General features: G+C 47.5%; 1 long non-coding RNA gene across 4 annotated transcripts; it reads left to right on the top strand.

Annotated features, from left to right (window-relative positions):
* Window positions 1-45,367: 45,367 nt before the first annotated feature.
* Window positions 45,368-71,691, top strand: LOC128328986 (uncharacterized). 4 transcript variants are annotated; one of them, XR_008309494.1, is made up of 6 exons: window positions 45,368-46,108; window positions 52,152-52,284; window positions 52,573-52,724; window positions 52,901-52,976; window positions 53,081-53,248; window positions 71,256-71,691. It is a non-coding gene; the product is annotated as an uncharacterized LOC128328986 (long non-coding RNA). The 4 variants fall into 4 exon arrangements; XR_008309492.1 differs by having other exon boundaries at window positions 45,368-46,608; window positions 53,081-53,147; XR_008309491.1 differs by having other exon boundaries at window positions 45,368-46,608.
* The last annotated feature ends 398 nt before the right edge of the window (window positions 71,692-72,089 follow it).

The raw sequence follows: 72,089 nt of genomic DNA, 5'->3' as shown, positions 1-72,089 counted from the left end.
TTTGGGGGCAGGGGACCATCTTATTTATATATTTATGTTTCTATGTAAACTGCTTTGAGAACTTTGCTTGAAGATATTTGTAGCAGCAGCAACAGGAGCAGCGTGCAATGTGGGGATCCTAGACAGTAAGGGATCCTCCACAAGCAAGGAACCAAACACCTGTTGGATTACAGTGCAATGTGAGGATCCCAGATCGCAATAGATCCTCAAAACTCTCCAGGGCTCAGTCCCAGAAAGTAACTTTAAAACCCGGGAGAAGAAACAGAGAAGGCTGCATCCAAAAATATGCTTAGTACCTTTCTCTCCGCACTGATTAAGCACTACACTGCTTACCCCACGCATAGGGGGCAGGCCATATAGGTCAGAGGGCCCAGATTCCTTGAACGAGTAAGCATCAGCAGTTTATCTTTTAGAAAATAATCAATGGGTGGTCTTGAACTGCAGGTAGGCACTCAGGCAAGATTCCAGGAGCAAGTCAGCCCTTTGAGGACAGAGAGCCATTACACACACACACACACACACACACACACACACACACACACAACCTTTGGGAACTTCTGTTGGAAAGCAGTATATAAACATTTGTCGTATTTGTATCTTTGAGTGACGCTGCTACTACTGCTGCTGTCCTTGCTGTTAGCATGGGTTGGGGGTGGTGAATATGGGGCTGTAGCTTAGTGGCAGAGCACCTGATTTGCATACAGAAGGTACCAGTTTCGATCTCTAGCATCTCCATGTAGGGCTGGGAAAACAGCAGGTTTATTCTCTGATGCTCCTGAGGGCAGCACTAGAGCCAATGGGTTGAAATTACAAGGAAGCAGATTTAGGCTAGACATTGAGGAGAATGTCCTAACTGCAAGAGCTGTTTGGCAGTGGAACAGTTTGCCTTGTGCCGTAGTGGGCTCTCTTCCTCTAGAGCAGGGATTCTCAACGTTGGGTCCCCAGAAGTTATTGGACTTCAACTCCCATAATCCCCAACCAAAGGCTGGGAATTATGGGAGTTGAAGTCCAATTACATCTGGGGACCCAACATTGAGAATCCCTGCTCTAGAGCAGTGCTTCTTAACATGGGGTCTGCCAGATGTTGCTGAACTACAATTCCCAGCATCCCCAGCCACAATAAATTCTGGCTGGGGATGCTGGGAGTTGTAGTTCAGCAACATCTCATGGACCCCACGTTAAGAGCCACTGCTCTAGAGGTTCTCAAACAGAGGCTGAACGGGCACCTGTCAGGGATGCTGTAGCAGTTTCCTGTGCTGAGCAGGGGTTAGACTAGAAAACCTCTAAAATTCTATTATTCAAAGAATGGTTCCTCCCCTCCACTGATATTTGACTTTCCCCTCTTCCATTTCCCCATGGTTGGTTGACCAATTCTGAACTTCTCTCTTCCCTCTTTTGTCTATGGTAGGTTGTACATCATTTGGGCAGCGACTGTGAACATGCACTCCAGTGACCCCTAGTTACCAAGCACAGTCCATATTTTCTGGTACCTGTTAAATCACGGTCCCTATTGTTGCCTTGTGGGAATGCTTTTTAAAATGTTGTTAGGGTGAGATGCTAGTTGTCATTCTTCAGGATTAATCAACTCCCTCTCCAGGGCTTCAAGAACCAAATCCAATACTTGATTACAGTCATAGACCTGTACAATAGTAACACATACGCACAGAAGCCCAACAGAGTAAACCATAAGAGTTGTAATTGTGGGGATGCCATGATGTTACCTGGTCGCTTGGCTGGCCCTGTGGAGACTGGAGAAGGGCGTGGCATCTGAGGCTTTTGTTCCCTTTAGGGGGCAGTGGGGACTAGGCGTGTGTCCGAACCGGTCCGGCGGCCATTCTATAGAATGGCCAAACTGCCGGACTGGTTCTGCCCTGGTTGGTCCGGTCCGGGTGGGGGGGTATTGCTTTAAGGGCGGGGAGGGATTGTTTACCCCTCCCGCGCCTCTTTGCCCCGCCAGTGGCCGTAATTTACTGTAAAATTGGGGCGCTGGAAACCAGCCGCCCCAGCCGCCGCCGCTTCCGCCGCCCCCCCGCGAGCAAATTAGAGGGGAAAAAGGCTACTGCCTACAAGGAAGGGCTACTGCCACCCTGCCGCCGCCACCCGCCACCCCCCCACGAGTGCTCACCAAGTTAGAAGACTTTAGAGAGGAGCTCGCGAACAGAGCTCCTCTCTTATCGAAGCCTCCGGCCCAACTGGGGCCTTGGGCGCGTGCGCACGCGCGCTAGAGCTCTTCTTCCACTAGAGCTTTTGCCGGAGGCCCGGTCTACCCGCCAGGAGGAAGCCGGGTAGACCGGGCCTCCGGCAAAAGCTCTAGTGGAAGAAGAGCTCTAGCGCGCGTGCGCACGCGCCCAAGGCCCCAGTTGGGCCGGAGGCTTCGATAAGAGAGGAGCTCTGTTCGCGAGCTCCTCTCTAAAGTCTTCTAACTTGGTGAGCACTCGTGGGGGGGTGGCGGGTGGCGGCGGCAGGGCGGCAGTAGCCCTTCCTTGTAGGCAGTAGCCTTTTTCCCCTCTAATTTGCTCGCGGGGGGGGGCGGCGGAAGCGGCGGCGGCTGGGGCGGCTGGTTTCCAGCGCCCCAATTTTACAGTAAATTACGGCCACTGGCGGGGGCAAAGAGGCGCGGGAGGGGTAAACAAGCCCTCCCCGCCCTAAAAGATAGGCTCCCCTTTGGTGCTGGTCCGGACTGCTCCGGACCATGCACATCACTAGTGGGGACGAGAAGGGTCCAGGCAAGTCAGATCCCAATGGGGTTGAGAGGGCAAGGCAGAGAGAGCTGCAGGAAACAGCTCTAGTCTAGGGGTACAGCTAGGTTGGGTGTGGCAGGAAACAGGAAGCAAGGTCAGGAAGGGGGCGGGGCTGGAATTAGGCTTTAAGCCAGGGATTCTCAAACTTGGGTCCTCAGGTTTTATTAGACTTCAGCTCCCATAATCCCCAGCCTCAGTGGCCTTTGGTTAGGGATTATGGGAGTTGAAGTCCAATAAACACCTGAGGACCCAAGTTTGAGAATCACTGCTTTAAGCCCTGTTAGGTCTGCACTGGGGTATTTAAAGACAAGGCAGCTGATGAAGAGGTGCTGCTTCTGAGTATGGGATCCAGGAGTTCTCCAGGAGAGGGAACTGGCTGAATACAGCAAGCCAGGAGGAGGATGACACAGGTGACAAGCTAATCTCCTCCCCTGCCTGTTCCAGAGGCTGACCTTTTGGGGGTTGCTCCAGTTATTCTGGAGTTTAAGAAGGGCTAGGAGCCCACCTCGTCCCCTGGAAGTCTGTCAGTAATATACAGGAGAACCTCATTAATTGTGGGTCCAGCAACCACAGTTTTGCATCTCTGTGGTTGGGTAATGGACACCTGACCTTGATATTTGTGGGGGGAAATTGGCAGGAAAAGGGTTAGGCATGCTCGCCCTGTAAACCTCCTGCAGTCTCTCCACACTGCTCATGTGGAAGGCCTCAACCTCTTGCTACAGAGCACATTGTGAATGACTGATAACTTAATTGGGCTATTCACACATGCAGGTGAAACCAGGCTAAGGAAGCCCAGCCCAGTTTTGCTGGCATGTGTGAACTGCTAGGAGTGAACCACTAGTTGCTCCTGGTGGTGGTGAGGTGGCCAACCCGCTTAGAGAGCCCACTGCTTAGCCCAGGTTTTGGGCACAAGGGCATCCAGAAACCGGGCTAATTGATCGTGTGTTGGTGCTGCGTGGCTCTGCACCTACATGCGAGTAGCCTCCTGGCCCCTCATAATGCACCATGCATTTGCATGGTGGATTATGGAAGTTCCAGGAGCCTTCCAGCCCCAGGAACTCCCTGCTGCCAGCAGGAGCCAGCCATCATCTGGGCAAGCAATATGCTCGCCCTCCAAGGGAGAGAGGATCATCTGCGAGGGCAAGTAAGTGTTTTGAGGCTTCCTCCCCTCTCCCCCTTTGAGCCCCTTCTCTGATTGCGAGAAAGGGCTCATTGTTGGACAATTCCATATTCCTGACATATCCTTATTGTAAAGAACAATCACCCTCTTGGCTTTTGAATCAGCAGAGGACAGCAAACCATTCTGAGATACAGCAGAAGTAAAGCCTTCCACACATTTTAGTTTAGTTTAATATTCTCACCACATTTTTCCCCTCGCAAAGAAGCCCCCAAACAGTCAACAATAAATAATAAAACAGGAAAAGTCAAAATAACTCTCCCAGTGTTGAATGGGGAGAGGTGTTGCAAACATGTCCCTGCATTGCAAGTTATGTGTGGTCCCTCCCAAGTCATGACATAAGAAAACATGATGCAGCTAGCTTGCTGAATCTAAGCAGGTCTAGATTCTAGACTGGTCAGTAGCTGGATGGGAGACCACTTCAGAACCCTGTGTACGTCACCTTGAGTTCCATGATGTGGTGACCACCAACAACCTGGATGGCTTTAAGAGGGCTTTGGATAACTTCATGGAGGAGAGGTCTATCAACAGCTACTAGTCAGAGGGCTATAGGCCACCTCCAGCCTCAGAGGCAGGATGCCTCTGAATACCAGTTGCAGGCGAGTAACAGCAGGGTAACAGCGAGTAACAGCAGGAGAGAGGGCACACCCTCAGCTCCTGCCTGTAGGCTTCCATCAGCATCTGGTGGGCCACTGTGTGAAACAGGATGCTGGACTAGATGGGCCTTGGGCCTGATCCAGCAGGGCTGTTCTTATGATGGAAGCAAGTTGGGATAGAAATGTAGTAAACATACACAATGTAATAAACATTACAATAAACATTACATTTTCTCAAGTTGAGGCGGTGGCCAGGGGTGCTTTCTATCAGCTCCGGCTGATATGCCAGCTGCGCCCATTTCTCTAGATCAATGACCTCAAAACAGTGGTACATTTGTTGGTAACCTCCAGACTGGACTTCTGTAATGCGCTCTACGTGGGGCTGCCTTTGTACGTAGTCCGGAAACTTCAGTTGGTTCAGAATGCGGCAGCCAGGTTGGTCTCTGGGTCATCTCAGAGAGACCACATTACTCCTTTGTTGATGGAGTTACACCGGCTGCCAATAGGTTTCCGGGCAAAATACAAAGTGCTAGTTATAACTTATAAAGCCCTAAATGGCTTAGGCCCTGGGTATCTAAGAGAGCGTCTTCTTCGCTATGAGCCCCACTGGCCGTTGAGGTCACTTGAGGAGGTCCGTCTCCAGTTGCCACCAACTCGTTTGGTGGCTGCACAGAGACGGGCCTTCTCGGCTGCTGCCCCGAGATTGTGGAATGCGCTCCCTGCTGAGATACGATCCTCCCCCTCTCTGGCAATTTTCAGAAAACACCTGAAAACACATCTCATCAACCAGGCTTTCTCAGCTTTTTAAAACTTGTTTTTAAATTGTTCTGATTATTTAATTGTTGTTTTATGATGTTTTAAATTGTTAATCATTGTTTTATGCTTTATAATTTTTGTTTTAATTATTAACTGATTTTAATGGTGTTTTAATGTATACCGCCCTGAGCCTTTTGGAAGGGTGGTATAAAAGTTTTAATAACAATAATAATAAACAAACATCAGAATGTAGTGTGCAATGCCTAGCACATTGCTAAAGTGCAGTATGGCTTGGCTTGGAGGACCACTTTGAAAATGTGTCATAGAATGGTGACTGACATACCATGCAGCATACTATTGGGCATCTAAAGCAGTACTGGCACTGTTGTGCAATGGGATGGGGCCATAGCTCCATGGGAGAGCATCAGTTTTGCATGCAGAAAGTCTCAGGTTCAGTCCCTGGCATTTGCAGGTAGGGCTGGGAAAGAGCCCTACTTCTCAGAGAGCCACTGCCAGTCAGTGTACCAGGCCTGCTCAATTTAGGCCTGCCAGCAGTTTTGGAACTACAACTCCCATAATCCCCTACCACAGTGGCCTATAGTTAGGGATTATGGAAGTTGTAGGCCAACATCTGCAGGAGGGCTGAAGCTGAGCAGCTCTGGTGTAGACAATACTGAGCTAGATGAATCAAAGGTCTGGCTCGGCATAAGGCAGCTTCCGATATACTTGCACTAATACATAAAGTTGTGCAGTTGTGCTTGCACGACCCCACAAGTGCGATTATGCAGTTTTACGTATGAGCACAAGAGCACTCTTTTGTAATAGCACTGACATTGTTTTAGATACTCACAGCAGTGCAGGCGGTGCAGAACCATCTGTGGTACACTGCACAGCTTGTCAGCCAGTGTTTTACCTCTTGTTTAGTATGTATTATTGTTTTTACTGATCAACCTGTTTTTATTATAATATTGTTATCCTGCTTTGAGATGTGCTTTGATAAGGCAGGACATAAATCATATAATAGATACATAGGTACATGCATACATATGCATAGTGCTGTTTCATGAAATTACATATAAAAGGCTTTACACATTTATGACCATAACAGATTTTTTTTAAAACATTTATATCCCGTTCTTCCTCCAAGGAGCCCAGAGTAGTGTGCATGGTTATGTTTACTCTCACAACATAGGAACATAGGAAACTGCCATATACTGAGTCAGACCATTGGTCTATCTAGCTCAGTATTGTCTTCACAGACTGGCAGCGGCTTCTCCAAGGTTGCAGGCAGGAATCTCTCTCAGCCCTATCTTGGAGAAGCCCGGGAGGGAACTTGAAACCTTCTGCTCTTCCCAGAGCGGCTTCATCCCCTGAGGGGAATATCTTACAGTGCTGCTCACACATCAAGTCTCCCATTCAGATGCAACCAGGGCAGACCCTGCTTAGCTATGGGGACAAGTCATGCTTGCTACCACAAGACCAGCTCTCCTCTCCAACAACCTGGTGAGTTAGGTTAGGCTGGGACAGAAGTGACTGGCCCAGAGTCACCCAGTGAGTTTCATGGCTGAATGGGGGTTTGAACTCAGGTCTTCCCAGTCCTAGTCCAACACTCTAACCACTACACCACACTGTCAAAACTCTAGTTGAGAGACAGGACTCTATTCAGCTCAGGCAAGATATGAATTCCTAAAATGTTGCACTTCTTTGCCCTGATCCCAAAGATCAGTGGGGGGCTGTCAACAGAAGGGTATGTTTGTGCTGCTCTGTGCTTGAAGGCAAAGTGCCCACTACACACATTTTCCCAAAGGATCCTCACAAGATCTCTGTGGGACAAGGCATGTGTTTATATGCGCGTTACTTACTGCACTGATGAATTTGATTCATCTCATTCCACTTCCACATCGCATAGCAGCCGCTTTTGCACATCTTGTATATTGAATCTGTATGCAGAAACCTGTTGTGGACGGGATTGCATTTGATGAATCAAGCCCCAGATTGTGGAATAAGAAAAACCACTGGCATGAACTAGGCCTTGACAAACCTTTAGAATTCTATCCACAACAACAACAGGCCCATAACGAATGTGTGCTTCTTTCTTACAGCGTCCTCTATTCTGACTCTACTCTTCTTCTGATTCTGTTCTTAAGCATTTAATGAGGCGCTTCACACGATTAGTGTGAAGTGCCTCAAGGTGGTTTGTGGGGAGAGTGGGCTTAGCCTGCTCTCCCCACAGATGATCACCTGTAGAGTGATCCGGCTCGTCACGGAGCCAGTGGGGCCTGTGGGGATCGGGGGCTGCTCAGCCCCCGGAAGTGCCAGGATGTCCCATGCGAGTGCACAGGGCATTCTGGGGGGACCCCCAAGCCCGTGAGGCTGCTTGTAGCCTCCCGGTCAGAGGTCTACTCGTGTGTTGCCACATGCCGTGGCGGCACACGAGCTGAAAAATGAGGTTAATGGAGCACTCGCTCCATTAACCTTTAAGGAGAGGGGGTATTAGGCAGGCTAGCCACCTTGGAACTCCTGGGCTTGCCCGGAAGCCTGGTGGTTCCGACAATCACCAGGAAGCAGGCTAGGCTGCCTTAGCCCATTTACTGGTGATCGTCAGAAGAGCTTCAATTTCTAACTTCAGATTTTCAAATGTAGGTCTGTGACAATGAGAGCTAGAAAGAGTTTTTTGGGGGGAAGAAAGCTGGGCTTTCCCAGAGGCAGATAAGGGCCTGTGAGCTATGCAGGAGTGCATTATGGGCTGCCAGGTGCCTGCCTGCCTGCCTTCTGTTTTTGCTTCCCAAGCTTGCTGTCTTTGTTGTCTTTAACAAGGAGATCCCCTCAAAAGAGTCTGTCATGCTCCCCAACCTGTTCTTCTGGCCTACGACGGGCCACTCCAGAGCCTCCAGACTGTAGGAGAGGCTCAGCCCGGAGGCCTTCCCGCTTCATAGAGTACCAAACAGCTTGGAATGCAGCGGAGCCGGTTGTATCCTGCCAGCCTCCTCCCAAGAGACAACTGTGGAGGCCTCGGGCTGTCACCTTTCCTAGTCCTTCCGAATGTAGAAGGATGTTGGCGGTGGTGGGGGCGGGTGCAGAGAAGAGAATGAGAGAGGAAGGACAGTTGAGTGACTGCTGGTACCGTCTGTTCTGAATACGCTATACACCCAGATCCTAGTCATGTCTCTTTGGAAGGAAATCCAATTGATTGGCTTGCAGCCTTCAAACACAAGGGAATTGAAACCCATTCAGTGGATATGTTGGACTTTGGACATAGGGGATTGGAGCTGGTAATCCCACTTTGATATGTACTGCACTGGCTCCCAGTCCATTTCCAGGCCCAAGTCAAAGTTCTGGTTTTAACCTTTAAAGCCCTAAACATCTTAGGACCAGATTACCTGACTCACACCTTAAGATCTTTGGAAGCCCTACTCCGAGAGCTCTTGCCAAATGAGCTGAGGTGGGGGGCTATTAGGAAGAGGGCCTTTTCGGTGGTGGCACCCTGTCTGTAGAATAGCCTCCCCAGTGAGGCTTGAATGGAGTCATCACTTTGTTCTAGATCAGGGATTCTCAAACTTGGGTCCTCAGGTGTTATTGGACTTCAACTCCCATAATCCCCTGCCTCAGTGGCCTTTGGTTGGGGATTATGGGAGTTGAAGTCCAATAACACCTGAGGACCCAAGTTTGAGAATCACTGTTCTAGATGCTAGGTGAAGGCATTTGTGTTCACTCAGGCTTTTAAGAATTGATTTTTAAAAAGGTTTTAAAATGTTTTGTATTGTATTTTGTATTTTCTATTTCATATTGTTAGCCTACTTTCCAGTAGGCTTATGAGATCACCTGGCTTTCTGTGTGTGTGTGTGTGTGTGTATGTGTGTCACCCCCATCAACTTTGCAACGCCTGGACCAATATGAACCTAACAAAGTACAGTTGTAGGGGCAAATAGGGACACCTCAACGGTGTAGTTTGTGATGATGTCATCCATCCTGATCCAAGAAGGCAGACACATGAACTTTTGAGGCGCAAGTGAACATCTGAGGCACAAGCTGGATAACTGGTGGACTATCTAACCCATTTGAACCAAATTGGGTACAGTTGCAGTGAGTGAGACACAGGGACACCCCAATGGCATAGTTTGTGATTATATCATCCACACCGATTCAAGATAACAGATGCATACACTTTGGAGGCACAAGTGGGCTAACTTGTGAACCGTTTAACTGATTTGAACCAAATTTACTACAGCTGTGAGGACACATAGGGACAACCCAATGGCGTAGATTGTGACGATGTCATCCAACCTAATTCAAGATGTCGGACATGTAAACTTTTGAGGCGTAAGAGCACTAACTTGTGGACAGTCTAACCAATTTGAACCAAATTTGCTACAGCTGTATGGACACATAGGGATGCCCAAATGGTGGAGTTTGTGATGATGTCATCCACTCTGATCCAAGATGGTGGACATGTGAAGTTTTGAGGTGCAAGTGGGCTAACTTGTGGACTGTCGTAACTGATTTGAACCAAATTAGGTGCAGTTGTAGTGAGTGACACACACAGACACCTCAAGGGTATAGTTTGTGATGATGTCATCCACCTTGATTCAAGATGGCAGACGTGTACACTTTTGAGGTACAAGTAGTCTAACTTATGAACCGCTTAACCGATTTGAACCAGATTTGCTACAGCTGTAGGGACACATAGGGGCACCTTAACGAAGTAGTTTGTGATGCCCAGCTGTAGGGGTACATTGGGATGTAATAATGTCATCCACTCCAATTCGAGATGGCGGATGCGTGAACAGCTGAGGCACAAGCAGGCTAATTTGTGGACTGTCTAACCAATTTGAACTAAATTAGGTACAGTTGCAGTGAGTGACACATAGGGACACCTCAATGGCATAGCATGTGATGATGTCATCCACCCTGATTCAAGATGGCGGATGCGCAAGTGGGCTAACTTGTGAAGCACGTGACTGATTTGAACCAAATTTGCTCCAGCTGTAGGAGCACATGGGGAAACTTCAATAGCAGAATTTGTGATTATGTCATCTACCCCAAACCCAAGATGGCGGACACGTAAATGTTTGAGCCGCAAGCGGGCGAACTTGTGGACTGTCAAACCGATTTGAACCAAATTAGGTACAGTTGTAGTGAGTGACACACAGGGACACCTCAATGGCATAGTTTGTGATGATGTCATCTACCCTGATTCAAGATGGCGAACATGTAAATTTTTAAGGTGCAAGTGGGCTAACTTATGAACCGCTTAATCGATTTGAACCAAATTTGCTACAGCTGTAGGGGCCCATGGGGAAACCTCAGTGCCATCGTTTGTGATGATGTCATCCATCCTGTTCCAAGATTGTGGACGTGTGAATTCTTGAGGCACAAATGCACTAACTTGAGGACTGTCTAACCTATTTGGACCAAATTTGGTACAGTTGTAGCAAGTGACATACAGGGACAACTCAATTGTGTAGTTTGTAATGATGTCATCCTCCTCAATCCAAGATGGTGAACATGTGACATTTGAGGCACAAGAAATCTACCTAGTGGACTTCGGTTTGAACCAAATTTAGTCCAGTTGTAGAGACAGAGAAAGGAAAGTAGACTGATTAGTTCTTACTAGAACAACTTGTTTTATGTTATGTGTTTTAATTGGATGTTTTTACTAATGAGCTGTTGTGAGCCACCCAGAAAATGATTTGTTATAGAGTGGCTTACAAATACAGTTGTTCTTATTATTGTTATTGTTATTATTAATTATTATTATTATTAGTAGTAGTGGTTAGACTCTCAGGGTAATAAACTACAAATCACTCTCTTTCAGTCTTGCTTCCTCATATAAATAGTGGTTAGAGTATAAGGCCAGAACCAGGGAGCCCCAAGTTCAAATTTCCCTTCAGCCATGAAACTTACTGGGTGACTCTGGGCCAGTCACTTATCTCAATCTAACCTACCTAACAGGGTTATTGTCAAGATCAACATAACCATGTACGCTGCTCTGAGCTCTTTGGAGGAAGAGTGGGACATAAATGTAAAAATAAAATAATACACACACACACACACACACACACATACACACAGTACACTTATGAGATGGATGCAGCACCAGCTCAAGCAGGGGTGTTGCCCAAGTTAATGTTGGCCACACCCTCTGACAGTAGCACCAACATTATGGGTGATACTAGCCCTGCCTCCCTCACACATGCATCTCCCAGCTGCTTAACCTCCTGGGCAACCAGGCTTTTAAACTTGGGACTGGCATAGAGCTGATGGGCAGTTTAATAGCCAAGCTGCCCAGAAAGTTGGGTAACCGATGCTTCAGACTGCACAAGGGAGGAGGGGGAGAAAGGAGCTGCTAGAGGTGCACTTTCTCTCTTGCTCTCCGGCGGGGAGGGGGGAGCCTTCCATGTAGAGGCGTCCATCTAGTGAAGTTAGAAGCTCCACTCTTGCCACTTCCCTTGCATCAATTGGCTCACCTTCTGGGCAGCTGGGCTGATAACCCACAGGTTAGCTCCCCTGTCAATCTCCAGTTTAGAAGCCTGGGTGTCCAAGAGGAGGTAAAGCAGTTAGAAGATGCGAGGGAGGTTGGGCTTGGTACTGCCTGTTGGCACCAATGTCAGGGGGCTGGACCAGCTAGTAGGTGGGGTGGGGAACAGGATAGGAAGGGAGGGTGGCAAAGAGCCTTGGGGAGCAGCAGCAGTGGGCAGGTGAGGTGTTGCCCACTGGCTTTGGGGCATGGAGCCGGATGCCTATCCTAGCCACCTGTCCCCAGGGCACATGCATAATCTGAAGCCATTGCCTCCCCTCACAGATGAGCAACCCCTGGATGGATGGAAGAGAGAGAGAGAGAGAGAGAGAGAGAGAGAGAGAGAGAGAGAGAGAGTATAAACTAAAAAGGTTTAGTGAAGGTGGCCATCTGTATTTGCTGCCCTGGCTTAAAACAAACCAACAAAAAACCCAGTCCACAAACATCTGTTGTTTTGTATATTACATTATTCAAATATCTTCAGTGCTGATGGGACCTTCCGTGGGTTCAGGACACACACACACACCATTTGAGTGGTGGAGCTCTTGCCTAAGGGACATCGTCTTCCAGAGGTGCAGCATCTCCAGGGGCCAGAGGCTGGTGCTAGCACCCCAAGACATTTAGCCCCAAATGATTCTGCTGATGAATGTTACAAACGGAAGAAAGGTCTTCTTCACATGTCAAAAGTGCTGCACAGCCAACAGCTTGGAGCTCCGTTTTGATTGGCTTTCACCTTTCTGAGCTTAGAAACTTCTCTTTTCTAGTCTTTTATCTTTCTTTTCATTCTTTTGTGTGTGGCTGTCATGTTTTCAGCTGTTGTTTCAATATGTCCCCCAGGGTGGAGCTGGATACCTAGCTGTCCAAAATACTTTCAAAATCTCATTGGTTCTGCCTGGTGTTGCAGACTTTGCTAGGGAGGGGAAGATCCAGAGGTACTCAGCCAATGAGTATTGGGATAATGACAATATCACCTTTTAGTTATGAGAATTCTTGAAGGAAGAATGTCATCTCCTGGGTTCCATTCCTGCCCAGCAGGGGCGTATCTAGGGTAGGGCAGGCAGGGCATGTGCCCCGGGCACCAGTTGAAGGGGGGTGCCATTTTTTTAAAATAAAAAAAAAAATTAAATGGCTGCCGGAAACAAAATGGCCACCGCACATGCTCAAATAGCCTCTGTGAGGCCCTAGGCCATGCCAGGCCTCACAGAGCCATTTTGTTTTCAGTGGCCTTTAAAATATATATATATGTTTAAAAATGGCCATCGCACATGCTCAAATGGTTCCTGTGAAGCCCTAGAGGCCAGTGGGGAGAGGGGGAACCTTTGCAGACCCCCCCACCTTTAGGAAGCCCCCCGAAGGGGCTACAGGTTTTTGTTTTGTTTTTTAAATTATAATATGTCACTGTACACATATTCTGATATGTGCTTTGTATGTGACCTTCAGACTTGTATTTTTCAGCTGATATTTTGGTAAAGTTATCTGAAAGATGGGTGTCAGATGTTCGGACAGGGGGCGCAATTTCAGTGCTTGCCCTAGGCGCTGTTTTCCATAGATACGCCTGCCCAGCCATCCTGAGCAGTGGAAGATGCTGAAGTCATAAGTTGGCCAAGTAGTTCTTCCCCCAAATTTCAAAAAGAGCCTTCACCATTGTCTCTTGCTTTTCAGCATGTCAAGAACAAATGGAGGAAGACACTACTAGATGCTGGACACAACCATCTCATAATTCCTTGCAGTGAGAAGTATGGAGGGTACTGCCAGGAGAGGAGAGATGGTCTTGTGGTAGCAAGTATGACTTGTCCCCTTAGCTAAGCAGGGTCCACCCTGGTTGCATATGAATGGAAGACTAGAAGTGTGAGCACTATAAGATATTCCCCTCAGGGGATGGAGCCGCTTTGGGAAGAGCAGAAGGTTCCAAGTTCCCTCCCTGGCATCTCCAAGATAGGGCTGAGAAAGATTCCTGCCTGCAACCTTGGAGAAGCTGCTGCCAGTCTGTGAAGACAATACTGAGCTAGATAGACCAATGGTCTGACTCAGTATATGGTAACTTCCTATGTTCCAGGAGCTCTCTATCAGTGGCGGGCCCTTTTTGGCCAGGGTGGCATCCGTCAACCCCCATCATCCCCAGCCACAATCCAAAAAAAGCTAGAGAGCCCAAGTTGCCTACCTTAGTAGAGGAACATCACCAAATTTCCAATTGGCTATCAAAGATACTCCACACAATGGATCTCCTGTACCATGAGCTCCAGGGATAACAGGGCTCTTGTCCATCCTGGATGCTGCCATGGCCTCTTAGCTTCTCACCAAAAGACTGATCGTCTCCTGACTCTAGCCTTTCTGACCTAGATTGTGATCAAACACATCCTCAGACAACCTGTGACCCAGGACAAGAGGGAGATGCCCTGGATGAGTGGCTCCAAAAGTTAGAACAACACTGTAAGTGGGCGCTAGAGCATTCTGATAGGCACCATCCCCCAGGGGCTTTGGGGTGAGGGGTGAGAGCCGGAGCAAACGCTGTTCAGGTAAGATGGCTGTTATGGAAGACTCCACCCCCAGAGTCTATGAAATTGAGGACTTGACAAAGGAGGAAGAGGAGCGGAGGAGGAAGCAGCAAGAAGATGAGAGGCACCTCATCCTGGAAGCTGCAGCCAAAGCCTCTGCTCTAATTGGAACCTTGGTCCCAAAGGGAGACCTTGAGGGCAGCGAGGCTCGTAGTGAAGGTCAGGGGTGATCGAGCTAAGGAAGGTTTGGGGTCTGGGAGATCCAGCCCTGAAGAAAGGGAGGCAACTCCGGTGGAGTTAAGTGGGGGTGCCATCTTGGACTCTTTAACAGAAGACACCCGGGTGCGGGACAGTGCTCCCTCTAACAGGGAATCCTAGATGTTGTTGACTGCAGCTCCCAGCATCCCCAGCTGTGATGGTCTCTGGCTGGGAATTATGGGGGTTGTAGCCCACAACATCTGGGAATCCCTGTTACAGGGAACACTAGTGTGGGGTGAGGTGAGCTAAGCCATCCCTCAACCTCGATGCAAAAATGGTTACTTGAGCCTCTGTCATTGTTGTTGATGTAGAATGCAAGGGGGAAAGTTGTGGTATGCAAGGACAAGGCAGTGGAGTGGAATCAGGAATATCTATAGTTTAATGAAATAGAGATTATGTACAGAGAGGCAAGTGCAGACTGGTTTTCCAAGCTCTTGCTGCTGGCTGTTTGTAGAATCCAAGGGAAAGAGTTGTGGTATGCAAGGACAAGGCAGTGGGGTTGAATAAGGCAGTGGGGTTGAATCGGGAATATTAAACAGTTTAATGAGATAGGTATTACTGTATTTATAGAGAGGCAAGAGCAGTCTGCCTTCAGTGCTCTTGCTGCTGTCTGTTTGTTAGCCCCGCCTCTACTCCAGGACTGGAATACAAGTAACTAAAGCCCCATTCAAAAGCTGGCCTGGATCAAGGAATGGATTAACCAAAAAAACCACAGTTGATTCCATTCATTTTCCCTGATGCTGCCCCTAGGCTGCCTGGCAGTCCCCTGGACCCGTTTGATGTTGCTCTGCCCCAAGACGGACCTTGTGTCATCACACAACCATGGAGTATATTGCTCTGGCATGGGCAGCAGCCTCTCCGCCCTGAATGATGGATGACCTGGTTTGTCGTGTTCTGTTCCTTCATGCCCTGTTGCCATGGCTGGTTCTACTCTAGCATCAAAGCTGCTCCTTTGACCACTGTCAGGGTCCCACTCTGATACCCCTCTCAATTCTAGGGAGGTGATTTGTTTTGTTGTTCTATGACAGTTTAGTCTCCAGGTTCTGGGAATTCGTTCCGTTTTTACTTTCCCTTGCTGCCACCATATACATTCTTGTTACCCTGCTCTCAGAACTCAACACCTTTGGCTGCATAGACTCAGGGAGGTGTACAAAACAAGAACAGCATCTGAGAATTATTATTATTTTTTTTTAAAAGATGTAAAGGGATAGGTGTATATGTTCAGGCTATAGAATGAAACAAAACTTGAGGCATATAATGAAAACAAGAATAAGTTTATTATTTACTGATTAGAATAAAGATCTCTGCAAAGCAGGGTACACAAGCTTCTTTACCAAGTTACTAGGTATGTCAGCTGTTCTGGATAAAATGTAACATATAGGGAGGTGAGATAACTGAGACAGAGGTAATTAAAGTTGGGTTTGTAAAGTTGGTGAATTCCTCCAGACTTTCTTGTCTGTTACTAGGAGTAGGGATGTGCACGGAACCGCGGAGCTGCGGTCCTGCATTGGGGTGGGGGGTTCTTTAAGGGCGGGGGGGAGGGTGTCCATAGCCTTCCTGTTGCTTTCCCCCCACCAGCGCATGTATTTTAGTAAGCATTTGGGGCGGCAGGATACCTCCCTGCCGCCCCTTCCCCCGGTTGTCAACAAAAGGCTTTAGAAAGCCTTTTGCACGTGCGCACGTTGCGCGCGCACGTCACGGCGTTACGTCTCCGCGTCTTTCTGAAGCTTACTAAATGCTTACTAAAATACACGCGCCGGCAGGGGAAAAGCAGTGGGAGGGGTAAGTACACCCTCCCCCCACCCTTAAAGGACCCCCCACCCTGGCGTTGAACCGCCCCATGTCTGGACCAGTCCAGAGGCCTTTAGAATGGCCTCCGGACCGGTCCATGCACATCACTAACTAGGAGTTGCCCAGAACACTGCTGGTTCTCCAGCCTCCACAAATTCACACTTCAAGTTCCACACAGCCCCTGCTGAACAATCTTTCCTGTCCAGAACACACCAACCGATCTCTCAGCCCAAAACATCTCCTACTCCCATGCAACTACAGGTGAAACTCGGAAAATTAGAATATTACATGGAACCAAGAAGACAAGGATTGAAGAATAGAACAATATCGGACCTCTGAAAAGTATACAGTGTACTGTGCTTGATTGGCCAGCAAACTCGCCTGACCTGACCCCACAGAGAATCTATGGGGCATTGCCAAGAGAAGGATGAGAGACATGAGACCAAACAATGCAGAATTGCTGAAGGCCGCTAATGAAGCATCCTGGTCTTCCATAACACCTCATCAGTGCCACAGGCTGATAGCATCCATGCCACGCCGCATTGAGGCAGTAATTGCTGCAAAAGGGGCCCAAACCAAGTACTGAATACATATGCATGCTTATACTTTTCAGAGGTCCGATATTGTTCTATTCTTCAATCCTTGTCTTCTTGGTTCCATGTAATATTCTAATTTTCTGAGATTGTGGATTTGGGGTTTTCATGAGCTGTACGCCATGATCATGACAATTATAACAAATTAAGGCTTGACTTATCTCGCTTTGCATGTAATGCGTCTGTCTCATATATCAGTTTCACCTTTTAATTTGCATTACTGAAATTAATGGACTTTTGCACGATATTCTAATTTTTCGAGTTTCACCTGTAAATCCAACTCCCTCTCTCTTCTCTCTGTCTCAACTGCCTTTCTTTGAAAGGCAGATTAAAAGAACCCTCTGAACCTTCTGTGCCTGGTTACTAGGGCAACCCACACACACTCACACACACACTCACTCACCAGCTCCTACATACGTTCCACCACAATCACCCACAAGGGGTGGATGTGAGCCTGATTGCACAAGGCCGGGCCTCACAAGGCCGGGCCATCACATGCAGGGTGGGCGGGTGCAGCTGTTGCTTCTGCCAAGCAGGCAATGTTATGTGGTGTTGAAAGGAACACACCTTTTCTTTCTGTGCCTGACCATTCAGACTGTTGGGACATCGCCGAATTTGTATCTGGATGCTGACATGGCAACTCACGGGGCCATTTCCCAAACAATGCTGGGAACGATGTGGCAGTCTGATGGGGATAATCCACACTTGAGATTCTAAAGCTTGCTGGGTGGAGGAAATATACTGCTCTCACTGACCTGGGAATGAAACTTCCATGCCAGAATCAGTAGTCCTGATTCTTAGGTGGTTGTATGCCTGTGCAAGTCACCATGCCTCTTCTAAACCGCCCTCCATGCCTCATTGGCTGAAGTAGGATAGAAAGCAGGGTTGCCAGAGATCCTGTCTGTAGCTTAAAGAGCACCAAGACATCTTCCCTGCCACTGCCACATACATGTTGACAGGCAGGTGGCAGTAGCAAATAGCAATGTGGCAGAGGGGCGGGGAAGCTGGGGTGGGCAATAGAGACTGAGATCCAAGAATGGGCCCAAGAAAATGAAGCAGGATGCCTTTTTAAAAAAAATCTGAACCCCCAAACCTGAACTGTACCTTCTCCAGCCATGAAAACTTGCAGGGCTGTCTCTAGCTTGTGTGGGGCCCAAGGGCGTTGCTAGTTACTTGAAAGATCCAGGTCCCAAGCCCATAGTCCCCTTTTGATAATTAAATTCAAGTAACACTCATAAGTGGCGCAGCAGGGAAATGCTTGACTAACAAGCGGAAGGTTGCCAGTTTGAATCCCCGCTGGTATGTTTCCCAGACTATGGGAAACACCTATATCGGGCAGCAGCAATATAGGAAGATGCTGAAAAGCATCATCTCATGCTGCGCGGGAGGAGGCAATGGTAAAACCCTGCTGTATTTTACCAAAGAAAACCAAAGGGTTCTGTGAGTGCCAGGAGTCAAAATCGACTTGACAGCACACTTTACCTTTAACACCCACCACCCCCAGCCCAAAGAATGGTTTTTAAACATTATGTATGTTTTTTAAAGTGTAATTTTATAATAAAGTAGCTATGGAAGCAGCAGAGAGCTAGGCAAGGCTAGGAGCTCTCACACCTTCCTTCCTTCCTTCCTTCCTTCCTTATCTACTTCAGCTTTCTCTTAAACATTGAAGGCAGCTTACAAACTAGATCTAAAAACAATCTTAATGTTTTGAAACAGATTAAGAGCAACAATAAATAAAAATCACACACACACTCACACACACACACACACACACTCATTCACCTCCTTTAAAAAAGAAGATAAATCAGAATCAATTTTTTAAAAAGTTTTTTTTTAAAGTGCTCTGAGGAGGCGTTGTGGTCACTGGTTCTGACCAATCAGCTCTGTGCACAGTGCAGCAACTGCACAGCATTAGTTTTGCCTGTAGATGGTGATTGATTGATTAAACGCCATCAGGTTGGTGTCAACTCTTAGTGACCACGTAGATAGATTCTCTAATCTCCAGGATGACCTGTCTTCAACTTGGCCTTTAAGGTCTCTCAGTGGTGCATTCATTGCAGTCATAATTGAGTCCAGCCACCTTGCTGCTGGTTGTCCTCTTCTTCTCTTTCCTTCAACTTTTCCCAGCATTATGGATTTCTCAAGGGAGCTGGGTCTTCGCATAATGTGTCCGAAGTATGATAGTTTGAGCCTGGTAATTTGTGCCTCGAGTGAAAATTCTGGATTGATTTGTTCTATGATCCATTTGTTTGTTTTCCTGGCTGTCCATGGTATCCTCAAAAGTCTTCTCCAGAACCAAAGTTCAAAAGTATCAATACATTTTCTATCTTGCTTCTTCAAAGTCCAGATTTTGCATCCATAGAGTGTCACGGGATGGTACGTCTGAAGAAAATGAGTGTACTTCCACACTAGGTTATGCTATGTACAAAGGGTTATGAGAATTTATCCTCAGATGCTTTTCTTAGGAATAGCTGTTTGCTGTTGACACATAATTTTCATTTAAAATCTAAACTGTTAGCATGAATTTCTAATAATATTAAGTTTTCCTTTTAAAATATCAAGCATCTAATTCTCATGGTCATGGACAAATCTGTGAGTATAGGCAGGCTGTATCTGCAAGGGACTTCTTTTGTGTGAGGAGTGAAGCTAGTGTGGTCTGCATAACCGTCCGCCTGCTGCTCTCCCACATGGAATTCCTCTCCTAACCTAACCTGTACATATAGCCACACTGAGTTTCTTCTTTATATCAAGATGCTAGAAACCAGAAGTCTGCAAAAGCCACAATATTGGTTTCCAAAGCATACAAGCTGCCTGACATTGGGTTAGCTTTCAGAAATGTTATGTATTCTGTAGTTCATTCTGAGCACAGAAAAAGAGCCCTCTTGGCACTGAATCCGGGATTCCTTGGCATAGAGCAGAGAGGCTTTTTTCTTTCATGAGTTTTGGCACAGAGAGCTAGTTTATTGTGAAGTTTAATTACTCAGTTAATGTTCAGGCAAGGCTTTGAAATTGCCAAGCGCTCCATAATCGGCGAGTGTGATTATTATGGTGATTATAACACAGTGAGACTTGATGCACCCAGCCTGCCCATCCTCGGATCACCTCCACAATTTTATGGAACCCCGAGGGGTGGGATTTAAAACACAGAGCCCCTGGAACAGAGATCTGGGAAGAAAAGCTCATGTCTTGCAGAAGCCAGAGGAAATATTTGCATATGCATACAGCTTCGTGGATCATGTCTAGATGGGGGTGGGGTGGGGCAGGAGGAAAGGACAGTTCAGATCTGAAATTCTCATGACTTTCCCTCATCTTATGCAGCTAGCATACTGTACGGAAGCAAAGAGCAGCTAGGAGGGGGCTTGAGGAAATAATGCCGCTTACAAGTGTAACGGGGGACAAATGTCCCTTGACTGTGGGGTGTGTGGGGACTGCCAGGGCGCCCATTACAGGCTCCCCATTACACACACACACACCCCCGTGCTGCAGCAGCAACAGAAGCCAATACCATCCCCACTGGTGGGAGCCATACCAATACCTACCTGCCTCCCCACTGCTGCCCAGTCTGTCCCTCCCAGCTACCACTGAGCACTGCGCCTGTCCCTTTCTGCCACCCCACGGGCCCACAGAGGCAGCTGGCACTTTCTTCACCTAGCTAGCTGACTGCTTCTTATGGGTGAGGGAGAGGGGGAAAGCACCAAGCCAGTCTGGTGAAGAAAACACTGGCTGGCTGGCTAGCTGGGCCCCGTGTGTTGGTACCCAGCAACGCCCCCTGCCTCAATGTGCTAAAGCAGCCGGGAAAGGCGTGGCCTTGGAGTAGGCAGTGGCATGGGGTAGGCAGCAGAGGCACAGGTGCAGCGGCAGTCCTCCCATCCTGTCCCAGGACCACTGCCTGCTTTCCCACGCCCTGTCAGAGGGGGAGAAAGCTACTATCATGGACTGAGAATACTTGCATTCAAATCTCCATTCAGTCACAAAGCACGCTGGGTTACTACTATCTCTCAGCCTAACCTGCCTCGCAGGGTTGTCGTGATGGTAGAAAGGTGAGAGCAGAGATCTATACATGCTATCCTGAGCTCCTGGGAAGATGGGCCGGAGAAACAAACCAAGTGCGGGGGACACCTCATGTTGAAAAATACATTCTCAATATTAACAGGGGTCAAGCACCAACAGCACTGTGGCCCTGATCCGATCCATCCCAAATCAACTTTCAGTTTAAAGCAAAAGACAGTGGGAAATCCTGCTCAGGGCTGCAAGTTCCTTCCCCAAGCATTTAAGGAGTCAGCCCCCACCCCCACCAGTTGTACTGAAACAAACATAGGGTTGCCTTTTCACCTGGCCTATGGGAGGAGAGCTGATCTTGTGGTAGTAAGCATGAATTGTCCCCATTGTTAAGCAGGGTCCACCCTGGTTTGCATTTGAATGGGAGACTACATGTGAGCACTATATGAGATTCCCCTTAGGGGATGGGGCCCGCTCGGGGAATAGCAGCTGAAATGCTTGCATGCAGAAGGTTCCAAGTTCCCTCCCTGGTTTCTCCAAGATAGGGCTGAGAGAGATTCCTGCTGCCTGCAACCTTGGAGAAGCCGCTGCCAGTCTGTGAAGACAATACTGAGCTAGATGGACTAACGGTCTCACTCAGTATATGGCAGCTTCCTATGAAGCGTTGTTCTTCTCCCGCAACTATTCAACAGTGTACCCCCCCCCGCAAAAAAAAGTGAGGATTTTCTCCTCAAACTTCCCCACTGCCTGCCCTGGTCCTGCTCACAGATCTCCTGTCTTACCTCTTGTTTGACCTTCCCTTGTGGCCAGTGCGTGGCTACGTGGCTACTTCCTCGTCTTGGTTCAAAATAAACCAATAGGTTTGCTACTGCAGCAGGAAGACAGTCTGTTGCCCCTCTCTAGGGAAAGCACGCAGGTCAGCTCAGAAATAAACAAACAAACACACAGCGGCCGTCTATTTTAGGCAATACATACCTGCTTATCTTCAGTCTAGATTGCTGCAGGAGCCTCAGCAGAAGCCTCTCGCTTCTGTGCCTTCAGACGAAAATGCCTTACGGCTATTCATATCAGTGATCGCGTGAGGTTAGGACTGAGGGCTGGTTTGTGCAAGCAGAACGATTGTTCCCTTGACCAGGCCTCTACAGGCTGCAGGGGTGGGTGAGGTGGGGGGAAAGTTGCATGTTGAAATGCTCCGCCGTGGTTTGTTACAAACAAACAAACAAACAAACAAACAAACAAACAAAAAACCCAACTTCTAGCACATAGAAAAATACTAGCCTTGTTCATACAGTGGTTTGAATCTAGGCTCAATGTGGGTTACCAACATTGAACTGATTGTGTGAACCCATACCAAGGTGGTGCATAGCCCAAGATTCCCACCTTGGCATGGGTTCACACAATCATGCTAATGTTGGTAACCCACATTAAACCTAGATTAAAAGGATTGTGTGAACACTGGCTAGCTGAACCTTGCTCCCTTATATACGAGTTTTCTTCATAACAGGGTATTCAGACATGCCTCCTTCCCACCTGAAGCCTGAGGCAATACAGTTCAGAACAGATTTTTTAAAAAACTTCATTCTGCTGACTGTTTAAACTGGTTCTGTAGTAGTAAGGTAGCTAGATAGGTTCCTTCTCACTGCCTGGCTCAGATTTGTCTATGATTGGTGCATCAGAACCGTGTGTGGACACCATGGGTGTAACAAGGTTGGAATGGGCCTTGGGACAAAAATGAGATTGGGCCCCTGCCCTCTCACCTTCTTCATGGGAGAGGCAGGGAGGGAGAGTGAAGAGCAAGGTGTTGTCCAGCCAGTAGGGGGCTCCCTTCCTTAGGGCTACAGGGACTGCCCCCCCCCACCGCCCACCGCCACCGCTTCAATTATAGCTATGCCCCTGGTGGACACCTTTTTTCAGATGCAGATTGTGTCCTGGAATGGGACAGTCAAAAGTTGTATTGGTTTAGAAGGGTGTGGACGAAACCAGGAGGAATGGGGGAATGAAATTTGTATTAGCTGTACCCACTTGGGGACATTTTGCAATTTGCTTCCCTCTCCAATGCAAGTACCAGCTGAATGAATGGCTAATCTCTCTGGTCATTGTGTAACAGAAGTGGAAGAACTATTTACTTCATCTTAACTGTTGCAGTCTTCCTGAGACCTGCAAACTGCATGATCTCCAGATTGAGGAATGTACAGTATATCACTTGAATGGTAAATCCATTGTGATTAACCATTTTAGACTCTCTTTGGCTCTCTTCAGAATTGTACCACTTAATCTTCAAGAGTTTGCTTGATAGGAGCAGTTAGTGATTTCAAAGGGTTATATGTGACTGGGCCATGCCCTTGGCAAAGACAGCAGTTTGTCTGGACCCTGCGGAGTGGTTCTTAGTGATAATGGCTTGTTTGCAGTGTATGCCTGAACTCATCTCTGCCAGATTAAGGCAAGGCATCCACATCTTATATATTTATTTTATTTTATTTTATTTTACATTCCAAGGAGCCCAGAGTGGTGTACTACATCCTTAAGTTTCTCCTCACAACAACCCTGTGAAGTAGGTTAGGCTGAGAGAGAAGTGACTGGCCCAGAGTCACCCAGCAAGTCTCATGGCTGAATGGGGATTTGAACTCGGGTCTCCCCAGTCCTAGTCTAGCACTCTAACCACTACACCACGCTGGCTCTTACTTCTTATCCCTTACTTCTGCTTCAGGAGAGAGGAGGAAGAGTGAAGCCCTGCATTAAATTGTCTGTGGCCAGATTTTTTGTGGTGGTGGTGGTGGTGGGAGTGATGGGAAGCAGAGGAAAACAGGAAGGAGCCAGCTGCATTGGGCTGGGGTGATGGACTCTGGTTACTTTCTGAAAGGACTTGGTTAACAAGGACTGAGTAGCAAGGATAGGTGAGGATCGGCACAGTTTTGTAAACCTGGTGTAGCCATTATGAAAAATGCCTTTGGAAATATGGCTATATCTTAGTGCTCAAGGAGGACCTGGTCTTGGAGAGTGGTAGGGGGAAAGGGAGAGGGAGTAGGGTTGCCATATTCTGGCTTTCCACATCTGGGTGCTTATTTTGCATATTATGTAAACTGGCTTCAAAATAATTTCTGAGTAGAATAGTGACTCCATGTTTTGCTCCATAACGCTGCTTCTACAAGGGCTAGAGCTTAGCTTTTTTTTTTTTTTTTAAATGAAAGCTGAAATTCGGGCAAATCTGGGTCAGCTAAGCAATCTGGGTGAGATGCTTAAAATCCAGGTGAAACCCGGAATTTTGGGGGGCATGGCAACTCAGAGAGAGAGAGAGAGAGAGAGAGAGAGAGAGAGAGAGAATAATTACTCGACATTCTGTCTCTGATTTTTATCTGGGTTGCCATGAAAGGTGAGTGTCTCTGTACCAAGTTTCAATAGGTGGCACTGTTGCTCAGGTGGTTCTCTCATCAGGAAAACAAGCTTTGCATCCTCGCAATCATTTTTTATAGGGATGTTCAAAATGGGTCTTTTCAAAGTAAGCCATTTCAAGTGCTTCAAGCATGAAACAAAATGCCCTTTAAATAAAGGGCCTGTTTCGAGCTTCGAACAAAACAAACCATTTCAATTTGAAATGTTTCACATTTGGAGCACCATTTTGGAGGCCTGTTTTCCCCTTGCTGATTGGTTTTATAGGACTGGTTGCCGATTGGCTTGCAAACTCCTTGCTTCTTGGTCGGCTTGTTATCATACAAATCATGTGTTGTCATGGGCAACTGTGCCCCCATTGGCTGGGGAGAGGGAGGAGGGAGAGGGGAACACAAAAGGAGGGAGTTTCAAAATGTATTCAGACAGACAGGAAGGCAGAGAGAGCCCCTATAGTGTGCCTCTCTTGAAGAGAATACATCAGGAAAGGAGGAAGGAATCATGGAAGGTTTGATTTTGTGGTTTTCTCAGTACCGAATATAATATGCTGTAAAGGTAAAGTAAAGAAATCAAGTCGATTTCGACGCCAGGTGCCCTGTGGTTTTCTTTGGTAGAATACAGGAGGGGTTTTTCATTGCCACCTCCTGCGCAGTGTGAGATGATGCCTTTCAGTATCTTCTTATATCACTGCTGCCCAATATAGGTGTTTCTCACAGTCTGGGAAACAAACCAGCGGGGATTTGAATCGGCAACCTTCTGCTTGTTCGTCAAGCATTTCCCTACTGTGCCACTTAAGGTGACTATAATATGCCGTGCACCGAGTATAATAGGATCCTATGGGGTTTGGGGAAAAACGTTTAAAAATTGTTTGAAATTGCCCGCTTGCCCATTTCTTTTGTGGGTTGGGTGGTAGGTAGCATCCATCATGCCCTATCACCCAACCCAGTTTGGTGTCCCTAGGAGCTACCCATGGGTAACCATGCAGTGTTTCAAGTTTTCCCATGGTTCTCTATGGCTGAAACATTCAAAATGTTCCAAGTTTTGTTTCATTGAAACGCTGATTCGATGAAACATTTTGGCCAGCTGCATTTTGTTTCAAGCTCAAAACAAAACACAAAATCTGTTTTGTGCACATCCCTAATTTTTTTAAGCTTTGAAGAGGATGTTTGCCTCAAGAGAGGGTTCCCCGCCCCTCTGCAGTTGGGCTAGAATACCACATCTATCAGAACACTACATGTGATTTCTCCTCTTCCTTTACACCATAATTTCCCAGATGCACTCTTGAGGATCTTTGTGAATACCATTTTCATGAATGTGTCCCCCGATTCATCAGAAGACATGCCTGGAAACCCTCCCCACCCCGCATTGTAGCTACAGTGCTTAGCTTGTAAATTCAGAGATGTCAGGGAGGATCAAAGGCTGCCTAGAACTTATATCCTGTACAAAGGAATATAGGAAGCTGCCTTATATTGTGCCAGACCTTTGGTCCATCTAGGTCAGTGTTGTTTATATTGATGGGCAGGGGATTCTCCAAGGTTTCAGGCAGGAGCTGGAGCATACAGTTGAGCATGGGAGGAAGGCCGTCCTTGGGTCATTGCCACCTTCAGCACTTCTAGGGGTCACCGGAGGCTTGGCCACCACTTCCCCCTGCCCTCCGCTTTCCCCCGCACCCAGCCATGGCCACTATCAAGAAAAGGAGTTGCGTGTTCCCTCCACTGCTCCCAGTCAACGCTCCATTCAAGTGCTGGCTGGCCGCTTCTTTCTCTGCCTCACTTGGGGCAGAGAAAGAAAACAGCCCAACAGCACTTGAACAAAGTGCCGACTGGGAGTAGCAGAAAGGTACCAATTGTGGTCACCCCGCCCCGGGCATATTTATTTATTTATTTATTTATTTATTTATTTATTTGGCCAATTTCTATACTGCCCCAAACAAAATTTAAACATCAAAACCATTTAAAATTTAAGGCCATCTTAAAAAGTGTTGAAACTATTAAAACTGTAAACCTAATTAAAATTTAGATTTTTTAAAAACATCCTACGCAGGGGCATGGTCAGCACGCACTCACAAAACAATACCGAGGAGGGGGCCACCGGCAAGAGCTTGTCCCTCAGCTGCCGGTGAGCGCCCTATGCTCCTGAATAGGTGTCTTTCCCATCCCTGCCTGGAGATGCCAGGGATTGAACCTGGGACCTTGTGCATGCAAAGCAGACGCTCTCCCACTGAGCTATGGCCTTCTAATCTCAGTGTGGTTGGAGGGAAGGCCAGTCATATTTGGATCTCAGCAGAGCTGGCCTCGTCATGAGGTGCATGGAGACAGTTGCCTCAGGTGGTGGATTATCAGGTGATGGGGACGGTACCAGCCGCCATGCCGTTTGCCTGCTGCCATCTGGCTCAGCAAAATGGCCTGAGACCCTCTTGCCCACACCACTACTGTTGCTATAAAACAGAGCTGCGCAACCTGAGCCCTCCAGCAGTTGTTGGACTACAACCCCCATCATCCCCAGTCACAGTGGTCATTAGTCAGGAATGATGGGCGTTGGGATCCAACAACAGTGCCAAAGTTGTGCAGCCCTGCTAGGAAAGGAAAGGAAAGGAAAGGAGTGGGCTAAAGCAAGTGTTTCTTGCCCCTTTACCTAGTGCATGATGGTGATCTGATGTGCCCAACCTGTAGATGTGAAGAACTGCAAGAGATGAGAGGAAAACAGAGGAAAGGAGACTCTCTAGCCCGTCACTCTTCTCCCCTTCGCTTCCTCTTCCTCTCTGTGCCCTTCTTCCTTTTCAAATCTAGCCAGCGTGGTGTAGTGGTTAGAGTGCTGGACTAGGACCCGGGAGACCTGAGTTCAAATCCCCATTCAGCCATGAACCTAGCTGGGTGACTCTGGGCCAGTCACTTCTCTCTCAGCCTAACCTACTTCACAGGGTTGTTGTGAGGAGAAACTTAAGTTGGAGGAAGAGCGGGATATAAATGTAAATTATACATTTACATCCTTACATCCTTATACATTTACATCCTTGGAGGAAGAGTGGGATATAAATGTAAAAATTAATTAATTAATTAATTAGTGCAAAAGGTGGAGGGGAAGGAGCAGCTCTATGCACCTGCTGGTTGAATGCATCAGATTGACACCACGTGCTGCTGTAGGGGGTGTGAGTGGCGTTCAGGTGCCAAAAGAGATTGGGTCTCCCCCTGGATTCGAAAGACCTAGTTCCAGTCCCGCCCATGCTACTGATATTACCGACAGACTCAGTTTCTCATCTGTAAACTGGGAATAATGGTGACCTACTTCATATGATTGCTGTGAGGATATGCTTGGAATGTAAAAGTGCAAAGGAACAGATATATAGCAGCCATGGTGGACCGTTTCTATGAAAATGAAGGCACCGTGTACATGCTTATAGGCTCTGTCCTTTCCAATCAGCCTCCTGGTCAAAGGAAATATGGTGCTATCTAATGCACGTATTTATTAAGGTGTATATGCATGAATGGATGCCCACAGTTGCCCATACATTTCCACAGCTGCACAGGGGGAGATTCTTAGGAGCTAGGCTGCACATAGATACATCCACACTGGTGCGGTTTGAGTGATAATGTCTGACCGACTGCCCAGTCGTGTGAGGCTCATGGGTGCGTATCTCCTCGCAGCTCAACACACAATACCACCCCATGTGCTTGTGCTTGCTTCTCCTCATGCGATCGGGCAGCCAATCAGCTGATATCATCAGAACCAGCCCAGTTATTCCCATGATTAAGGGATTCATATGATACCCCTGCTAAATGAGCAAAGAGGCACTTTTTAAAGAGGTGATTCTCTTATATTGTGGTGATTCTCTTATATTTAGCGGGGGGTGGGGGTGGAACTACTGTTCCAATCCAAGCCCAGGACAGTAGGTATGATTGTTGTTGGGGTCTACCTTATATTGGGGTTGTTGTGATCTACCAAAGTGATTGTTGTTGGGGTCTACCTTATATTTCCTTTTAGATTGTGAACCTTTTGAACAGAGATCTGTCTTATTTATGTATTTTTCTTTGTAAGCTACTTTGATCACTTTTAGTTGAAAAGTGGTATATAAATATCTCTAGCAGTGGTAGTAAGTGATTAGAAGTTTGATTGTCCTCTCTTTTACATTTGTTTTAATTTCATGCTGGTCGTTGACCGAAATAAAGAGATTTCGGTGGCAGTAAGTGATTGCTAAGCTATCAAAACCAAGCCTGTCTGTAGCCTGGTTTGTGCTAACGTTTTCCACCCACCACTGAAACGTAGCAGCTCCTTGTGTGCAGAACTATAAGAACATAAGAAGAGTCCTGCTGGATCAGGCCCAAGGCCTATCTAGTCCAGCATCCTATTTCCCACCGTGGCCCACTAGATACAACAATACAACAAACATTTATATACCACTTTTAGAAAAAAATGGCCCCAAAGCGGTTTACATAAATATTAAATTAATCAATTAATTAATGAAAATGGCTGCCTGTCCCCAAAGGGCTCACAGTCTTAAAAAACACCTAAGACAGACACCAGCAACAGACACTGGAGGGATACTCTCCTGGGTATGGATACAGCCAGTTACTCTCCCCCTGAAGCGCTAAATTGTCTTCCCCCCTGAAGTGCTAAAGTGTCCAGCGACTTCTCTTGTGTGATTAGGTTGGATCAGTTCCAGTTTGTGACTCCTGAGGATGTGGACAAGCTGATTGGAATGGTGCGGCCTACCACCTGTTCTCTTGACCCTTGTCCGACATGGCTTATATTATCTGGCAGGGGGGTTGTTGTAGAAGGCCCGGTAGAGATTATAAATGCGTCTCTGAGGGAAGGTAGGATGCCTCCTTGTCTTAAGGAGGCAATTATTAGACCGCTTCTGAAGAAGCCTACCCTGTATCCCTCGGACTTGAACAACTACAGGCCTGTCTCCAACCTTCCGTGGCTGGGCAAGGTAATTGAGAGGGTGGTGGCCTCACAGCTCCAGACAGTCTTGGATGAAACTGATTATCTTGACCCATTTCAAACTGGCTTTCGGGCTGGGGTGGAGACTGCTTTGGTCGGCCTGATGGATTATCTCCAATTGGCAATTGACAGAGGAAGTGTGACTCTGTTGGTCCTTCTAAACCTCTCAGCGGCTTTCAATACTATCGACCATAGTATTCTTCTGGAGCGTCTTAGGGGGTTGGGAGTTGGAGGCACTGCTTTGCAGTGGTTCCGCTCCTACCTCTCGGGCAGGTTCCAGATGGTGTCCCTTGGAGACTGCTGTTCTTCAAAATCTGAACTTTTGTATAGTGTTCCCCAGGGCTCCATATTATTTCCAATGTTGTTTAATATCTACATGAAACCGCTGGGAGAGATCATCAGGAGATTTGGTGCAGGGTGCTACCAGTATGCTGATGACACCCAAATCTATTTCTCCATGTCAGCATCATCGGGAGAGGGCATAACCTCCCTAAATGCCTGCCTGGAGTCAGTGATGGGCTGGATGAGGGATAACAAACTGAGACTGAATCCGGCTAAGACAGAGGTACTCATTGTGTGGGGTCGGAACTCAAGAGATGATTTTGATCTGCTGTTCTGGATGGGGTCACACTTCCCCTTAGGGAACAGGTACGCAGTCTAGGGTTGCTTCTGGATCTGAGCCTCTCCCTGGTCTCCCAGGCTGAGGCGGTGGCCAGAAGTGCCTTCTATCAGCTTTGGCTGATACGCCAGCTGCTTCTGTTTCTTGAGGTGAATGACCTCAAAACAGTGATACATCTGCTGGTAACCTCCAGACTAGATTACTGTAATGCACTCTATGTGGAGCTGCCCTTGTACATAGTCCAGAAACTACAGCTGGTCCAGAATGCAGCAGCCAGGCTGGTCTCTGGGTCATCTCAGAGAGACCATATAACTCCTGTATTGAAGGAGATACACTGGCTTCCGATATGTTTCCGGGCAAAATACAAGGTGCCAGTTATAACCTATAAAGCCCTTAACAGTTCGGGCCCTGGGTATTGAAGGGAATTCCTTCTTTGGCATGAACCCCACCACCCACTGAGATCTGCTGGAGAGGTCCATCTGCAGCTGCCACCGGCTCATCTGGTGGCCACTCAGGGACGGGCCTTCTCCACTGCTGCCCCGAGGCTTTGGAATGCGCTCCCTAGTGAAATAAAAGCCTCCCCATCTCTGACAGCTTTCAAAAAGTCTTTAAAAACACATCTCTTCACCCAGGCTTTTAATTTATGTTGTTTTAATGGTTTTAATGCTATTTTAAAAATTTTAAATTGTTGTAATGTGTGTGTGTGTCCCCCTTTTGTCTTAACGAATGTTTTATTTTGTTTTTATTCTGTTGTAAACCACCCAGAGATGCAAGTTTTGGGCGGCATAAAAATGTTTTAATTAAAAAAAAAATAGAATCACCACTTCTAAAAAGTACCTCTTTGCTCAGCAGAAATGCCTCTGAGAAGCCAACAGGCAAGAGCTGAAGGCATGCCCTCTCTCCTACTGTTGATCTCCTGCAACTGATATCTAGAGGCATCTTGCCTCTGAGGCTGGAGGTGGCCTATAGCCACTGATACACCTGTCTTCCATGGATTTGTCTGCCCTTGTTAAAGCCATCCTAGTAGTGGCCATCGCCACATCCTGTGGCAGAGAATTCCACAGATTAATTATGCGCTGTGTGAAAAAGTACTTCCTTTTGTTGGTCTTAAATTTCAGCCTTCAGTTTCACAGGCATCTGTCTGTACGTGTCACTTGGTCACAAGGGTTGGAGTGTATAGGGGCAGATATGGTTTGGGAGGAGGGGAAGAAATGATACCATGACAAGGGAAAGAGGGGTGGGGAAAATGCCTGGGTTTGGAGGAGCAGAGCCAGGCCTCTTTTTCTGGGCTGTTTTCCACCCGGCCAGGCTAGGTTTGCCAACCCTCCAGGATTGGCCCAAAGTCTCCAGGCAGGGGCGGAGCTACAACTGGGTGAATGGGTTCAAAGAACCCCAGCTGCCACCAATCAGGGGCCACAAGCGCAGCCCCAGAAACGCCCCCCCCCATGTCTGACGTCAGATGTGTGTGGCATTATTTCAGTCCCAAACGGGGCCGTGAGCCCCATTTGGAGCCAAAATCAGCCCCCGCTGCGTTGGGCAGCGTGACTGAAGTGACTCTCCCTGCCTTAAAGCCAACGCAGCAGGGCCGATTGATCTCCCTCCCAAATGGGGCCACACATTTAAGAGAGGGATCGGCCCGTGCTGCATTGGCAGCGTGGCTGGAATGGGGAGAGTCGTTCTGGCCCATGCTGCCCAACGCAGTGCGGACCAATCTCCCTTCCAAATGGGGCCATGCGGCCCAGTTTGGGAGGGAGACCACTCCCCCTGCGTCTACCCCCTAGTGCGGCCCCATTTGGGAGGGAGAGATGCAGATGTAGGGGGCGGGGGCGGGGCGCTGTGGCGGCTGCCAAACATAGGCTGCCGTCAACCTCGGTGCGCTCCTGGTAGGCACCTCTGGCACTCCCATGTTGTTGTTAAACTCCTGGGCTAGAAGGTTGGACTTGAGAATGGAGAGACCCAGGTTCAGCCATGAAATTCCCTGGGTGACTTTGGAGCTGTAATTTTCTTTGGGCTGGTTCACACAATCAGTTTAATGTCTGCTTACTGGCAAAACTGAGATCCCCAAGTTGCGTGTGCTCTCATGGAGCCTGTTGTGAACTCAAGGGGTCTCCCCCTCCCAATCCTAGATCCACATCAAGACCAACCAACATTTAAGCGGGATCTGAAGTCAGCTGGTTGATCCTGGATATATGTTGAGTTTTGTGGTGCGGATGTGGTTTTGGCAAAAATGTTAGCACACCACAAGTACACACAGCTTGGGGATCTCAGATTTGCCAATAAGTAGACATTAAGATGATTGTGATTTGCCATAAGTAGACATTAAGATGACTGTGAGAACCAGCCCTTTGAGTAGTCAGCCTCACACAGGTTTCCTGATGATAACATGAGGCAGTGGTGGGGGAATCTATGAACACTATCCTGTGCTCCCTGGAGGAAGGGAAGGATAACATTTAACAGAGAAAACAACTGCTAGAATTAGGATTAGACGGAATGATAGACTTTGGGTCTATCCATAACTAGTGGCCATTACAGCCCAAAAGGGAACCTCCATGTTCAGAGGAGTATATTTGTATGGTTTCCAGAGGTTGAGGATCTCCATCGTGAGCTGTTTGTGGGCCTGAAGAGAACATCTTGGGGAAACAGGGTGTTTCAACATATGAGGACAATATGGCACACCTAATGGCACAGTAGGGAAATGACTTGATTATCAAGCCAGAGATTGCCGTTTTGAATCCCCACTGGTACATTTCCCAGACTATGGGAAACACCTATATTGTGCAGCAGTGATATAGGAAGATGTTGAAAAGCATCATCTCATACTGCATGGGAGGAGGCAATGGTAAACCTATGCTGTATTCTACTAAAGAAAACCACAGGGCTCTACTCGAGGGCACACTTTACACTAATGTAAATATAAACCCTGCCTTATGCTCATTTTCATTATAATTACATTGGCATTACCTCACCTTCTCTACTTCCACTTCTGCATTAAGGGGCTCTTCCAGAGGGCAATACAGAGTGCTTTGAAAATAAGTTGAAGGAGAGAGCTTACTCAGCATCCACATACTCTCACAGACATTTTTTCCAGCATAATCTCACATGCAGGATACATGACCAGCAGGGCCCTTGTGAGATTTCGGCAGTGTCACTGCCGGCCATTTCTTGCTTTCTTTGATTAACCCACCCTTTCCCCTATTTGTCAGAAAATACATATTGCGAAGTGGTGGATCACAGAAAGCCAGAGCTGGCCAGCAGGTGGCACTGAGGAAATCGTGCGAGGTCCCTGCTGGCCACGTGACTTACGTGTAAGATTGTGCTGGAAAATACGACGCTAGTCTGTGGGAGTGTGTGGATGCTGAGCAAGCTCTCACCTTCAACTTATTAGCAAGCTCTTTTCAAAGGCTCTTTATTGCTGTCTGGAAGAGCCTAAGGAGAGAGTTTCACAGAAATAATGAGCGAGATGCTCAAAAGCAATGTAAACCTTCACACGTGAAAACGCACCCACTATATGGCTCGACCCCACCATGCCATTGCATAAGGAGCATGGCGGAGGACCTCTTTTTTCATTGCAAAGGACTGAGATAGCAAGATTCTGCTGAGTCACCCAAGGTTGCACGCCAAGTATATGGAGGAACCTGGTCTCCTACCGCCCACACCACCAAGAGTGAACATCTTTTGGTTTCCCTCAGTCTTTCTGTGCCAAGAGATTCCTTCCTGTCTTTTTCTGCGATCCCATCACTTGGTAATGGAGGGAAGGATGTAGCCCTTGCATTTTCAGCCAGTGCTAGTATTACAGCATTTCTGGGCAGGGACATCCTAAAGAAACTATGTCTCAGTAGGAGTAGCTCTCTGGGCCAATACGAGAAACAATAGAAGGAGGAAGACTCCGAGGGAAGGCAGGAAAGCTATTCGGCCGCCAACACCCAACCCTCTGGAAGAAGGAGTTGGTGGGTGAGATATTAGATACACCCATCTGGCAGGTAAATACAAACATGTTCAAAGCCACTGGAGGAGTGCTTGGCAAGTTGGAGGCCCACAGGCAAAACCTGCCCTCTCAACAGTCTCTCTGTTACCACTAAGCCTGTGGAGCATGAGTGCTTGTATTCTGTACCTAAGGAGAGTCTGATATTCAGGAGCTTGAAGTTTCCCCTGAAACCAGGGCCGATGCTCATCTTTGGCCTTGCAGCTGTTGTCGGACTACAACTCCATTGTAGTTCGACAACAGCTGGAGGGCCAAATCTGTGTAGCCCTGGTATGCAGGATTTTTATCATTTCCAATAAGAGGTTTGAATTGTGCTAGTCCAGGCCTGCTCAACCTAGCCCCCCACCCTCAGCTGGTTTTGGACTACAACTCCCATAATCCCCAGCCACAGTGGTCAATATCCAGGGATTATGGGAGTTGAAGGCCAACAACTGCAGGAGGGCCTAAGCTGAGCAGCCCTGTGCTAGTCCCTATTAGAGATGAAGGAAAGGTAGCTGATATCCCACGCAAGGGTACATCAGCCCAGTAATGTTGCATGCACACCAGTTGCACAAGTTAGGCAAATTGCACAAATGCAAAAACAAATGTGCAAATGATGCTACACAAGAGTAAGTCCATTATTTTAATTGGCATAGTCTTTTGTAACATCATTTGTGTAACCTACACAGCTTGCATGCCCTCAACATTACTGGGCCATGGCAAAAAGAGCAATAAAGAAGGGAATGTAGAAGGAGAATATTGTTATGAGAATTGGCAACCAGTTTTGGTAAAATTAAGCCAATTCATTTAGGGATGGTTTACATGTGTTTGGTATATACATATTATGAGACTTTTTTGATTGGGGCGGTATATAAATGTACTACATAAATAAATATATTATAATATTACAGTATTTTTATGATAGCTTATTGAGCAGTAAAGGGTCTATTTTGGGATATTTATTGGTTACATAGGAACACGTATTTGTATTGTTGTTGTTTATTTCAGCCCAAGGCCAGCATAGGTATTTGTAATTTATATTTAGTTTTGTAGGTTTATTTATTTATTTGTTGTTGTTGTTTTTAATGAAGCAATTCCTCCTTACCTGAACTGGCCTACAAAGCTTCAGTTGTGTATTCTTCTAATTCCGTTTGCTTTTTATTCAACATCCCCTATTCTGGCAGCTGCTGGTTTGCCGTTTTAAAGAGGGGCAAAGCCCCCAGTGTTCCGAGCTGAGCAACTTGATTCTTAACATTATAGCCTACAAAGTATCCCTCAAAAGTCAAATTTCAAAAGCAAAATTTAAACAAAACAAAACAACACTGGAACACAGAAACTTGAATTCTGAAATGTTGCCAGACTTCTAATGTATGCAAAATTTCATTTTGACATTCCAGACATAGCCCCTTCCCAAACAACTGGTGAGCAGTCCTAATTAGCCTGGGAGTGAACAAAATCCACTCACCAAGAGTTGCAAAGGAAAATATTTTGGAAGGGATAACTCAGTGCCAAAACAATGGCCATGAGCATCAGGAGACAATCCACGTGCTATTGCAGTCTTTCTCCATTGCCACCTCCTCCTCCTCCTTGAGTATCTGCTTTAAACTGTCAACACGATCCACAAGAGGAGTCAGAGTGTGTCTGTTGATTGTGGCACCTCTTTCTCTGTTTTGCATCTTTGTTTTGCTCGGCATTCTCTTTTTATTATTCTAATAATCTAATTTAAATCCTAAAAGCCTCAGGGTAGGATCTTTCTTTGCAAAGTGCCATGCAAAGTGAAGATGTGAGAGTTTAATCATTAATAACAATTCAACCTCAGGATGGTTCTATAGCTCAACACCCCCTCCCTAAGCATGAGCTAATTAAGCAATTAAACATTTGCAAGTGAATGGATTGCAAAGCAGCACAAAAGGTTCCTAGAGCAGCCTTGCAAAATATCAGTGGGAATATGCATTGCCATAATTTTTCTTCGAGTTGGGTCACCTGCTGAGCAACAGTTATTTTGTAGTGCTTGCAATATGCCCAGAGAAGCACTGAAGTGGTACATCCCCTACCCCAGAAGGCTCATAGTCTCGAAGCTGATTGGCATCTGCAGATAGAACACAGAGGCCGCATTCACATGTAACGCGGAACTGTGGGTCCAATGGAACTGCGGTTCCACTACCCACCCCACCCCTGCTCTCCTGTCCGAATTGAAGTAAGGGCCCAATTGTTCACCATATAGAAGCTGCACCACTACTTTTGCCTACTTTTGAAGCACAATCTAGGTGTGCATCTCTCTGACTTGAAGAATGGAAGGTTATTCCTAGATAATTAAAACCATGTACCTGGTCTATTTTGTTGCCACTGATGAGAACATAAGAACATAAGAACAGCCCTGCTGGATCAGGCCCACGGCCCATCTAGTCCAGCATCCTGTTTCACACAGTGGCCCACCAGATGCCGCTGGAAGCCACAGACAGGAGTTGAGGGTGTGCCCTCTCTCCTGCCATTACTCCCCTGCAACTGGTACTCAGAGGCACCCTGCCCTTGAGGCTGGAGGTGGCCCACAGCCCTCTGACTAGTAGCCATTGATAGACCTCTCCTCCATGAAGTCTTCCAAACCCCTCTTAAAGCCATCCAGGTTGTTGGCTGTCACCACATCCTGTGGCAGAGAGTTCCACAAGTGGATCACGCGTTGTGTGAAAAAGTACTTCCGTTTGTTGGTCCTAGACCTCCTGGCAATCAATTTCATGGAGTGACCCCTGGTTCTAGTGTTGTGTGAGAGGGAAAAGAATCTCTCTCTCTCCACTTTCTCCATGCCATGCATGATTTTATAGACCTCATAGAATTGCACAATTATAGACCTCATAGAATTGCACAAAAGATTTTAGGGCTCTTCTTAGCCCTACCACAGACCATGAAAGAATAACCATATCATTGGCATACAGAAGAAGTGAGACATGCCTATGTGCTAATTTAGGCAGGTGAACTCTTTTTTATCAAGATGTTGTACTACTGAGTTGATATAGTAATTAAATAAGATTGGGGCAAGCACACACCCTTGTTTGACTCCTCGCATTGTAGGGATTGAATCAGTTAATTGACCCTGAATGCCACATCTAACTCTTGGCACAACAGTTACTAGCCCATACAAATTTTTACTAGCCCAGTTATCCACGCATGCCTGCTTTAGTCATTTGTGGCCTTAAGCACCACCTGTACTCTTATACACTTACCTGAGCTTTAAGAGCAGCATCTCAGATCCTGTTCTCTAGCCTGCCATTTACAGATTCCAGGGACAGGGTAGTCTCTTGCACGTGCGCAGAGAACCCTGAAATGGGCCAAAAATGGCTGAATCCAACCTGTCATTTGGGCAGCAGGTGGGCCCAGGGAAGTAGCTCTTGCTGTCGCCTCTGCCTCCGCCTCCCCCACCTCAGTCCACAACCTGCCCTGTCTCCGCTACCATCTCCACCACACAGGTCCCCACCCACTTTTGAAAAAAGTCTTTAAAAAATATTTAACTTGCTCCTGGCCACCCTCCTGTGGGCAGTGATGGTGGGGGGTGGGAGTGGGAGGGCAACAACGGGGCTATAGGGAGGCCTCCCAGAACATTTGGAGGCCCTCCTGGAGACAGGAGGTCACGGACCAGATCCCCAAGGTCCGTGGCAAAGTGCACCTCTGGTGGAAGGAGCAGCCAGGAAGGTTACGAGAGTTGGGCATGCTCCTGATCCGTGGTCATATGTTTGCAAGGATCAAGGGAAGAGGAAGAGAGAATGATCATGTGGGAGGAGGGAGCTGGGTAGGATGGGAGCACCCTACCCAGATTATCTCCCCAGCATTTTACTGAGGGTGGACAAAAAACCATCTGACCCAGCTCCCACCTCCCACACCATCTTTCTCCCCTCTTCCTACCTTGCTTCTGAACTTACACTGTGGATTGGGAGCGTGCTTGGCTCTCCTACCGTGGCTGGGTGCTTCTCCTACCCAGATGGTGATCATGTTAATGAGCCTAGTGTCTGAATAGGACTAATGAGTAAAAAGGATCGTGTGAACAAGCCTCTTATATTGTGCAAATGTAGTTATCTGTACATAGGTACAGGGTTTTCAGTGAATGACTGGGTTACGGATCCCTCAAATAGAATGAACCTGGGTACTGGTCCCTCAAATGCATGGTACAGAGAGGAAGTGTACCTGCATTGAACCTAACATGTGAATCACTGTACCTGTGTACATATCTGGATCTATGTACACTGTACACATGTACAATGTTTAATGGAATGTCTGAATAAGGCTATTGTGGTCTTGTGGTAGTAAGCATGAATTGTCCCCTTTGTTAAGCAGTGTCTTCCATGGCTTGCATTTGAATGGGAGACTGCTTGCATGCAGAGGTGCTCCTAGGTAATTATGGAGCCTGGATCTTAATGTCTTTGGAGCCATTCCTGCTTTGGAGCCCCTCCCCACACACACACCATGACACATGCAATATTTTTAACATGTGAGTTCTTGAGGGCACAAACGGCAACTGAACTCACAAGAATGTAATAATATAAAACAGGCATATTTATGTAAATATGTATTCGCAGGAACATTTCAACACGCAGCTTAACCCCATATATTTATTTCCCCGCTTCCCCCTCTGTCTAGAAAGCATAGGTCATGCTTAGCTGCCTGGCACGGTGGTGGGCCAGCTGGTCTTGTGGGCCAGCTGGTCTTGTGGTAGCAGGGGCGGAGCCACCATGGGGCGAATGGGTTCAAAGAACCTGGGCTGCGCCCAATCAGGGGCCATGCTTTGCAGCCCTGACATGCCCCCTGCATCTGACATCAGATGCAGGGGTGCTAGTTTAGCTCCCGAGCGGAGGGCGCGCGGCCCCTTCGGGAGCTAAACTAAGGCTGGCGCTGTGTTTGCAGCACCAGCCAGGAGCGGCTCTTCCCTGCAAAGGCAGGGTAGAGCCACTCCTGGGCTGCGCTGCGAACGCAGTGCCAGCCTTACTTTAACTGCCAAAGGGGCCATGTGGCCCCTTCGGGAGTTAAACTGCACTCCTGGTCCCGAACAGAGCCTCAAGGCTCCGTTCAGGAGCTAGACCATGCCTCCGCGTCTGACATCAGATGCGGGGGCGTGACTATCCCAGCATCTGACGTCAAGACGCAGGGGTGGGGTTAGTGGAGCCGCCGCGGCAGCTGCACACAGGCTGCCGGCGGTCCTGCTCCGCCACTGTGTGGTAGCAAGCATGACTTGTCCCCTTAGCGAAGCAGGGTCTGCCCTGGTTGCATATGAATGGGAGACCAGAAGTGTGAGCACTGGAAGATCTTCCCCTCAGGGGACGGAGCCGCTCTGGGAAGAGCAGAAGGTTTCAAGTTCCCTCCCTGGCTTCTCCAAGATAGGGCTGAGAGAGAGTCCTGCCTGCAACCTTGGAGAAGCCGCTGCCAGTCTGTGAAGACAATACTGAGCTAGATGGACCTATGGTCTGACTCAGTATATGGCAGCTTCCTATTTCCTACGGTTTTCTTGTGTTTTATTGAATTAATTTATTTGTGTTCTGTGAATGTGGGATCATGTCTCTGAAAGATAATGTTATGGACAGCGGATTTTGGTGGGTGTTTGATCCAAAATGGACTGGGGGTGGGGGGTGGGCGCTGAGTAGAGCCATTTTGTGCAGTCTTGGTGTGAGACTCTGTTATTGCTGAGAATAGTACCTGTTGTTGTGCTCTCTGTACATGGCCTTCCATCTTTCCCTCCCAGTCAAGGTGATGAGATCATCAGCACTTAGCTTTTTGTTTTGAATTGGGATGAGGGAGGGAAGGTGAGAGTGCAACTCTGTAGCAGAGGCCTGTTCTGGCAGCAGAGGGGAGAGATCTGGAGTGAATGTCAGAGTGAATCCATCTGGGAAGGCATTCCATTGACCTTCCATGCTTGGTCGCCAGGAGGGAATTATTCTCGCCACCGGTTAATAGGTGAAGTGATATTTCCAAGTCTCCTTTACAGTGTACAACAGAGGGAGAGTCTTCAGCAGTGTGTAGCCATTGGGGTGAAGAGGCCTTGGACATTGATCCTTGGTATTGGAATAGGTATAAGTGTGTTTCTATGTTCATCTGTGAAATATTAGCAGATATGGAACACAGGAACATAGGAAGCTGCCATATACTGAGTCAGACCACTGGTCCATCTAGCCCATTATTGTCTACACAGACTGGCAGCAGCTTCTCCAAGGTTGCAGGCAGGAATCTCTCTCAGCCCTATCTTGGAGGGGCCAGAGAGGGAACTTTGAACCTAGATGCTCTTCCCAGAGCGGCTCCATCCCCTAAAGGGAATATCTTACAGTGCTCACATGTAGTCTCCCATTCAAATGCAACCAAGATGGACCCTGCTTAGCTAAGGGGGCAAGTCATGCTTGCTACCACAAGACCAGCTCTCCTCTCTTATATGCTTATAGTCAGTTCCAGGAAGAGTTTAAGCATGTGCACAGGGGCATAGCAAGGTTGGAGTGGGCCCAGAGACAAGATTTTAAAATGCTCCCACCCCACTGAAGCTCAGCTCATGAAGTAAAGAAAGCTTATATGAGGCTGAATAGTGGTAATAAAAAGCATAGTTATATCTATATCTATATCTATATCTATATCTATACATACATACATACATACATACATACATACATACATACATATCCTATGTGCCACAATAGAATATCATCCTAAATTGTTTTTTAAAAGGTTTTGTAAATTGTGGACGATGCAAGTCATTTCATGGTACTAGAGAAAGACATACTGTTCTAGTAGCTCCAGGTCTTAACACTCACATCAGTTTCGGAGGATGAATACAACTGAAGGAAGCCCGGGCAGGTGCGTGGCCGGGGGAGTCAGTCATGTGACTTGCCTCTGGGGGGCCCCCAAGGCAGTGGGCCCCCAGACAACTGTCTCCCCTTGCCCTATTATCGTTACGCCCCTGCACGTGCAGAAGCTATTAGAAGAGTAGATTAGGAAAGTCTGACCAAGATTTGGAAAGTTCTGGAGGCAAACCTGGTCCACAGCAAACAAATATGGGATTGTCTCTTGTAGCTAACACACCCTTCCTCTCTAGCAGCTCAGGAGAACACCTTTCCCTTGTGGCTGGCTGGGAGGTTGTTTGCTCCATCATCATACAAATGAGTTTCTGGAAAGGAACTAAACAAGGGCCACCCCCTGGCAGCAGGCACCAAAGATTCCCAGAAGAACAAGGTGCACAGGAAATGCTTAGCTAGTTGCAAAACTAGTCAGACAAGAGGCCTGCCTTGTTTATGGGTCCTCCTATAACTGCGGGCCCCAATGCAGGTGGAGGCCTCCCCAGCTTGTCCCTGGGGGTGGATGGCTCATAAGCCATAGACTGGGAGGAGATCAAAAGTCCCTCTGGCCCAATACCCCATCATGAGGCAGAGCCTTCCTTAGCCATACATGCTCAGGACTGACTGCTTGTGCAAATGTAGTCCACAGCAAACTGGACGAGGAAGGTGACTGCAGAACAAAACAAGGTGACTCACGCTTGCAAGCCAAGCCACAGAGGGAAGTGTGGTGTAGTGGTTAGAGTGCTGGACTAGGACTGGGGAGACCCGAGTTCAAATCCCCTTTCAGCCATGATACTAGCTGGGTGACTCTGGGCCAGTCACTTCTCTCTCAGCCAAACCTACTTCCAGGGGCGTATCTAGGGTAGGGCAGGCAGGGCACGTGCCCCGGGCGCCACCTGAAGGCGGTGCCATTCTTAAAAATTAAAAAACATTTTAAAATGGCTGCTGAAAACAAAATGGCCACCATGCATGCTCAAATGGTCTCTGTGAGGCCCTAGACCATGCCAGGCCTTGAAGAGGCCATTTGAGCATGCACGGTGGCCATTTTGTTTTCAGCGGCCAGTTTTTTTAAAAAATATATTTTTTAAAATGGCCACCGCACATGCTCAAATGGTCCCTGTGAGGTCCTAAAGGCCAGAGGGGAGAGGGGGAACCTTTTCAGGCCCCCCCACACATGGCCTTTAGGATGCCCTCCCGAAGGGGCTACAGGTAAATTTATATATATATATATATATATATATATATATATATATATATATATATATATATGAATGACTGTACGAATTTAGTTTGGCACTAAGTACAGAGAATCAGGGCTTGTGAATACTGAGCTGAAGCTTATGAGCTAGGATTGTATTCATTTGCTCGCTCTTTGCTTCTTGTGATAAGTGAGTTAAATATGATGTCTTAATAATATGGCTATTAATGATGAGTTTGTCTTTGAATCAGTGTGAAATCCTTAGCAATAAGGCCCACTGGGAGTTTCTTGCTCTCTTTCTCTCATTTTAACTGTTTTTCTGAAATACTAGACTATATTCCAAGTAGTGACACAGTTTACTTTGCATATCCTTTAATTATTTTCAGAGTAGCTGGGAAAAGTCAAATTCTCCATTTATTTTTAAAGCTTATGTAATGCTACAATGCATAGTACTTCTGTTTAGAAGTACTATGCATTTCTGTTTAGTTTTCCAAGTACACCTCCACATAGTATTTGGGTATTTCATGAGCCCCAGCATACTGAAATTAGTAGTTTTCTAGCATTTTTTGGTCTGACTACGTCCACTGCTAAATAGTTTTTGAAATATTAAAAGATTAACGAGCTTGACTTGTATTTTTCAGCTGATATTATGGTAAAGTTATCTGAAAGGAGGGTGTCAGATGTTTGGACAGGGGGCGCAATTTCAGTGCTTGCCCTAGGCTCTATTTTCCCTTTTCTGCCTACTTCAAAGAGTTGTTGTGAGGAGAAACCTAAGTATGTAGTACACCGCTCTGGGCTCCTTGGAGGAAGAGTGGGATATAAATATAAAATAATAATAAATAATAAATAAATAATTACTAGCTGACCTGTGCGGCTGCCGCCGCCCTGCGGGGGCCGAGTGCAGCCACCGCCGCCTCGCCTCCGTGGCCGGGCCCGGCCAGTCCCGCCGCCTCGCTTCCGCGGCTGGGCCCGGCCAGGCCAGGCTACCTCTCTCTCTCCTCCCGCCCCCCGTCTCCGGCGGGGCAGAGTGCGGCCACCGCCGCCAGCGGGCCTGGCCGGCCCCAGAGTGCCGCCGCCGATGCCGTGGCTGGCCCCAGAGTGCCGCCATCAGGCCCGCCGCCTTGCCTCCGCGGCCGGGCCCAGCCCGGCCAGTCCCGCCGCCTCACCTCAGCGGCCCGGCCAGTCCCGCCGCCTCGCTTCCGCGGCCGGGCCCGGCCCCGCCGCCTCGCTGGGCCCCGCCGCCTTGCCCCGCCTCGCTGGGCCCGCCGCTCGCTGGGCCCCGCCACCACGGCCTGGCCCGCCGCCATTGCGCTGGGCTCCGCCGCCTCGCTGGGCTCCGCCGCCGCGGCACTGGGCCCGCCGCCTTGCCTCCACAGCCGCCCAGCAAGCGAATTCTCCTGGGTGTGCTGCCAGCCAATCAGGCGCCCCCTGCAGCCCAGCCAATCAGCTGGGCTGCCGGGACGCATTTCTCCTGGGCACACCCAGGAGAATTATATATATAGATTAATAATAATAATAATAATAATGATAATAATAATGATAATATTAATAATAATGTGCAAAACCTCTCTGTCTTCCTCTCTGCTCACAAAGAATTATGCTAATCGGCCTTGGTGTGGCAGGGGGAGATCCCACCCGCAATCTCTATCAATCAAACTTTGAGCACAAATAAAAGCCATGAATGGTGATTTCTCAAAGGAAATTATTGATTGAGGCACGTGCACTTTTCTGGTTATGCCAGTCCCTGGGACTAGGAGGTGCTTGTGAACTTGGCTGCCTGCCCACCCCCACCTCCACCCTTGGGAATCTAGCAAGTACAACTAGATGCCCTGGAAAGCAATTCTTCCCCATAAGCCATATACCAGAGTACAGGGGCGGGGGATGCCAAGTAATCGTATTTATTTAGGAATAAGGTGAACAGAAGGGGGGACAGACAAAAGGAGCTTGGCACCAAGAACACAACGCTCCTAACCCAGGTGTTCTCAAACCTGAGACCCCAGAGGTTGGACTGCAATTCCCAAGCATCCCCAGATACAGTGGCCAAAGGGATGGTGGGAGTTGTAGTCCAACAACATCTGGGAACCCATGTGAACTAGGGTTGCCACGCCCCCCAGAATTCTGGGTATCACCTGGATTTTAAGCATCTCACCCAGATTGCTTAGCCCAGCCGGATTCACCTGGATTTCAGCTTTCTTTCTTTCCTTTTTTAAAAGCTAAGCTCTAGCCCTTGTAGAAGTGGAGTTATGGAGCAAAACAGGCCCGTCACTATTCTGCTCAACCGCTGGACGTGGATTTAGAGAGGAAGAGCACAGGAGACTCACTGGGAGGGTTTCACTTTCACAAGTACAGTAATCCCCTGAGGAATGTGGCCTTGTTTGTTATCGGCAGGGGAGCCAGAATATGGCAACCTGAGTGAGAACCCCCATCCTAACCACAGAGAACATTCTTAGATGCACATGATATAAACACAATATGCCACCCCCCCCACCCTACAAACGATCAAGTGTGCAACACTGAGGTTTTTGCAACAGAGGCTTAACATTAGGCTGCAGCAGAGGTTGAGGCAAGAAGCAAGGCCCCTTCATTGGCCTTGGGGACCAAAGACCTTCTGGACCCTCCCTTCTGATGACGTTTCTTTCCTTTTCCATTTTGTTTGGTTTGCCTTTTTAAAAAGATTGCGAACGTTTTCGGGATTATTAATTTTTTAAAAAATACTGTCGGCTGCTCTGAACCTTTTGGAAAGAGTGGGATATAAATTTAACACACAAACAATAAAGAGTCTATAGAAATGTGCACACACAATTGTTGCAGCCGGGTTTCTGGAGTTCTGCTGCAGACATCGCTCACGGAGGAGGGGCCAGGATTGCATCGGCTGAGGCAAATCAATGCTGCAGCTGCAGCTGCAGCCTCTAATATCACTTCCTCTCTATAATTTTTCTTTTGACGTGAAGAAATCACTGTCCTTTGTTTAACCTGATTGCTTGGTAATGAGCACTGATGATCTGCTGATGTTTCTAAGGGCTGACTGAAGATACATGTTCAAGGGCTTGTAATGCCTGGGAGATTTTGCTTTAATGAGCATTGATGGTAGATAGCTATTAGCTACTATGCTCAGGTTGAGGTTGGAGAGAAACAGTCTGGAGGAAAAAATGCTGTGATTTGCAGCTTAGTGGAACTGGCAGCCCTTTCTCCAGCAGGGCTACTAATACATGCAGAGACGTTCTTACCCCTTGGACTTCGTGGCCTAGGTCCAGGGCCTCAACACCCCCTGGGGACCCCCAAATCCTCTTTAGTCTGTCCTGGGTGGTGTGGTCACTCAGCGGAGCATGATGATGCTGAATTTGCAGGGGAGGGAGGGCATCCAAAGGCTGTCCTGGGTGGACAGGCTCCAGAACACATGCTGGGAAGCATCCAGATTAAACATAGGAAGCTGCCTTATACTGAGTCAGACCATAGGTCCATCTAGCTCAATATTGTCTACACAGACTGGCAGCAGCTTCTCCAAGGTTATAGGCAGGAGTCTCTCTCCGCCCCATCTTGGAGATGCCAGGAAGGGAACTTGCTCTTCCCAGAGCGGCCTCCTCATCTTACACTGCTCACAGGTCAGACCCTGCTTAGCAAAGGGGACAATTCATGCTCACCACTTCAAGACCAGCTCTGTGGAAATACATTCCACTCACACAAGGGGGAGGAATAATTTTTGCCCATTTTTTCTCACCCTTTTGCCCCTCATCCCCTCAAGCTGCCCCAATCCCAGACAAAGCAGCAACGTGGGCAGATTAAACTGTATTAGATACATTCCCTGGCTTGATTATCATGTAGGGTGACTAGGCCCACATTGCAAAAAAAGTAAAGAAAAGAAAAGAGGGCATTAAAAAAAAGAGAGAGAGGACATGTTTTCCCCCAAAGAGGACTGCGCTCTGACCTAGAGGGCATATGGCCACTCTAGATCAAGCCACTCTAGATCAGGCCTAGTAGCTAACAAGGCCGGCCCATTCACTAGGCAAACAAGGCCGTCACCTAGGTCACCAGCTGGGGAGGGGTACCGACGGCCCAGGCCACATGCCAGCCCCATAGGCTGACAGGGATGAGTGAGGGAGCAGGCAGGCAACTGGGTGACAGACCAAGCAGGCACTCCCCATCCCTGTCACCTGCCTGCCCCCGTGGGCTGCTCCCTTGGTGGGCCGTCCCTCCTGCCACCAGCCTGCCGTGGCACTTTAGGATTCTGCTCTGCAGCAGAAGGGAGCAGCCTGCCATGGCAAGGAAAGAAAGGGGCAGGCAACAGGTATGGGGGGCACTTGCTCGATCTCTTCACCGTGGCCGGCCACCACCACTCTGGCCGTTGACCCAGTGGTGTCGCTAGTGGAAAGGCAGCCCGTGTTCCTCCCGCTGGTGGCCCCAGCATGTGATGCCCATGTGCGGGATGTCATGTGTAGAGAAGGGGTGTCCCAATCACTGGAGGGCCCGCCCAGCCCTCCCCATTGCATTTCCAGCCCACGTTATGACGCCATGTACAAGGAGGGCATTGGCAGCCCTTTTCATTAGTGGCCTGGGTTCTTTGAAGCCTACCATGCAATGGTGGCTCCACCCCTGTGCTGACCAGCTGCGACAGGTTCTAATGGTGTCGCTGCGCATGGCAGCATCATTAAAATGTCCTGCAGTGAACAGCCAGCAACAGAAGTGGGAGGAGAGCTAGCGGGCCATCTCCATCCCTGTTGCTCTTCTCGCTGTAGCAGGCGGAGACACCGGCAGGATGGAGGACGTCCCTTCTTTTCATCATGGCAGGTGAGGATAGAGAGCAAGTGGGCGAGTGATGGGGATGGGGAATACCTGCTCAGTCCATGGCTTGCCCACGGACTGCTCACACTCACCCAACGGGAGGCACCCAACTATGTGGGCAAAGGGGGCGTTGTACAGGCGTGTGGGGCACCTGCTTCACCTGGGGCTCCCTGAACCCTTGGGCTAGCCCTGGCAGCTAACTTGCATGCCAGCCAGTTTGGAGGCACAAGCTAAGCCAATACCACTGTAACATGTGTGTGTGGGGGGGTTGGTTTGCCATGCGCTGGGTGAGCAGCAGCTTGTAACCCTGCGACATTCAAGAGCCGGACATTATAGATACTCTGTTGTACTTTTTTTAAAAAAAACTTATTAATTTATTTTTATTTTTATATTCCATTCTTCCTCCAAGGAGCCCAGAGTGGTTTTGTGTACATGGCTTTTGTTTTTCTCCTCAAAACAACCCTGTGAGCTAAGTTAGGCTGAGAGAGACAATCAATAAAAATTTAATGTGGGGGGGGGGAGTTAGGCTGAGAGAGATGGGACTGCCCCAGAGTCACCCAGTGGGTGACTGAATGGGGATTTGAACTCAGGTCTCTTCAGTCCTAGTCCGACACTCTAACTACTACACCATCACCCACCTCTGCACATGTCTACAAACCCTCAAAGTTTGGCCTGGAATCTCCAGGAATCAGCAGCAATCTCCAGGTGAGGACTGAAAGCAGTTCTGGAGATTATAATGGCTTGATGTTGTGGAACGAATTGTGGGGAGGGTTTGGGGTTTTTTTTTTAAGACTCCAAGAATAGCTGCAGTCAGAGCTGCCAACCCTAAGGGGATCTGTATTCATTGTAGGCAAGAAGCTTTGCATGGTGGGGAAGAGCCAGCCAGGGCAGAGTCCCTTGTTGTTGACAACAAAAGCAAATGTGTCTTGTGGGAGAGTGACAGGGGTCAGCATACCTGCCAAGGTATGCCTGCAGAAAACAGAGCCAAAATGCATTGTCTGGGAAGGATGCGAGTCTCTGTCAAATTCTCCTAACTCAGAGTCGCTTTTAAATATGCATTTTCCTCATGTTTGTTTTTCTAATTTGGTTTTCAGTTTTTGAAAATATCTCTGTTATGTAAACTTTTTTGTATTTCATAATAAGGGGAAACATATAGAAGTATTGGCTTTGATAAGCTGAAGACGGATTGTGTATGTTTTATAAGCTTTAGTGATACATTTAAGACTTGCTCCTGGAATCTTGGCTAAGTGCCTACCTGCAGTTCTAGAGACCATCCATTGATTATTTTCTAAAAGATAACTGCCAAAGCTCACTCCTTCAAGTGATCTGTATGGCCTGCCCCCATGCATAGGGTAAGCTGTGCAGTGCTTAATCATTGGGGAGAGAAAGGTACTATGCATATTTTTGGATGCAACCTTTTTTGTTTTTTCTCCCTGGTTTTAAAGTTACTTTCTGGGATTAAGCCCTGGAGAGTTTTGAGGATCCCTTTCTGTCTAGGATCCCTACATTGCACTCTACTACTACTACTACTACTACTACTACTACCATTAATATTTATATACTGCTTTTCGACAAAAGTTCCCAAAGCAGTTTAGATAGATAGATAGATAGATTGTAAAAAATGGCTCCCTGTCCCCAAAGGACTCACAATCTAACAAGGAAACGTAAGATTGACACCAGCAACAGCCACTGGAGGGATGCTGTGTTGGGGTTGGATAGGGCCAGTTGCTCCCCCCCCCCCCGCTCAATAAAGAGAATCACCACTTTTATAAGATGCCTCTTTGCTCAGTTAGCAGGGAAAGTGTTTGGTTCACTGTAGACCAGCAGGTGCTGGGCTCTTTGCTTGTGAAGGATCCTTTGCTATCTAGGACTCCCACATTGCACTGCAAGCCAATGGGAATTTGGTCCTTTGCTTGTGGTGTGGTGGAACTTGCTCCTTTCCTTTGATCCTTCCTCCATTTTTTAAAAAATTGCAATCCACAAGGCCAGGTAAATATAGATCAATGAGATACCTGCATTGAAATTAGAAACGTGAGTTTCTGAAAGCAACCTCCATGCCTCTTGGGAGCAATTCAAAAGTCTCTCAAAGTCGGACGGCTGCTCCCCTCCCCAAACCACGAAAGGCTGTCATGCAAACGCCCCTCATTCAGGCGATGCCTTTCCTGTAGAGCTGGGAGCCAGCCAGAATTTCTGGAGGCCATGGCAGGGCAGGACTGCTGCCTCCTGTGCACTTTTATGAAATACACCCACAGAGGAACCTGCCTTGGCTCCAGTCTGCCAAATCAAAGGCCTTGAAGTTGCCCTGGAGGGACACACTCACCCAGCATTCCAAAATGTTCAAAGCAGACCTGGCAAATTTAAAGGCGCAGGAGACATGTTTATAACCCAGCACTGCACAGATAAGTCTTCTAAGACAAGTGACGCTCTGTAGGAAGGAGGGGTTTGGTTTCCCCTACAGTATATGTGGTTTGGCTTGCTTGCAGGAGTTACCTGGACCTAGGTCCTCTGCAAAGACTACTCTGCAATACACCTACTTTTTGCTTGTGGCACACTGTAACCTGGATTGCACAGACTAATCTGTTGGGGTTACTAGGTGCTTTGGGCTCATTACTGGAGCAGGATGGAAAGGCCTTTTGTTCCCTTCCAACAATACGGTTTTACAACTGGAGTGTTATATCACTCGTGTGTGTGTGGTGGGACCCTTAGAGACAGTTTGGAAGGTGCAGCTCATGCAGAATCCCCCATGCTCCTCCAACAACAATTATTTATATACTGCTTTTCTAATTATTTTTCTGCTTTTTTCTACTGCTTTTTCTTTTTCTCTGTGTAAACTGTTTCTAAAGCAGTTTACACAGAGAAATAAATAAATAAGATGGATCCCTGTCCCCAAAGGGCTCACAAACATAAGATGGACAGCAGCAACAGTCACTGGAGATACCATGCTGAGGATGGATAGGGCCATTTACTCTCCCCCTGCAAAATAAAAGAGAATCACCATGTTAAAAAGGTGCCTCTTTGCCAAGTTAGCAGGATGTGACACTCCACACTCCTACCGCGCACACACGCAGGCCATGGAGGCACCTTCTTGTAGAAAAGCATTAAAAACCCAGGAAGTTTTCCACACCTGTCTTTTATTTTACATCTCCTCCAGAATGGAGGTGTGTGTTCCCATATCAGCCAAATTTACCCCCAAGTCCCTGTGGGCTATCAGGGAACACTGCACACACAATTCAAGTTTTTCACTGCATGTTACGAGTGTAGCATGATTGCTATCCAGGGTAAATAAACCCAATTTTTGCATTGGTTTTTTGGGGGGGCAACTTCAAACTCGCAGTAAACCCGCCTGCTGTCTGGGAAAGCTCCAGGAGATCCTATTCATAGATCTACCACATCCTGTCTAATTTGGCCTTGAGAGAAGAGCTAAGCAATGAAGGATCCAGAGTAAGAGCATCTCTTGAAAGAACAGCAATACCCAAAGTCCTGTCTTGTTTGCTTGTGTAATCTTAGTGGGAATGGATCCTGTATTCTCTCTTCCCCGGCTGTCCTTGTCCACTATGGAGTGAATAGGACTTCTTGCATGGTAAGGAAGCAGGAGGTAGCAACATTATGTAATCCCCTTCTTAAAATGTGAATCGGGAGTACTGGTTATATTCCCTCTAAATCAACATTTCCCAGTCAACATTTAGGCAGCACACTGGACACTGGCAGGTGTGCTATGCTGACTCACTCTGAGTCAGCTCCAAAAGCCGGGAGTTTAAACCTCCCACTTTTGGAAACAACTTGCCTCATAATGCATCAGGAAGGCTGTGTGCCTCCTTGTGCATAAGGGAGCAAGTCAGCTCTAAAGGAGGGGAGGTAGAACCTCCCACTTTTGGAGCTGACTCATCCCATAATCCATAATGCTCCAGAAGGGACATGTCCTTCCCAGTGCATTATGGGCAAGTCAGCACAGCACACACTGGCCAGTGTAAGAAAGTAAGAAAAGAAGGAAGGAAGAATTGCCTGACAGGGAAGCAGTGTGCCCCAATTATTATTATTTTTAATCTAAGTATGCCCTAGGATAAAAAAAAAGGTTGGGGAACACTGCTCTATATGACCTCTATAGAAATACTGGGCACTATTTGCTTGCCATAATATTAAAGGGAACACAGCTTTCCCTTCAGAGATGCTGAGCTGTCTGGTCAAGTCAGAGGCCCTGACAAAAACTCAGCTCTTGTAATGATGGTCTTGGTTGATGATAAGATTGCTTAAATAACTATCTTCACTCTAGACCTAGAACAGTTTTAATAGCCATTCCACCCACCGCCCCCAGGAGCCCTAGGAACTCCAGTTCAGTAAAAGGGTCCGGGGCTAACGAGTGAATTTTCGACATCCTCACCAAACTACAGTTCCCAGGATCCTTTGGAGAAAGTCATGACATCTTCTATATATATATTGCTCCTAGGCATACCCATCGCTAATCCCATGCGTGGCAGCTCTCACGGGAGTTTGCGATTGAGCTGCTGATTAACGAGGGGGACAGCAGGCGGGGGGGGGAGATGCGGCAGCCTGGCGAATGGCTGGCCATGAGGGGGAGGGGGAGAGAGGCCGCAGCCCGGCAAGCCACTGGCTGCCGGAGAAGGGGGGGCAGAGAGAAGCAGCGGCCCGGTGAACTGCTGGCCACCAGCAGGGGAGAAGTGAAGGGGGGCAAAAAGAAGCTGCGGTCCGGTGAATGGCTGACCGCGGGGGGCGGGGGGCGGGGAGAAGCGGTGGCCTGGTGAGCTGCTGGTGAGCTGCTGGAAAAGCGGGGCGGGGAGGGGCAGAGAGAAGCAGCAGCCCAGCAAACTGCTGGCCGCCAGTGGGGAAGAAGGGGGTGGTGGAGAGAAGCAGCAGGCTGGCAAACGGCTGGCCGTGGGGGATAAGTGGGGGAGGGGTGGAGAGAAGGGGTGGCTGCTTCTTCCTCCCCGCCCCCCGCGGCCACCGGGGGAAGATGAGATGGGGGCGGACACAGTCTGGGGCTGAAGGGGGGAAGCACGAAAAGATGATGATGATGATATTCATATCCCGCTCTTCCTCCAAGGAGCCCAGAGCAGTGTACTACATACTTAAGTTTCTTAAGATGGAGGGAGACAGGGAGAACTGTCGGCGCAGATGCTCTACACCAGGTCAGCTAGTTTAAACTGTTATATAACCAATACAGGGTTATGGCATGGATATACCCTTAGATCAAAAGGACATGCACTGCAGATCAGTTTTATGTCTCTGCCCTTCTTTCTACAGTGATTTCTCACAGGTTCCCAGTTCAGATCATATTCCTAAGCATCTTCTAAAATCAAATCTGGACTTCGTATTGCCATAGAGAACAGCAATTGAATTATTTCACATCCTGCAAAAATTCCCAGCTCTTATCTAAATAAGCATTTCTTACTGAGTAAGCATCTGAGAAAGTATTTCTTACTTAGGTGCTAGCAGAGGAGTCAGGATCTTGCAAGGACTACTCGTAAAAACCTTAGATCTGATCTCTGTCAACCAGCTGAGGTTTATCATTATGTATCTTGATGAATTTTCAGGAGGAGCAGAGATTTTGCTGGAGTTCTGCCTCAATCCAGTTGTTCAGCTTTTCCAAGGTTTAGTTTGGTTAGCTTGCTGAGGAGCTGATCTTGCAAAGTGTTTGGAGTCCAAGGAAGCTCTGCTCTTTCACAGGTAAGTCAAGAAAACAGATTTCCAAGAAGATTGTTCAGGAAACATCAAGGGATAAAAACTAAACAGGACCAAGGCCAGTCATGAGTTCATTGGACCAAGGCCAGATTTCATAGTGGGAAGGGATCTGCAAGGAGGAGAACTGACAAGTGTGCTTGCAAATTCTGGCTGATTGTGCGATTAAGACAACCTTTTGCAAGAGAATGCATTTCTGTCCCTTGTGTCTACTTTTGGGAGCAGCTAATATTGTTGGAGAACCAACATATAATTTTTGCTTGTTTGGCATCAAAGGAGCATCCTGAAACATGACCTTCCTGGTGACGTCCCTTCTTCTTCCCAATGAGCAATGACCCGAGTGACCTCTGGATGAACAGTCCAGGAGGGACGAAGAGAGATAATTAAAAGCGACAGGCCTGTGATCACAGACCAAAGGTGAAGCCCAGGTAGGGCGAGGCTAGTACAAAGACCCTTTTCAAGAGCGGGTGTGACTGCTGAGATGGTCACAGGTGGGCCGGAGTTCATGCAGTTAAGTAGCTTAATTCTCAATGGGAAGATGAAGGCAGGGCAGGGGGTACTTAGTTCTCCCTCCCCTCCCTGACACCCCACATTCATCCCGCAGGTGAAATCCACAATCCGTTCCAGGCACTGAAGCCATAAACCAAACTGAAGGACGGAATTCTTTTCATTGAAGGAAGGTAGGATGGCATTCCTGATAGAAAGTGAGAACCGCCCAAATGCAGCCTTTCCCACAACAGGTGTTAGACGTAGGCTTTTCTTATTTTTGTTTGTTTGTTTGTAGGTCTGTTGGCTTCTAGTCTCCTTATCACAAAGATGCAGAAGGACAATTGCTGAGTCCAGGCTGGCCTGTAAGTCACGTATCTCTCCACATGTCCAAGAAGCTTGAACTCCAGCTGCAGAGAATCTATGTGTAGTTTTTCAGGCCTAATTCTCACTATGAGCAGTTGAGGTAAAAAGCTAGATTCCGGATTGTATCACTTCAGATTATGGGTGGGGTGGGGCCCCATGTGATTAAATGTTCCTCCATTAAAAGGGCCAGTTCAGATGATACTGTCCCTGTCCCAAGCGATTAGGAAGGGGATGCCCAAGCAATTGGGAAGGGGACACATCCTCTGTGGATATCCCTCCCAACACCGTCTTGGCATGTCCCTTTATCATGTGTATGGAGGAGAGTTCATCTGAATGTCCCCTCTACACATGGTTCAAATACTTAAGCAAGTATTGGAGCACATATAGAGGGGTGGTTCATACAAACATCCCCTCCACATGCCATAAGGAACGTGCCAGGAAGGTGGGATGTCAACAGAGGATGTCCGAATGGATGTGAACATAAGAACAACCCTGCTGGATCCGGCCCAAGGCCTATCTAGTCCAGCATCCTGTTTCACACAGTGGCCCACCAGATGCCTCTGAGAAGCCCACAGGCAAGAGGTCCGGGCATGCCTTCTCTCTTGCTGTTGCTCCCCTTCAATTGGTATTTAGAGGCATCTTGCCTCTGAGGCTGGAGGTGGCCTATACTAGCATAGTAGGTATTGATAGACTATCCTCCATAAATTTGTCTAAGCCCCTTTTAAAGCCATCCAAGCTACTGGCCATCATCACCACATCCTGTGGCAGAGAATTCCATAGATATGCACTGTGTGAAAAAGTACTTCCTTCTGCTGGTCCTACATTCCCTGGCATTCAGTTTCATGGGATGACTCCTACTTCTGGAGTTGTGTTGTGAGAGAGGGAAGAATTTCTCTTCTGTGCTGTTGGAGCGTCCCTTTCCTGATTGTGTGGGCAGGGATAGTATCATCCAAACTGGTCCTGTAACATTTCTTTATAGTCCTTCCTGGTCAGGGACAACCAATGGCTGACCAGAGTGGGCAGAGTCATTCTTGAATTTAAGAACATACACAACTCAGGGACCAGCCCTAACTATAACAGGTACTTCACCACATAGAGTAGCAGCACCTGATGTGGGTTCCGGACTCTAGTACCAGCAGCTCCTAACACTAGGCAACCCAACAATAACACACCAGTTAAAATATGCAATACTGTATAAAGAACGTTGCACAACTTATTACTATTACTTATGTAGCACTACTAGCCTGCCAAGTGCTTTGGACACAGAACAGTTACGAGAGGAAGGTCATGAGCATGTGTGGGTGGTAGTCAGCTTGGCTGTATTAATGGGACATAAATAGTGCTGCTGTGTGTGGTGTTGGGTCTGACAGGCATGTTGACCCCTATATGCCCTCTCTCAGACAGAGTTCTGCCATAACAGCAGGGAGCTCCAGGAGAGGAGAGCGGGTCTTGTGGTAGCAAGCATGACTTGTCCCCTTAGCTAAGCAGGGTCTTCCCTGGTTGCATATGAATGGGAGACTAGCACTGCAAGATATTTCCCTCAGGGGATGGAGCCGCTCTGGGAAGAGCAGAAGGTTTCAAGTTCCCTCCCTGGCATCTCCAAGATAGGGCTGAGAGAGATTCCTGCCTGCAACCTTGGAGAAGTCACTGCTAGTCTGTGAAGACAATACTGAGCTAGATGGACCAATGGTCTGATTCAGTGTATGGCAGCTTCCTATGTTCCTAAATGTTGGAACACTGACCGAGATATCTGCTGTTGTGTTGGAACGGTCGGACCTGGGGCTGAGTAGAGGCTAGGAGAGAGCATACTCAAAGCCCTCAGCCTCACTTACATCTGTGTAAAAGGTATTTTAAAAATCCTCAAACAGTCCTGGGGATTGTATGAATCATAGGGGTTTTTTTAGCCTACTTTCCTTAAGGAAAGTAAGCTTATGAGGTGAATGTGTGGTGTTTGTGCATGTGTGTGTCCCTATCAACTTCACAATGCCTGGACCAATATGAACTAAATTTGCTACAGCTGTAGGGACACATAGGGACACCTCAATGGAGTAGTCTGTGATGATGTCATCCACCCCATTCAAGATGGCGGACATGTGAACATTTGAGGTGCAAGTGGGCTAACTTGTGGAACATCTATCTGATTTAAACCAAATTTGGTTCCATTGTAGTAAGTGGCACATAGGGACACCTCAGTGGCATAGTCTGTGATGATATCATCCACCCCAATTCAATATGGTGGAAGCATGGATGTTTGAGGCACAAGTGGGCTAACTTATGAACTGCCAAACCAATTTGAACCAAATTTGCTACAGCTGTTGGGACACATAGGGATGGCTCAGGGGCATAGTTTGGAATGATGTCATCCACCCCAATTCAAGATGGCAGACAGGTGAACATTTGAGGCACAAGTGGGCTAACTTGGGGATCGCCTAACCGATTTGGAGGAAATTTTGTGTATTTGTAATGAGTGATACAAAGGGACACCTCAATGGTGTAGTTTGTGATGATGTCACACACCCCAATTCAAGATGGTGGACACATGAATGTTTGAGGCACATGAAGCCTAATCTGTGAACCATCTAACTGATTTGAACCAAATTTGTTACAGTTGTAAGAACACATACTGGCACCTCAGTGGCATAGTTTGTGATGATGCCATCCACTCCAGCTCAGGATGGCAGATGAGTGAACATCTGAGGTGCAAGTGGGAACCAATTTAGACCAAATTTGATACAGCTGTAGGGACACATAGGGACAGTTTCTATTTACATAATCAGCTGTTTGCTTTTCACAGTGTCATCCTGTCCTCTAAAATGTTCTACTAGATTGCATGAAAAAATTGCAACATTCTCAGAAAATGATCAGGCAAGTCTCCAGGGCAATGGAACTGTAGAGACAAGCAGAAGTGCTTGATGCTGCTTCAAAATAGTTTGGTGGAGGGCACAATGGATTCACTTGATTCCCCCAAAATGTGGAATCTGTCTCCACTCTGTGCATGCTCCCAGGTCTCTGGCATGGTAGCATTCCTCATACAGCTGTTCTTTATTGTATTGTGGAATCTACAATATTGCTTTGTCTGTGGATCACCATAATTTCTTGTTGGAGACTAGTTGAAAAACTTTGAAATGCTCAGTGGTGAAGCATCTGCTTTGCATGCAGAAGGCCCCAGGTTCATTCCCTGGCATCTCCAGGTGGGGCTGGGAGAGACTCCTGCCTGAAACCTTGGAGAAGCCACTGCCAGTCAGTGTAAACAATTCTGGACTAGATGGACCAATGTTCTGGCCTGGTATAAGGCAGTTGCCTGTGTTCCTATGTTTCAGGGCCAAGCTACACCAATATACACAAATGTCATTTGCTTTCAATCATTCTATTTTGAAACAGTTTTTGTTATGTGTTTGTTCTTGAAGGCTAAAAATGAAGCAGAAAGGGGTCAATGTTCGTTCATTCATTCATTCATTCATCATATTTTTATACTGCCTGATATGTACATCTCTAGGTGGTGTACAAAATTTAAAATATTTAAAAGCCAACACATTAAAATAAACGAGACACAATAAAAACAATAGTATAAAACAGTTATTTAAAAAATTATTAAAATTCTAATTAGCTGATTTATCAGCCGAAGCTGATAAAAAGCACTCCTGGCCGCTGCCTCAACCTGGGAAACCAGGGAGAGCTTTGGGTCCAGGAGCACTCCTAAGCTACGTACCTGATCTTTCATGGGGAGTGTAATCCCATCCAGAACAGGCAGATCAAAATCATCTCTCGGGTCCCGACCCCACACAGTCAGTACCTCAATTTTATTTGGAGTCAACTTCAGTTTATTATCCCTCATCCAGCCCATTACTGCCTCCAGGCAGGCATCTAGGGAATATATGCCATTTCCTGATGAGTTGGACATGGAGAAACAGATCTGAGTGTCATCAGCATATCAATAACACCCTGCATCAAACTTCCAGATGATTTCTCCCAGCAGTTTCATGTAGATGTTAAAGAGCATTGGAGACAATATGGAGCCTTGTGGAACACCACACTATGGAGTTCCAATGTTAACTTCTTCCCACTACAACATGCTTAGCTAAATTTCTTCATAGCATCCAGGGCTACCCAAATCTTGAGCTCAGGGCTACCTGCTGTATGCGCAAGAGCCACTGGGTAGAACTGACTTCTGTTGTGCTGGTGGCCAAGTCTTCTGGCTCCAAAGACCAGGTCTATCAACCACTTAACAGAAGAATGGAGTGTTCTGCCAATAGCCAGGTCTACTGAGTCCTGGAGTCCTCATCCTCATCCTCATTCAGGAACTAACAAGTAGACCTGGCTGCCTTCAGTGCTGTGAAATCATAGGCTTTGCTGGATTTGCATATGTTCCAAGTAAGTCTGAAAAGTGTAGCCATTCAAGACTGATTCTTACATTGGGTTGGTTCAGATGTTACTTTTGTAGCCTCCATGATTAAAAGGGGGAGGCACTGAGAGCATGTCTGTCTGTCTGGATATCCTGATGTCCTCCCAGCAATTTTTTTTTGTGGGGGGGTGGGGTGGGGGTTAGTCCAAATTGTCACTGTATATGTGATCCAAATATCTATTTGGTGATTTGGATGAACCGTGCCCCTCCCTCCACACACATGATAAAGGAACATACTGGGAGGATGTCATAACCTCCGCAATAGATGTCAGGGTAGGAGGCACATCCCCATTTTAATCATATGGGCTGGGAAATGGCCATTATGGCCACCATGATGGAGCAAGAAGTGTCTTTGAAGTTTCTGTCACAGCTATTTGCATCTTTCACAATGCAAGCTGCTGTTGTGGAAACATCAACCTTTAGCTCTTCTTCTCCTCATATTTTTGATGTGGTTTCATGGCCCACCTGAAAGCACTATCATCATTAGCACTGATCTCCAAATCACTGTTTAAGAACAATTGTCCTACATAGGGATGGGGTCGTAGCTCAGTGGCAGAACCTCTCCTTTGTGTGCAGAAGGTCCCAGATTCCATCCCTGCCATCTTCAGGTAGTGCTGGGAGAGATTCCTGCCTAAAATCTTGGAGAAGCTTCTACCACTCAGTGTAGACAATAATGAACTAGGTGGACTAATCATCTGATTTGGTATAAAGTGACTTTCTATGTTCCTATCAGAATTGCTCAGCTATAGAAGGGGTGGCCTATGGAAGTATGACTTATGGATCTTTGTCCTTGAAGTCTTTTTAAAAATTATTTTTAAGGAAAATATGGGACATACACCTCTTAGGGATACATTAGAACAGGGGTTCTCAAACTTGGGTTTCCAGATGTTGTTAGACTACGAGGCTATTCTCACGATGGAGAGAAACGGAGCTAAGGGAGCCCAGCCCATTTCCCCTCCATTGTGAGAATCACCGGGCGAGCGAGCAAGCTCAGTGGTTCAATGGCAGCTTGCCCGCCTAAGAACCCCTCCCCTAAAATGAAGTTAGTGGAGCACTCGCTCCGCTGACCCCATTTTACTGATCGTGTGCTGCTGCCGCATGGAAACACAAGTAGACCCCAGATTGGGAGGCTACAACAAGCATCCTGGCCTCAGGGGTTTCCCCAGAATGCCCTGCGCATTCGTGTGGGGCATCCTGGAACTTCTGGGAGCCAAGCGGTCCCCGATCCCCGCCACCCCTACCGGCTCTGTGATGGAGGCAGCAGTAGTCGTGTGGGTGACCAATCCAGCCACCCAGAGACCGCTCTCTGCTTGTCTGCTAAGTCCGCTCTCCCCACCAAGCCCGGTTAGGCCCCACACGTTGATCGTGTGTAGAGCCTCTACAACACCCATCATCTCCAGCCATGGTGACCTTCAGCCATTGTGGATGAGGATGATGGAAGTTGTAGTCAAAGCAACATCTGGGGACCCAAGTTTTGAGAACCTTTGCCTTACACAGAAATCCTGCCTTTGGGCAGCTGGTTGAAGTCGAGGAACTACCAGGTGGGAAGAGAGCTGATCTTGTGGTAGCAAGCATGACTTGTCCCCTTAAGCTAAGCAGGATCCGCCCTGGTTGCATATGAAAGGGAGACTAGATGTGTGAGCGCTATTCCCCTTAGGGGATGGAGCCACTCTGGGAAGAGCATCTAGGCTCCATGTTCCCTCCCTGGCAACATCTCGAAGATAGGGCTGAGAGAGATTCCTGCCTGTAACCTTGGAGAAGCTACTGCCAGTCTGTGTAGACAATACTGAGCAAGAGGGACCTATGGTCTGACTCAGTATATGGCAGCTCTGTTGCCAGATTTGGCTTTTTTTAAGCCAAACTTTGGGTTACGGCCCATTTGACCCACAAGTATACCCCTTAGGTTTTGGCAACAATGGCAGCTTCCTATGTTCCTATGTTCCAGGTGTCCCCTCCAGTGTTGATGTTTTGTCCTGGTATATCTCTAATGGATTCTTTCACACTGAGACTCTTTCAATCCTTTTCTGCTTCATCATCACTCTCTGCTAGCACTAGGCAAAGCTCATGACACCAAAGACAGCAGCAAGCAATGCAAACTCTGACGCCGCCAGTTTCGGAATCCATTCGAGTTTCCATCACTGTCAAGCTGGAGAAATGTCCGAGCAGGCACAAGTGCAAAATTATTTCCATGCCTCTGCAGTTGAAAGAATCTGAAGCTTTTAGGGTGCATATGCCCACTGCATAGCTCGTTAACAAATTGGGGCAATTTGCGGCGATTAGTGAAGAATTCACATATGGTACCCAGCCAATCTGGCTGACCAGTTCCCTCCTGCATGCTATTAAGTGCCATTTACTTTTGATGGAGGCCATTTGTCTTTGTTGTTTGTTCTGGCATGGACGGTGACAGATCCTTGGCCAGCTATTGGTCAAGACTCCCTCGCTGTGACTTCATCATCACCATCACACGGGTCAAAGGGCAAAGCAAGAGATGAATGTCAAGCTTGTTACCAGCTGATGAATGTTCCCAGTGAGCCTTGCCAAACCAGGCCGGCTGGAACCATTGGCAGCCATTTTGTTTCTCACATTGGACTGCCTCCAGTTAAGGAGGTGACCATTATGACAGCTTCATTCCTGGAAGCCAGCCCAGGTTAATAGAAATAGGGTGTTGTGCGTCATGCTTGTTATTGCAGATCAATAACCCTTGATTTGGTGGACGGGGAATTCCAGGGTGTTTTGCCTACACATTCCATATCCCAAATGTGAATGTGAAGGCAAATCCCATATTGAAGAGACCGCCTTTTCTTTTACATTGCTACAGAAACTCAGGGAGCAACTGAAGACCTTTAAAAAACCCCATTCATGTAGTAAGGGGACACAGAGAATTGTTTGGGGGCAATGCAAGATTTTTGGTTACCCCAGATGTACAGAACTTTCCTTCTCTGGAGACCTGCTAGAGTCTGGGCATCTTTCACCATTGTTGTAGACTTCTTTATGTGAGTTGGCTTCTAACAAGGCTAAGGCAGCTATGGGCTTGCATTTTAACATTTGATGTATTGTTGCATGTTTATCCCACCATTTCTCCAAGGAGCCAAAGGCGGCATCTCCCTTCATTTTATGCGCATGACAACCCTGTGAGATGGGCTATGCTGAGAATGAGTGACTGGCTCAGGGTCTCCGAGTGAGCCAAGCAGAGCTCTGGCTTCTCTGGTCCTAATCAGGTATTCTAGCCACTACACCATACTGGCTTTTTAGCATTTGTTCGTTTCAGTTTATGAACTGTATACATTATGATTGGCTAATATCCAGATTAATGCTGCATTAATGTAATGAACAAATCTGCATCTATGCATGAGTTGCGTAGCTGAACGGATGTTCAGAGCTGCAGAATCCCTGTGGTCTTGGTCCACTTGTCTAACAAGGATAGCAGAACGCTTTGCATCATTCCCTACAACATATAAGGATGGAGGAAGAGGTTTCTTAGCAGAAGATGCACCACAGGTTGTGCAAGCACAGCCTGGGGTACCTGTACAACACTAGTCTGAAATGCAGGCACTCAGCTTAGCAGAACTATTTAGCACAACATCCTCCAACTAGGCTGGATCACAAAATCCCAGCTTAGCAAAAACAAGTCATGCCACATCCTTGCACTAGTGCAGCGCTAGACTGGATGTCAGGCATTGTAGTCTTCCCTTCTCCCCCAGAAGCCTCTGGGACAGCACAGAGTATAAACCTAAAAGTGTGATGCTTGCTTTATTTGCAATATCTGAGAAGCCATCCTGCATTGAGGGCCTTCTTAGGACAGAATGGCAAGATATCAATGTGAGGTTTTACACACACACACACACACACACACACACACACACACACACACACACACTTTTCTCATCAGTTTCATGACAGATCCATCAAATGGATCCATCAAGTGGAGCCAGCGTGGTGTAGTGGTTAGAGTGCTGGATTAGGACTGGAGAGACCCGAGTTCAAATCCCCATTCAGCCATGATACTTGCTGGGTGACTCTGGGCCAGTCACTTCTCTCTCAGCCTAACCTACTTCACAGAGTTGTTGTGAGGAGAAACTTAAGTATGTAGTACACTGCTCTGGGCTCCTTGGAGGAAGAGTGGGGTATAAATGTAATAAATAAAATAAAATAAATTGCCCCCCTTCTGCAAATCCACTGGACTTCTAATGCCAAATGGAGATGGCTACCATTGCTCAGTAATGACACTGTGGGTATACAGGATTCTGTCTCTGTGTGTATGTGTCTGCCTGGAGTCTGAACAATATTGTCTCCTTGTAGTCTATCCAAGATCCAGGGTTCAAATTGGCTCTCTGAATCATAACTGGAAGGCAGCGGCACTGGAATCCACCCTTCACCTTGACAATGGGTATAATAACCCAAAGAAGCCAGCACTGACACTATGGCCAAATTCTCACAAACCAGATGAGGTGATGAACCTGTGTGAGTTGCACCACTATAGAGTGAGAGGCTCACATGACTGCCTGCTCTTTCATCAAAAAACATTCCTTCCTTGCCCATGAACAATATGATGTCAGGGAGAAGAGTTCTAGCCTAGCTTTCTCCCTAATGCTCTAGTTCTCTATCTTCAGGGGATTTTTAAAAAAAAAAATAGAGAGGAGCATACAAGCATGCAAGCCCCACCTGTAGTATAAAAGAGTACAGCCAAGATGCAGGCTTTCCACTTCATCTCCTGTTTGTGAGAACGAATGCTATGACTCTTGCATTTGTCACACAGGCTCAGCACTGCACCCCCAGGCACAACCACCGCAAACATTCCAAAAAGGCAATAAAAACGGTGCCAATTGCACAGAAGGATCCACATCACAAGGTAAAATGGCATGGACATTCTTTGTGCATTTGTACCAGCTTTACACATAAGAGTGTGGTCAGCCAGTCACAGAGGAACTGTGTGCCATGAGCTGGTCTTGTGGTAGCAGCAAGCATTAATTGTCCCCTTTACTAAGCAGGGTGTACCCTGGTTTGCATTTGAATGGGAGACTACTTGTGAGCACTGTAAGATATTCCCCTTAGTGGGTGGGGCCACTCTGGAAAGAGTGTCTGCATGTAAAAAGTCCAAAGTTCCCTCCCTGGCAACTCCAAGACAGGGCTGAGAGAGATTCCTGTCTTGCAACCTTGGAGCAGCAGCTGCCAGTCTGGGTAGACAGTATTGAGCTAGATGGGCCAATGGTCTGACTCTGTAGAAGGCAGCTTCCTATGTTCCTATCTGAAGAACCACAGTGTTCTCAAGAGTCAAAAACAAAGCTGAAGACAGGATGAGCCCTTTTGGGCTAGAACTGCACTGAATGTTTGCTGGGTTTGATCGTAGAAGTGAAAGGAGTGCTGTGGGCGGGCAAAATATTTTCCCCACTCAAAACTCCTTAATTGTTAGAAGCTTCATTGGTTGTTCTGAACTTGTTTGCTGCTGTTGTTTCCTCATCTGCTGCTGCTTCAACACACACTTTCCCCTAATAATGATCGGGTCTTTTTGCCGGTGAATTGGTACTGTCATCCCAATTATTCAGGGATCACATCAGGAGGGAAATGATGTCATCACAATGTAACCAATCAGATTCAGGTAAAAGACAATCATGGAGTTGGATGGAGTCTTATAGGCCACCTAGTCCAACCCTGTTGTTGAACTACAACTCCCACCTTCCCCAGCCAGCACAATTAATTGTGGCTGGGGATGCTGGGAGCTGTAGTCCAAAAACAGCTGAAGGGCCAATTTGAGCATCCCCAACAGATAGTTGTTAGAGGTGGACAATGCTCTGGGTTCCCTGCACTGAGCTGGGGGTTGAAGTCGTTGGCCTAGTCATCCTGAAAGCCACCACCAATGGAAAGCCTCAACACTAGGTAATAAAAGTACAGAGGCTAAAGGCCCATTCACACATTATGTTCAACACTTGTATAACAAGTATACAGGCACAGGTATAGTATACAGTCATTCACATGCTAGGTTGAATGTAGGTACAGAAGGACACTTCCTGTCTCTCTCATGCATTTGAAGGGCCAGCTGCGTTTGCCAGGTTCACTTTTAAAGCGAATACAGCCAGGTACAAGTCATTCACATGTACGAGTGTACAGACATCTGTATATGTGTACAGAATAATGTCTGAATCGGGCTTGTGTGATGATGCCATAGAGAGTAAGCAAATCAGCTTTCAGGAAGCATTGCTCTCACTCTCAAAGCGTGAACACTTACATGTCCTTTTACTGATAGAGGGATGCTTTCGGATGCTACCAAAAATGTTGATTATTTTTCTAATACCTTGCGCATCCAGAGGGAAGAATCTGCATGGTTAACTACAGTGGCAGAGAGAGGGTGAGCGAAAGAGCAGGATAACATGCACCAGGACTTCAGGTCAAGGAGCGCCACAGAATTTAGGGCCCTTTTGAATTTCTTGGAAACCTGCTCTTTGGTCCATCTGAAGGGCAATTGAGACTATTTAGAGAAATAATAAATTGAAGGCTAATTACAGCCAGCTAGGGGGAATTTCTCCTAGGGTGGAATTGGAGCCAGACGCAAGGAGGTCAACCAACAATTGAGTGTCTTTTTGGTTTTGCCGCCAAGTGTCTCTTTCTCCCATCCACGGGTGAACCTTGAGTGCAGGGGTTTAAGCAGAATTAGTTCCAAAATCTTTTGGGGGGAAATGGTTACAGGGTTGGCAGGTGTGTGCCACAGCAGGAAGCCCAGACTGGGGCCATGTTCTGATCTCAACAAGTATACCTCACAGAATGATATTGTGTGTCCACAGACAGAGAGGAAATTTGTAGGGATGTGCACAAAACTCGATTCGGATGCTGAATCACAGCACATCCCTTTAACACAGAGGAGAGTAGGTCCATACCTGCTCCTCCACTGCTTGCTGCCACTTCCTTAATCGTAGCCCCTGTATAATTGCACACCAGCAGTGTTTCCCCCCAGCTGCTCCAGCGCAACGCTGGCATGCACCCCCATGGGATGTTGGGTTCTCACGACACTAGAACCAGGGGTCGTCCTATGAAACTGAATGCCGGGAAATTTAGGACTAACAAAAGGAAGTACTTTTCCACACAGTACATAATTAATCTATGGAATTCTCTGCCACGGGATGTGGTGATGGCCACCAGAATGGATGGCTTTAAAGGGGGCTTAGACAAATCCAAGGAGGACTGGTCGATCAATGGCTACTAGTCTAATGGCTATAGGCCACCTCCAGCTTCAGAGGCAAGATGCTTCTAAATATCAGATGCAGAGGCAAGCAACAGCAGGAGAGAGGGCTGGCCTCACCTCCTGCCTGGGCTTCTCAGAGGCATCTGCAAGACACAGGATGCTGGACTAGATAGGCCTTGGACTGGATCCAGCAGGGCTGTTTTTATGTCCACTAAAACTGTAATGCTTGGAGGGCATACACTTCATGTGCACCACCAAAAAATGCATCAGGGGAATCTAGGCCAATTGCAGTTTTTTGCAGAATTTTCCCAAGGCTCTTTCCTAACCGATGAAGACCTTCATGGTCTTTCCAAAGCTCTTTCCCAACCCATGAAGACCTTCTCCAAATACAGGATGAAAATAAAGCTGGTAAAGCTTATGTTTAATTTTCTAATATTAGGTTTAAACAAGTATGACCTACTACAAAATATTCCCATATATACCCCTGATGGGCATGTGTTACCTGTGCCTGTGGCTGATCATGGTGAAAAAACAGAAGTTAACAACAAAGGCAGAAGTGCCCACTCTAACTTGGGTTTTTCTTCACATGCAAATTCTATTTTTTTTTCTGTTTTGGGTGGTGGTGTGGTGGTTTGTGGACCAGCCTCCTGGTGCTCAGTCCCAGCTCTTTTTCAAACCCTTTCCCCCTCAGAAGCATGGTGAAATGGCTGGTGAGAAAACAAAAGACGATTTAAGCACCTCCCCACCCCCCTGAGAAGCAGAAGATGTTCTGACCATCTTGAGGGAGTATTCTTCAAGCCGAGAACTTCCCTGCTCATTTTCTTCAAGCCTTCCATTCTCCTTGCTCACCACAGAGTTCCACTGGCCCTGTCCACTTGCTTGTCTAAGAGCACTCTGCCTCATTCTGTCCCATTGATTACCAGTGTGTGTGTGGGGAGGGGGCAGTTTGGGTTTTTAAAAATAAAAATTCCCTTAGGTGTTTTTATTCAGATGATTTAAACACCGACTAATCTGTGGATCACTCCAAGTCTGCCAGTACCTCCCACTTGCCGGTTCTATGTCCGTAAGGACCATAACACTTCCAGCTCTTTCGGAAATCGTCTATAGATGAGAACATAAGAACTTGCTTGCTGGATCTAACCAAAGTCCATCTAGCCCAGTAGTCTCTTCCAAACAGTAGCCAACCAAGGGCCATGGAGAAGCTGACCATGAGGGCAACAGCCATCTCCTGTAGCTTTCCCTCAGGACCGAATGCAATACAAGGCTTCTCTACACGCCTTGGCTGTTTTGGTTTCAGGCCCAGCTGAGCCTCAGAATGGGAGCAAAGGGGTTCTAGCACCTTCAACCTTCACCTCCCACAGCTGCTTGCCTTCCTTCAGCCTCTGTTCACCTCTCAAGCTCTCTCCAGAGTCTAACTACAGCAGCCTCACCATGGACTCTGCTGTCCTTATATACCACACCTTGACTTCCTGGACCCGCCCCTTCCTCCCAACTTTTCCCTATATGAGCTTCCGTTGCCCTCTCTTTATCCCCTTCTTCCATACGTAGCAGCCCTTGTTTACAAAGCAAGCCCTTTCCAGCCCATTCCAGCTACCTATTTCCCCATGGCCACACCCAGCCAAGTAAGCCCTTGGCTTGAAAAGCTGCTGCCCGGCTGTGTGAATATGTCGCCTCCAGGGCAGGACGTCTGACACTCATGTGCAATGGCAGCCCAAGAACCTTGTGCACCTGAGGCAGGACAACAAATGCCACCCTCCTTGCACACACCCTTCTCACCCGCTCTTCGGAGCCCGATTATGACATGCTAAGGCCATAAGCGATGTCAAGCTTAAAAGGTCCCCTAGCATTGCAAATATACACACAATTCTAACAAAACAGGTAACAAAAATAGAAGTAATAAAGCTCGATCTTTACATATATCCATGGCAGATGCAATGCAAAACAACAAAGATAGTTGTCTTGCAATGTGCCCATTTGCATTAGAAATACCTTTAAATGAAAAGACATGATTTTCTCAGCAATTGCGAAAAATTTCTCATTAGGGGTGTGCACGGAATCACTCTGGGTGGTTTGGTTCACGTTCAAACCACACTTGAACCAATCCGCCTGGTCCATGAGCCAGTTTGTTAGAACCTCCCAGTCCGTGAGCCCCCTAGGTCCCACTGGCACTCCCCCCGTCAGAGTGGGCTTGTGGGGGCCTGGTTAGTCTCCTCAGTGGTGGCAGGGTGGCAGCAGCTCCCCTAACCTCCACCGACGTTCCTCCCCATCAGTGTGGCCTGGTGTGGGCCTGGTTCAGGTCCCTGCTGGCCCGCACTGATTGTGGGGAGCACCGCTGGGGGCTAGGGGAGCTGCCATTACCTTGCTGGGGAGCTGTGCTGCTGCCGCCGCCCATGAGGTAACCTTCTGCCTGCCCCCTCCCTGCCCTTTATCAACCTCGTAGGGTTCCCCTGATGATTGTAGAGGGTAATCCTTACTGGATTCCCCTTTGCAAGCCATTTTGCAAGCAAAGGATTCCCCTGGTGCTTGTAAAGGGGAATCCTTACCGAATCCCCCTTTGTAAGCACTAGAACCAATCGAACAGGGCCGAACCGGTTCAATCCAAACCAGGCCTGGTTTTGCTCAGACTTGGATAAGCACCCCCCTTTTGGAAGGCTGGTCCAGTTCACGCTTGAACTGGTCAAACTGGGCCAGTTTGAATAGAACCTGGTCTGATTCGAGCCAGTTCACACATACTTCTAATGTACAGGTTCTGTGCATTAAGTTTAGCATACAGATTTATAAACGCGACATGAGTTTATACATAATTATATATTTATTTATAAATGTATATACATATAAATTTTTGGCTTATCAGAACAATAATGCCTGTTTTAGATTATCTTCCCCTTTCTCCTTCTTTTTGAACCAATTCTTTAAAAATAAAATGTGACATTTAGTCTTAAAATCAAAAATCAGAGTCCCCTCATAATGTGAGGCCCTAAGCTGTAGCTTACTTAGCTTGTGCCTAAATCCAGCATTGCCCCTCTTTTCCTTTCTTTAAAGTGGGAGAGGACAGGAGGGCATCTTTGTTAGGGCCCAGTAAACTGCTGCCTGAGGCAACCGCCCCACCTTGCCTCCTGGAAGGGCTGCCCCTGCTCATGTGTGCATGGAGTTTCCACCTAGTGACCAAAGCTGGCTAACATGATGTGCAGCATTACGGAGACCTCACACTGTGCCCTGGGGCTGATGCAGAGGGTATCTCCCTCCATATGGTTGTGAATGGGGACAATTGTGGAAGCACTGTTAGCACAAATTGGGGCGGCTGTCCAAGTCCGCAGCAACCCTGGGTTGCAGCATTATGTCTCCATAGCCCCGTTCACATGCTATATTCAACACTCCCATCATCCCGAGACACATCATCCCCTGCCACCATAAATTGTAGCTAGAGATGGTGGGAGTTGTAGTTCAGCAACATCTGGAGTACCACAGGTTGGGAATCCCTGTTCTGGTGTTTGTTCCTTAAGCACAAGAGTGCACTTTTAATCAAAACTAGCTGGGCTGGGCGCAGAGCATCTGCACCTCTAGTTTGTTGCGTGTCGCCGTGCCCCCCCCCGTTGTCGCCATTTTGTTGTTCGCCCATTGCCACCTCCTTCTTCCCTCACCTGCCTGTTTCTGCCTCATTCTTCCCCCCACCCTCTGTGGCCTCCTTCTTCCTCCATCCGCCCGTAGCCGCCTCCTCCTCCCCCCATCCTCGCCACCTTCTTCTGACTGCTGCCACTGCCATTTTCTTGGCGCCATTCCTACCCCGCCACTGCCGCCATTTATTCCCCTCCCACCCATCCCGTGGCTAGCCTGTCCGGCAGCTCCCCTTGGTGTCTCTCACAAGAGCTGCCACGCATGGAATTAGCCACGGGTATGCCTTAGAGAATTAAATATATAGATAATAAATAATAATATTGGATGATATAATCAGCAGCAAGTGACAAAAAGCCAGTGGTAATCTCTCTCTCCCCTCCCCAGCAACATTCTGCCTTTTAAATTTTACCTGTAAATGTTTTTCAGGTTTAAGCACCTTCCCTATCCAGCATTGCAGTTGCCTATTGGGCCTGATTTCAACAGCCTGGTCCATTTCACTTCCCTGCTTTGGACAACATAAATTAAATTTTAAAAACTTTGCAACAATTAATTTTGCCCACCCCCTGGCAAACCCTTTGCTAGAGCATTGGAGGAGGGTTGCCCAAAAGAAAAATAAGTGTCTTTTCATACTCAAATGACATTATCACATGGAATAACCTGGAATCTAGCACCTAAACATAATAAATTTAGTTATTATTGTTAGCCCCTTTGAAGGATCCCCCCCCCATGAAGATCAAGCAAGATATACATGTTCAAAATAAATTAAAAATAAAATCATTCCAAAATCTCATATCTGAAACATTGCTGTTTGGAAACTGAAGTTATTTTGGCCAAGTTCTTCTTCCCTTTTTGAGATTCCACATTTCTTCCCCCTCCCCTCACATCTGAACCTTACTTACCATCAAAATCAAAATTAGAATGAAAAACATCAAGGTACCTTATGGCACCAAATTTCATGGCCAAAGAGTAGATTGAAATGGGTATTTTTCTTCCATGTGTTCTTTTCTTGCTTTGCAGCTGCCAGTGTTGAAACCAATCGCAATCTGACAGGCCGGCTGGTTTTATTTTTTTCAGCATATCTGCTTATCCCGTTCCCAGAGCTTGTGGTGGATGCATTATATATTTATCTCATTTTATCCATAACGACAACCCTGAGAGGTAGGTTAGGCTGAGGAATTGTGACTGCCCTGGGGCCAGCTGGGATGAACTGATGCCACAGAAGACTGAGCCCCCATGTAGAAGAGGGAAGAGAGAAATTTGGCAGGTACAGCTTTTCTGCACTGATCTGAGCAACTCAGGCCAACTTCAGGGCCAGTGTGGTGTAGGGATTAGAATTCCAAACTAAGATTTGGGATACTCAGGTTCAAATCTCCACTCGGCTATGAAACTCACTGGGTGACCGTGGGCCTGTCACTCTCTTTCAGCCTAACCTACCTTATAGGTTTTATGTGAGGATAAAATGGGAGTGGCCATGTACGCCACCACCCTGAGTCCCTTGGAAGAAGGGCAGGATAAACATGTAGAGAGCCAGCATGGTGTTGTTGGTTAGAGTGCTGGACTAGGACTGGGGAGACCCGAGTTCAAATCCCCATTCAGCCTTGCTGAGTGACTCTGGGCCAGTCACTTCTCTCTCAGCCTAACCTACTTCACAGGGTTGTTGTGAGGAGAAACTTAAGTATGTAGTACACTGCTCTAGGCTCCTTGGAGGAAGAGCGGGATATAAAATGTAAAAAATAAAAACAAACAAACAAATAATCACATAAATAACTGACCATCTCAGCTTATTTTGCTTGAAGCTGCCAAACATCTGAATGCAGCTCCTGTGCCTTAGACAGAAATTCAACAGGTGCCACTCTCATCACAGAAACATAGGAAGCTTATACCGTGTCAGACCATTGGTCCATCTAGCTCAGTATTGTCAGGCCTGCACAACGTAAAGCCCGCCACTCCAGATCCATCCTGCAGGGACTTTTTTGCTGGCCCCAGGAGTGTCCCAAGGTATTGTGGCACGTGAGGTGAGGTGCAAAATGCCACCTTTCCCCCATGGACTTGGTGGGGGGTCATCCCCTTTTCAAAACCGATCTTTGCAAGTGTTGGAAGTGCATGAGGGACAGGGAAGAATAAAGGTTGCCAGGAGCCTCCTCTTACGTTCTCATGCTATGGGTAACTAATAATTGCTTTCATTAACATTTTAATGAGAAACAGATAATTGCTTTCATTAATATTTTTAAGAATTATTAATGTGCTGAAAATTTATCTCGGCCCCTGAATACCAAGTCATGTTTGGTTCCAGCCCACCAGAGCATTTGACTTGTGCACCCCTGAAAATGACAGTCCAAGGTAGGAGTCTTTGCCAGCCTGACCCACAGACACCAGGGACTGAACCTGGGATGTCCCACAAGCAAAACAGACGCTCTACCACTGAGCTACGGCCCCATCACTGGCAGCCTAGTGGGAAGCACCTGTTGGATTTCACATCACCCTGTCTGGCAGCGGTTAAGGTACACAGGAGCCTGTCTCAGGCAGCTCTACTGCTCGGAAATGTGCACGCCAGCAATCCGAACACCACCCACGACCCGCCTACCCTCTGGACCTGTTGCCTTGACTCCCTTGCTCCCAAATCGGAGAATTTCAAAAGCCACGAGTCTGAATTAGCCCTGGAGGAGGCAGCTCTTTCAACTCCGTCCAAGGGGAGCTGGGATGAGCCGAGCTAGTCACGCAGCTGTCAGTCATTCCTTTGGAATGCAGACAGGGCTGCCCTGTGGTTAGAGTTTGCTCCACCCCAGAGACAGGGGCAGGCGCCCAGGTACCAGCACATACGCTTTGGGGACTTGGCCGGAGTTCCCGACGCCTGCCTTTAGCGGTTTAACCCTTCATTGCCTGCCAAAAGCTCTCCTTTCTTTTCCTTTTGTCTAGTAACAAAAGCTAGTACCAGCGTGTGTTCTTCTGAACTCTCATTGGCTCCAGCAGCAAGGTGGGTTAGAAACAAGAGAGGGAGGATTAAAGAATTGATGGCCAGTAGGTGGAGCTCTCTATTCAACACCAAACCTGCCTTCTCTTCGTTTGATGGGCCTGTGGGCGAGTTTGCAGGATCTGAAGCAGCTGTACTCCAGTGACACAGGAAGTCTAATACTCCTCAGAACCTTCCCAGCTTTGCTTGGTTCTTCAGGCCCTGATTGGCTCTCAGCCCAGCATTTTGATTGGCTGGGAACCCTGTATAAGTGCTTCCTGACACAACTCAACTTTAGGATTCTTTGCCTACAAGTCGGGACTACAGTACTTTGCTCTGCAGGCTAATTCCCAGAGAAAATTAGCTTCTGGACCATACTGAATAGTTACCAAATAAGATAACTTTTCCTGTTGGTTATATTAAAATCACTATTAAAACATAATTTATGTAGTGTTAATAAAGTTCCTTATGCAGGGAAAACTCTTGCCTCACTTATTCTCACAATGACATTAATCATATTTCTTAATAATTTAACTCTAAGTGTGCAAAAATGCTTTATTTATATATTTCATTCATCCTCAAATAACTCTATGAGATGGACCATTCATACTCTCATTTTAGAGAGTGGGGGGGGGACTGATGCTGAAACCTCACTCAAGGACCCCCACCCCCCCGAAGAGAACTCTGCACATGATCAGAACCTTGCTGCTTTTTAGTATTACTTCACTTCCTCCAACACTGGAGCCCAGAGATTAAAATGTTTGAAGGGCTAAGCCTTGTTGAGCCATGATCTCTGCCTA

The sequence above is a fragment of the Hemicordylus capensis genome, chromosome 6, assembly GCF_027244095.1.
Source record: "Hemicordylus capensis ecotype Gifberg chromosome 6, rHemCap1.1.pri, whole genome shotgun sequence".
Taxonomy (NCBI): Eukaryota; Metazoa; Chordata; class Lepidosauria; order Squamata; family Cordylidae; genus Hemicordylus; species Hemicordylus capensis.
The sequence above is the reverse complement of the archived record's forward strand: the minus strand, read 5'-3'. Positions and strand labels throughout refer to the sequence as shown.